Source organism: Carex rostrata, chromosome 23 (assembly GCF_964058835.1).
Source record: "Carex rostrata chromosome 23, lpCarRost1.2, whole genome shotgun sequence".
NCBI classification, from domain to species: Eukaryota; Viridiplantae; Streptophyta; class Magnoliopsida; order Poales; family Cyperaceae; genus Carex; species Carex rostrata.
In genome coordinates, this window is record NC_135940.1 from 7,660,389 (window position 1) to 7,731,934 (window position 71,546).

Consider the following 71,546-nt stretch of genomic DNA (forward strand, 5'->3'; position numbering starts at 1 on the left):
TGAGTATGTTTGTGTTTATTAAAAAACGCTTGATTTTTTTTGGAAGTTGATAACAATGTTCATGCTACAGTACCTACACTGTATCCGCAGGGGGCACCAAAAATTAAATTTGCAAGAATATTTTTTTTTTGTGGTGATTGTAAAAATTTCACAATTCGAATTTTTTAGTGGGGACCATAATACATTAATTATCTAAGTACGGGTACTGTGCGGGTACTATATACTGTAGCGCGAGTACTAAAATAATTATTCTTTTTTTTGTGTTAGATATGATTAAATAGAAAAGAAGGTAGTTTGGACCATCAAGAAAACTAATTTGTTCAAGAATTGACTAATTTTCTAGAAATCTAAAGGTAGAATTTTCTCTATTATCAACTTTCTTTCTAGAAATATTCATTCTTGTACCAACAGATAATTCTCAATCTGTTTCATGTTCAAAAGAGAAGAAGAGATTGCACATATAAAACGAGACAAGGAATAGGCGAAACTAAAATTGTTAGCATGAGTAGTCTAAAAAAAAATATAGGCAAAACTAATAATAATAAAAAAAAAAAGATTGAAGACTGAAACATAAAATATATATAATATATGGTAGCTAAAATTTGAACTTAAATCTAAAAGTCATTAAGTTTGGAGAAAGAAAAAAAAAACATACATTCTTCTTTCACCAACCACTTGTTTATAGCTGATGTATTGTTGTTGTAGGGGCCACAAGTTTTTGTCAATTAACAGTTCACTGACACCCGAGCCATCAAATTCGAGCTTGTCCCCGAACTGGTTTAACTGAGTTTAACCGTCCGCTAATAACGGAAATTTGTTAATTTGTCATTAATTAACGAATCACTGTTTTAATCACTAATCCCCGAGCTAGTCCCCCAGCTTGTTAACAATCCTGTAATCATTAATTAACTACTTAAGTACTTTAACTAGTTAAACTAGTTATAAATACTTGAACGTACTTTAAAGTACTTTAATGTACAATTTAAACCCAGTTAGCTCGGGGATGCGGTGGGGGATTTGTTCTAATTTTAATTATGCAAATTAATAGCTTTTGATATATAATAACTAAAAAAATAGTCTTTATTTTGAACAATTAATCTATTAAATGAAGATTTTTCAATGTTTGTAAACACATGTTTATATGCTTTAAAATGTGTTTGAAGAATAAGTTTTAAAATGTATTTGTAAACACATGTTTATATGTTTGTAAACACAGATTTTTTAGTGTTTGTAAACACAGGTTTATATGCTTTAAAATGTGTTTATAAACACATGTTTATATGCACAAATTTTTAATGCTTTGTTTATGTTGTTTGCTTGCCAGTACATATTAGTTTACATGTTTTACTTATTCACAGAGATTGTTCCTGACACATTCGCTACCAGACAATAGCCTTCCTACCTCTGTTACTGAGTGCAGATGTTACCGTTGCAATCCTGGATTTATAAAGCTGTTGTTTGAAGGGCACATGAAAGCTTGTCATTAGGTCCGTTCTTTCCAATAGCTTCATGAATGTATAAAGCTGGTACATATTTAAACTCTATTTATGTTTTTTTGCAGTGTTCAGATTCAAATTTCATGTGTTTGTTCAACTTATATCCTCTTTGCTTAGTATAATTCTTAAAATTTTAATGCACTCTTAAAATCAGAAATATATTTGTTGATCGATAATAACTTGTGATGATGAAGCTGCCGGAGCCTGATGTCTGTTCAATTAAATTGTAGGAAGCGCAGAGGGATATACAAGTCTGCATTTCTTTTTGGCTTACAGAACTGACTCCATCCTCTTCGTGCCTTCGACATTTCTTATATTGAATCCATTATTTGGAGGTACATTATTTCATTTTTCCTTTGTATTTCAATTTTCTTTCTTTTTTGTTCATATTTCCAGAAATATATATATATATATATATATATATATATATATAGAGTTAGGCTGGGGTGCTATGGATAGCATAGTGGCCTCTATGCTACGGCTCAATATTCGAGTTTTCAAAATCCAAACGGTCGATCCGAACCGTTCATCTTATTCTCCATATTAATATCTGCTTGGAGACCAAATTTTATAATTTTCTGAATTTTTTTACTATTTATTAAGCCACTTTGAAAATCGTTAATCCAACGGTTTTACTGTTTTGTGCAGCCACCGTTGGATCAACAATTTTGTAAAATACTTAATAAATAGTAAAAAAATTCAGAAAAATATAAAATTTGGTCTCCAAGCAGATATTAATATGGAGAATAAGATGAACGGTTCGGATCGACCGTTTGGATTTTGAAAACTCGAATATTGAGCCGTAGCATAGAGGCCACTATGCTATCCATAGCACCCCAGCCTAACTCTCTCTCTCTCTCTCTCTCTCTCTATATATATATATATATATATAGGAGATGGAATTGTCAAAATCCGATAACATTCTTCTTGATGCAAACTTCTGTACAAAATTGCATATTTCTTATTGATACTTGTTCACAAGTATTGGTCTTGGTGTTAGGCATGTCTTAGAACCTGAAACAATTCACAGGTATTGATATTAATCAGAGAATTTTCAATGCTTTGTTTATGTTGTTTGTTTGCCAGTACATATTGGTTGACATGTTTTACTTGTTCACAGGTATTGTTCCTGTCACATTCTGCACAAATGAAAAAAAATGTGCTGGGGGACGTCCTTGGAGATTAGTACAAATTTAGAGTTGTAAATTTCGTGCTCGGGGACGCACTTAGGAGTTGGTTCAAATTTAGAGCTGTAAATTTTTGCTCAGGGACAAATTCGGGGATTCATTTTTGTTTTAAAAAATGAAAATTTAACTCATTTACAATGAAAGTTAAACGCTTGAATGCAATTGATTAAACGTTTTCTTTTATATGTTTAAATTATACGATTGTTTCGCTGCATTTGACTATGCTTTTGTTAAATTTGTTTAACAGAGCGTTTTTCTCTTCATGCATCAAAATTATATACAATAAAGGAAAATTGGTACTGTTATTGCGTTGTATGAAATAAAACCTAATTTTTTTGTCGCCGACATTCTAAAAGGTTGAGGGACGCAGGCGGATACTTTGTTTGAGGTAGAATTATCAGCTTCCTTTTTAAAATTAGTGGACTTTGAGAATTTTCTTTTGAAATAATCAGCGAAGGTCTGGCCTTCATTTTTCCATTAACCATAATCGGTTACAGAGTTTTCTGAGTTTCTGAGTAGAAACCCAGTTTAGAAAAACAGTAGAAAGAATGGAAATTAAAAGAAAGAGTAAAATCAGAAATGGAAAAAAGAAAGGTCCTAAGTGGAAAAATTACATGCCCAAACTATATTCTTCGTCATTCTCACAGTTCATTCTCTTCTCAGCATCTGATAAGTTGATTGTCTCCATTGTGTAAGCACCTCCTGGATCAGTTCATTGATGTGCTTTGTTCTCTCTTTGAAGATTCGATTGCATCGTTCCCGCCATATTACAAATTGCGAAATTAATACCAACTCCGTTGTTTTCCTCACAATACAAGTTTGATATATGATACTGATTCTACACTGTAACGGTACCATTTGCCATATATCTTGAAGCACTCCCTGATATATTTGCTCAGTTATATGACATTTACTGAGCAGATGCCGTACCAATTTGTCTTGCTGTCTACACATGAAGCACATTCCCACAATGTTGAAGCCTTTGGCTCTTGGATTATCTGCGGTTAGTATTCTATTGTTTATGAGTGACCATCCAAAGACCTCCATCTGTGGTGGCGCTCGGAGCTTCCAAATCTGTGCTTATCAGAACTTATCCCAGGGTTGTTTTCCATTGTGTAATATGCATCCTTGACAGTGAAAATACCAGTAACATTCATTTTCCACTGCGCACCATCTCTTCTCGTAGTAGTAATACCCTGCTGACTTGATATCCTCATACCAGTGACTCGCTGCTGACCTCGTACCGTTTTGCCATCTCTTCTCGTACCAGTACGTCCTTGCTGACCTGGTACTGTCTCATCATCTCTTCTCGTACCAGTAACTCCCTACTGACCTGATGTCCTTCTACCAGTAATGGCTTGCTGACCTGGTATCTGTATGCGTCCTTCTTTTTCTTGCACCAACTGTTGTAACTGTTGCAAGGCCCGTTCTGACAGTACCGGTCTGAACATGTCCAAACAGTTTTCATGTTGCAAGAAATCCTGTAATGTAGCCTGTTTGTATTCTGTGAAGATGTATAAGGTTTCAAATCTGTATTTTAAGATGCCTAATCCCCAATCCTGATCCCATAATTTTATTGTCTCACGTCGGCCTTCTATTCTCAATATGAAACAGTTGCAAAACGAGAGTACCATTTCAAGATTTTTTCTGAAAAAATATGAATTTTCAGCCCCTCCTTGTTGTGTGCCATAAATTATTTTGAACAATTCCTTCCAAAATCTGTCCTCGTCTGTTTGCCATTGCCAATACCACTTCGCGAGTAACGCTTGGTTGAATGTTTTGAGATTAATTACACCTAGGCCCCCCAACTTTTTTGGTTTGCATACCAATTCCCAATTCGCAAAGTGGATTATTTTTTTTTGTTCTGCTTTGCACCTTGCCACAAGAAATTCCTTATTGTTTTGTCAATCTCATTCACAACCCAAACTAGCAAATTGAAAACTGACATGAAGTAGATGGGTATAGATGATAGTACCGAATTAATTAGTACTATTCGTCCCGCATTTGACATCAGTTTTGCTGCCCAACCCAAGAGTGTTTTATTAATTTTTTCTAGTAAAGGCATGAAGGCTGTTTTGGGGAGCTTGGAATCAGATAGCGGCAAACCTAGGTATTTGAATGGGAAAGAGATTTCCTTGCATCCTAGCAACCTTGCTAGTTCTCTGATATGATCGCGGTCTATACTGGTGGCTATTATTTCTGATTTTTCTAAATTGACTTAAAGTCCAGAAATGATTCCAAAAGTAATTAACACTATCTTCAGCACTTGTTTTTCAGGTTTAACAAAGAAGAGTGCATCATCTGCATATAGGAGTGATGGTTGCATTCCTTGAACCGGCATTCTGATTGCACCTTTGCTTGTCAATCTCTTTAACCATCTTGGCACAAAATCCATTGCAATGATGAAAAGGAAAGACGACATTGGATCACCTTGACGTACTCCCCTTTTCAAGTCCAAATAATCCATAGCGCATAATGGTCCGTACTACGAGATCAATTTTTTTGTTTTTCAAGTTCAAATAATCAATATGAACCATTCAATGTGATCTCCGTATATATGAAACTGTACTTGCAGACTAAATTTTACATTATTTTTAGAATTTTATTACTATTTTATTTAGATAGATAAAAAATCACAAACCTGAAATGATCTAGGATTAGATCAAGTGATTTTCTGTCTATCTAAAAAAATAAAAAAAAGAATGTAAAATTTGATTTATAAGTACAATTTTATCTTGAATCATGTTGATCGTTTCAGATCACTTGTTTGAACTTTAAAAATAGAGATATTGATATATAGTACGAAGCATTATGAGCTATGCATAGGACATGCCAGATGTTATAATCCATTATGAGCTATGCATAGTACAATTTTCATAGTGATTAATACTATCTGTGTTAGATGATGCTTGGGTGTAACTAATTTATTATGCATGCCAGATGTTTGGCAAAATGCCTCATGGAGCACCAATATTAGTGTTGGAATCTAACAGGTAAAGGGGACCTTCAGATATACTAGTCTTTTTTATTAGAATATTCTAGTCTGTTAGTGCAATTCTAATTTTTGTATCCATCAATTTAGTTACTTCACAACTACCTTTTTATAATACTTAATTCGAAGGGTTAAGCATTCTTTTAGTCATATAAACTATAAAAGTATAACACTGAAGCACAAAACAGTAATGGTAAGAAACAATACTTCGATTTGTAAAGCAAGACACCTGATTTTTTTTAGCATGTAATTCTTACGATTAGTTCAACAACATGTATTTTGTATCAATGCACAAGCAAATAAGTTTATCGATATACCAATAATTACTTCTAAATGCTAATCATGAATAAAAAATGTAACAGCACAATAGTATAAATTAGAATTGAGTCATTTCAAACATTCTTCTGGAATTGGGACATGGCTATCTACTCTGTTAATACTGCACAAAGATTAAATGCCTATTAAGTTTGAAACAATTTCAAGAATATGACCTTTGTTCTGCACCAATAAATATATAATACAAACATTGTTTCGACCATACAATACTAGCATTTGAAAATTAAAACAACACAAATCAATCATTACTAATTAACCACTTCCGTCTTCCTCATCAATTTAGTTATGCACAAAATTTCAATAGACTCCAACAAACAAAAATAAAATCTGACTAGACGAATACTTTAGTTAATACCAAAAAGCCTAAGGCTAAGATTTGAATCTAGTTATTTAGGTGGTGCTAGACTCTTCAGAATTGATCTGTGTTCATCAATGGAGATATTCAGTGAAATGCGAAGGTCAGTTAGCAATGCCTCCCGCTCCCAGCTCATGGACCCATCTGCATGCAGTGCAACCATGGTTGAGCGATACTTCTCCAACTCTGGTTTTTTTTCTGCACTCTTCGAGATGTACTTCGTGGCTGCTATCGTGCTCTCTGCATCACTATCACAGTGGCTACAGACATCAATATCATGCTGGTACGGTCTACCACTGGTATCACAGCTACCCGTAGAGGATATTGTGCTCTCACTTGGACGTGGCAACTCTTTATAAACTCTACGGTGCACCATAGTGGAATCCTATTATAAAATTGTAAGAATACTAATTATCAAGTAATTAAATTAAATGTTTGAAACTGCAGCCCCACCAAAAAAAGAAACTGAAAGGACAAATTGAGGTTGAGAGTGTTACCTTCTTGACAAGAAGCCATTTGTTGTTTTCCCATTTTTGCACGCATCTCATATTGCATAGCCTAACTCTAACCTTTTCAGCATACCCGACAAACACCACAGAATAAATCTTATTACCACGTCCATGAACAATACTAGTTATCTTCCCAACCTTCCAAGCGCCGTGCACAAACACCTCTACTACATCACCCGATACCCACTTGATAGGTTCATTCCTCGCAGGAGGACATGGACGGATTGCATTCCTCAGCACCTTCTCTTCATTTGTGCTGTTCTGTGGAGAAGAGGGCAGTAAGTCGTACTGCACCAAGTAGGTGCGGCCGTTGCCACAAACAATCTGGCCTGGCCGCCAAAATCCAGTGGGGAAACTTTTGGTGGTGCAAAACACCTCCACCTTGCTACCTTTTGTTAACCTCATCACATTTGATGCTTTCACTGGTCTCATGGTTTGTTCTTGCTAATTTCTTCAAATCCTAATTCAAAACAAAAGAACTTGTAGATAAAATTTCAGTTTTACTGGTAAAGGACAATAGAACTTTGTGCAGGCTTTGGAACAGGTTAAGTTTTGAGAGTAAATTGATAATTTGAGACCAACCAAAATATCCGGTTTTACTAGCTAGGTACAATTTTGAAAGTTAGAGTAAGCCTTCTGTTTGTTATCAGAAAGGTTCAAACTTAAAAATTAAGAAAGTAAAATTACTCTGTTTCATCCGAATTATTTTAGGTAAAAGTGGTTCTAACAAAAAAAAATTCGAATATGATTCAAGTATTAAACAATATAATTATTCAACAATTCTGGTAATATAAATCATAGGTAATTTCAGATTAATTTAAAACTTTTGCAAAATAAATTCAAAAATAAGTTAGTCATATATTATCTAATATTTATATAGCTCATATATATTGAGTATCATTTAGAGATGCATTACGGGCCTACGGCTTGCTAGATTGTGGTTTGAACAAGCACAAATATAAAAATATAAAACAAGCATTACTTTTCATCACATTTGTAATTATGTTATATGAACCATATAGATTATATCTAAAATATTAAATTTCAAAATTAAACATTATTTGTTGAGATTATTGAGATTGACATGTAGTCATGTCAAATTTAATAGAAAACACTAATCCTTTGGATAAATTGAGGAATTATATCAAGAAAACAAGTCAAACAACTGTATATATTTACATTCTAAAAGTAAATAGAAGTATAGAACAAGAGGAGATAATTTCTTTTAGAATGATAAAACATTATTTTGTTCTGTTTTCTACTTGCAACCCAAAAAAAAAAAAATGTTAAAGAATTAATTCCGGTCCCCATTGTTAAAAAAAGAAGAAGATAAAGTTACAACTAAGAATTCTCCGACAAGATCAATACAAACCCTAACCAGTTAGCAAAAGAAACCAGAGCATTTTGGACTAGTACGTATCATTGAAAAATTTGATAAACCAAAGAAATAACATGCAATCTAAATGCAACAATTAATTAGGTCAATCATAAATATTATTTATAATCACTTTTGATCTTGTAAAATTATTCCCTACTTGCAAAGTATTAACGGTGTCAGCATTTATGGGACAAAACTTATAGGTCGAATGAATACTAACTCATGAATATGGTGAGAATTAATAAAGATACCTTAATTCTTTGAATAAAGAAATGAAATTGAGGTCGAAAGTTACCTTGTAGATTGAACAATATGCTCCCGTTTATCAGCCTATGCTTTAAGAAACTATCTGATCAGAATGGTGGAAAGGTATGAGATATCGTTTTAAATAATATCCGAGGCTAAGTATATATTGCCGACTTACCGTATCCAACAGCTAAAGTGTTACATAGCTTTCTTTATTTAACCGTTGCCTGATCTGGGTGATGTTATTTTTGGAGGATTATATTTAGATTAGGATCCTCTATTGGATGGTTTAGGCAGATAAAATTTGTTTATTTCTGATCTGGGTGGAGAACTAGGTAAACTAGTAAATAGCTTTTCTGATTACGGTCTACTGTGTTTACTGCGTCAAAGAAATACAAGAATTCCTCAATTAGCTTTTCTGATTACAGTCTACTGTGTTTACTGCATCCAAGAAATACAAGAATTCCTCAATCTTCATAAGTAAAAAAGAAAAAAAATCCAATGATTCCTCAATTAGAATCAAACTATCCTGAACATTAATTGTTACACGAATTCAACAAATATACCATTCTCTGCTTCTAAAAAATTATCCGTTTATTATATAAGCTATACTAATTTTGGAAGCTAAAATTGTTCTCTACCCGAAATAGGCTAATAGCGAAATGAAGACGCTATTTTGAGCGCAACAATCTAAATTTGTATTCTCTGCGCTCAACAATCTAAATTTGTATTTTTTTTTTCCCGAATAAGAAGTCCTTTGCATAGATTATGGAAGCTAACAGCACCTCCTCGATTCAAAATCTTCGGATGGCTACTTCTACTAAACAGGGTATTAACCACTGAAAATCTTAACAGGAGAGGTTTTAATTTTGTCAGTATTTGGTACTTATGCCGAGCAGAACAGGAGACTACAATGCACCTGTTTAGAGATTGTATATATAATTGCAAAACAGGTATACAATTGGGTCCTCAATTCGAATTTTTTTTTTATAAACCATAAATAATTAAATAATTTTAACGATAACAATATGATTACTTTTTTTTTTTAAAAAGCATAAGGACCGGACGGTCCGTCCGGTCTGACAAATCGCTTTTCTCCAGACCGGATGGACCGTTCGGTTTGGAATTTTTTTTTTTTTCATTTTTTTTAGTTTTGCTGCTCTTTTTTTTATTATCCGCCACAGAAAATCACAGATTTTTTTCCGCTTTTTCTCCGGACCGAATGGTCCGTCCGGTCTTAATTTTTTTTTCTGTTTTTTTTTCTGTGATACCCGTGGCTTTTTCTCCGGACCGAACGGTTCGTCCGGTCTAATTTTTTTTTATTCAACCGTTTATTTTTCTTCAAATAATATTGTTTTCATCATTTTTTTTGTTTTTTGTTTGCCGTGATTGTTGCAAATAATTTTAAGAATTTTTTTTATAAACCATAATTTATTAATTCAAATTTAGCAAACCAGCATGATTGCTTTTTTTTTTTGAAAAACCACAAAGACCGAATGACCACTAATGTCATCAATAAATTTAATGAGATAGTTATTTCTGATAGAATTATTACCATCACACCCATGTTGTTAAGTAATTATATACATACAGTAATAAAATAGATTCTAGTAGTGCAAAAATTATGTTCTCTCGTGACTTAAAACCTTAGTTCATTTGTACTTTAATTAGATTGGCTTCCCTTTAAAATAAACAAAATCCAGTTTTAACCTTCTATTTTGCTCTCTGAACAATAATGTGCTTGTATACATTTGCCACGGTATCACAGAAACAAAACAGAAAAAAACAAAAACAAACAAAAAAAAACAAAAAAAACATAATAAAAAAAAATTATGACTGGACGGACCGTTCGGTCTGGAGAAAAAGCGAAAAATTTCATGATTTTCTGTGGCAGATAATTAAAAAAATGCAGCAAAACTAAAAAAAAACGAAAAAAAAAATTCCAGACCGAACGGTCCGTTCGATCTGAAGAAAAGCCAATTTGTGAGACCAGACGGACTGTCCGGTCCTTATGCTTTTTAAAAAAAAAAAAGTAATCATATTGTTATCGTTAAAAAATTTTAATTATTTATGGTTTATAAAAAAAATTCCCTCAATTCAGACCTGCTGCATTGCACTACGCAACTGTTCCATGACGTGGATTATGCAACCTTGCTGATTGACGGAAGTAAGCCGAAGGAACTCAGAGAATTAGTGCTCATCACTTTGTTTATACTATGGAGGGAGCGTTGTACAAGATTGTTCAGAGAGCGTTCAAAGTCGGTTGAAAAATTGACGGAAGAAGTGAAAACCCAGTGGAATTATACAAATCAAAGAAGATTGAGATGGTTAAGAAGATCATCCTATTTCTGTTATGTTTTAGGGTGTTTTGATTTGATTTGATTTTTTTCACAATCACATGTATATCTATCAGAGGGTTATTTCTCAAAACCCTCAACAAACAACGTAACCAATTGCGGTTAATAAAATAAGAGCACGACTCCTATTCTTACTCAAAAATAAATAAAAATAACCGCTATCAGTCTTTATTACATCTGTGCACTCAATAATATAATTGTTCCTCTCAAAATATCACTTTCATAAATTATTATCATCAGGAAGTAGGAATATGACTCGCATCACATGTAAATTCATTGTTGTGTCCAAGTCAATTTTTTAGTTGTTTATGCCGTTGCATGATCAAAATTACAAAAAATGATAGTGATACATTAATCACGCAATGATTATATGTGTCATAATTAAACATGACTTGAATCATAATTATGTAATCATGTGTCGTGTCGTATCTTGTGTTATTTCGTGTTGTGAGTAGGTCAATTCGCTTGACCGTGTTAGGCTTTTTTTTCTTTAACATGTGAAGGTGATCATCACAACATGCAAATAAATATGATATGGAATACCTGAGTCTTAACATATGATCAACATACGTTATGTGTCATTACGTGACGGATCATACCATGACGTGTTTAATAGCATTGTGAATTTTTGCGTCCCTAACAATAATGTTTAGACCATATGGAGACATTACTTGTAATTGTTTTCCTGATTGATTGGCAATACCATTCATTAATATAAACCACGAACTAATTTTAATGTTATATGGTAAAACCACGCAACTATCTTATTAACATTATTAGAAAGATGCAATAGAATTTTTAGAGATCAATCTAAAAATGTTCAACAATTGGCAATGGAGGTTCAAGAGCAGTGGAATTATGCACACTAACACAAGAGATGATTCAAGTGCGAGAGCTATGAAATATCTTACTGGCACAGGGATTGATACCAATAACAGTGACAAGAGAAGGATGGTGCAGTTGGACCAGAGAAAGCAAAAGGGAAAATTTTACAATTTTACAATGGATGGTACTGTAACTTGGTAAAATTGTGAACCATACCGAAAATTAGAGGGAATTGCTTACTGGTAAGGGACCGGGTATTGGTGACCGAAAACAGTGGAGATTTTGAATACTGGCACGAAAATTGTCAATCACAGTGAAGAATTAGTTAATGGTACAAGGACCGGTACCAATGACAGAGATACCGAATACAAATTGGAGAAGGAAGTTACATGATGATGGTGCGCAACAATGGATGGTATCGTATTTTCAAAAGAGCAATGCAAAGTGACATAAGAAGAGATGGCGGAAGTTCAATAACAGTGGATCTCTCCTCACTGACAGGAAGAGTTTTACAATTTTTGTATTTTAAACCATGCTTTTGACAGATTTCTATTTTTCTTTTTTCAGTCTGTTTTTTTTTCTGTTGTCTGTTTTTTTTTTTCAATTTGTTTTCTTATTCAACTAGGTTGAATAACATTAAGTTTCTGTAATTGGTTTCATGTTGAAACTTTTTATGATCAATAAAACAAATAAGGACTAGATCCTTATTTTTTTGTAATTGGGTTCATTGTTTTCGTGGGCTCTTTGAAATTTTGAAAACGCCGCTTATGTATGTAATAAACGGACGAATTTTAAGACCCTGCTACAAAATCACTCAAGCATACTATTTATATATAAGGGAAATTTTCTAGTGTGCCCGTATAAACTTCTAAAATGACCAAATTTTACTATCAAAACATCAATAAAGTCCATATTGATTGAAAAAGAAAAAAGTTCATATTAATTGAAAATCTATTAATTGAAAATAAAATTTTATACGCTAAAAGAGTTAATTGATAGAAGGATATTTTCATATGTCAATAATAAGTTTTTTTTATTTTTGTTCTTTGAAAAGGAAATTTCTTAGGAGGAACCTTATTAGTTGGTATATAATTTGGCCCTTTTTTAGTTGTTTTCTTCCGCAACTTATTGCATCCATAATTGTTTATCTTTATTTCCTCACAGATTTAATTCATTGAAATAAGCATGTAGCTTATTGATTACTTATATGAATTAAATTAATCTAAATCTTTTGTATCTAATATTATTTAATAATTTGTCTTAAATATAAAGATAAGATTAAAAATTATTATTAAATTACATAACAATAGAATATATGGGCATATTAAAAAGGAAACAATGGATAGTTTTCAAAAAGAATCTAAATAGAAATGTTACAAGGTAAAAAAAAAATATATTTTTGTCAAATCGATAAAAATGTGATATGCTAGAAATAATCAATATATTGCCTCAACATACACTAATGAATAAAAGAGTCCATCTATAACTCTCTTTTTTTTACGGTTGACAGCAATTGCTGTCAACAAATATATTAATAAAAGATGATTTACAAAGATGTTTTTGAAATGAGAGAGACCGTAGCCATTCTCATAATTACACTAATAGCCACAGTAACCCTTACTCTTCACCCCTCCCCCTATATTGTATTTTAAAAACTAATTACAAACTATTTCTCCACCTCTCAATTTCCATAGCTGTGTCATTAATCAGGTAATGTACAGCTCTCCGTTTATTTGAGAAGAACCTTTTGTTCCTCTCTCTCCATAATGCCCATGCTCCTGCCGCCCACAGTACATTCCATAGCATTTTATGTGATTTTGATAGTTGTCTGCCAGTTTCAAACCACACTCGTTGTATGTCAACTCCTCCTAATGCCCTTAGGTTGTACTGTGCCAGCAACCCTCTCCAAAACCTCTGTGCATACGCACACTCCCACATAATATGGTCTCGTGTTTCCATTAGGGCCACCTCGCAGAGGTGGCACCCCGATTGCACATTACAGCCTCTGTAAGTTAAAACATCCTGAGTTAAAATTTTCCTATCCAGCATTAGCCAGATAAAAATTCTGACTTTTAGTGGGACCTTTATCTTCCATAATGATCTGTGATACGGAGATAAGATCCCCGTATTGTGTAATCCTCTATATGCAGAGGCACATGAAAAGATTCCAGAGTTCGTCCATCTCCATTTTGTAACTCCTCCTTGCATTTTAATCGAGCTTGAGTAGAAATGTTTGAGTTGTGCCAGTTCTTTGATGAAAAAAGAAGCTTTGTTTCCCAACGCCTCTAACTGTGAAGCTGCAGTGACTCCATACAACGAGCCCATTGTTTTCGCCCATAGCCCAGCCGGATTATTGTCAATAGCCCACGACCATTTGATCAATAATGCGTCATTCTGACAGTTGAGATCAATTATGCCCAAGCCCCCATTTTCTTTTAAGTTACAAACTCTTCCCCAATTCACCAAACAGTTAATCCCTTTGCAGGTCTCCGTTCCTTTCCACAGGAAGTTCCTTCTCATTTTGTCAATATGTCCGATAACCCCCACCGGTATCTTAAACGCTTGCATGTAATGCAAAGGCATTGCTGATAGTACTGCCTTTATCAAGGTAATTCTTCCCCCATATGATAGGAAATTTGAGGTCCATCCCTCGATTCGATGCTGTACCGCCAGAAGCATCGGCTGATAATCGATCTTCCTTGGTTTTCTCATCGTCAACGGTAAACCTAAATATCTTATTGGCAGTGTTGTTGGTGGTGATCCGATAATCGGTTGAATAACCTACACCAGGTTCTGTGGGATAGCAATAGGTACGAAACTGCTTTTCCTTCTGTTAATTCTCAGACCCGAAAGGTCCGCATACACTTGCAGAACATGGCTGATTAATTTCAGCGTTTGTGGGTGGGCCTCACATATGATTAAAGTGTCATCTGCATATTGTATTGTCTGCGGTTGTAGCCTAACTGGTTGTGGCATCAAGGGCAGAACATTTTGCAGGAACCTGCTCAAGGAATCTGCCACCAAAATAAACAGCATCGGGGATAACGGGTCTCCCTGTCGTAGTCCCTGTTTGTGTTTAAAAAATCTGGTATGATCACCATTTACTCTTATTGTGGATGAAGAGGTGCCTAATAAGCTCAACATGGAGGATAGCCAGCCCGGCGGAAATCCCCTCTCAATCAGAAGGTTTGTGAGAAAGCACCAGTCGATGGTGTCAAAAGCTTTCTCGAAATCCACCTTGTAGAGGATTGCAGGGAGTTTGTTTTTTGAGCAAAAATTCAGGTACTCTCTAGCCGATAAAAAAGATTCCATCAATGATCTACCTTGCACAAATGTTGTTTGATTATTTGAAATTAGTCCATTGATGTGCGGTTTTAGCCTGTTTGCCATTACCTTTGTGACGATCTTAGCCACCGTATTTATGACACTGATCGGTCTGTAATCCGAGACTCGACCCGGATTTGGTTTCTTAGGAATCAGTGTAATGGTCGCTTTGTTGAGACATCCCAAGTTAATATTCCCTTTTGCAAATTCTTTCAGGAGATCCATTATATCCCCCTTGATTATTTGCCAGAAAAAACGATAGAACTCAATGGGGAACCCATCCGGACCACTCGCCTTTCCTTCTGGCATTTCATTGATCGCTCTTAGTACCTCCTCCTCATTTATCTCCTCGTCCAGGATTAACAATTCCTCTGCCATGGATTGTCCTATCATACCAATCAGATCAAATGGTCTTTCCTGTTGTATTCTGTGCCCGATTATACCTTTGAAATGCCCCCTCAAATAGCCAGATAAGAGGTGTGTTGGTATTACCTGACCATTATCTGATTGTAACGACTCTATCCGATTAGTGTTTTTCCTGCCGTTAGTTATAGCATGGAAATATTTTGTATTCTTATCTCCGAGCTTTAGCCATTGACATCCCGATCTTTGTTTCCATCTCTCTTCCTTTTCAACGGATAATTTATATATGTTTTCCCTCAACCTAATCCTTAGCCTGAATTCCACCGTGTTGAGTTCTCTTATTTCCTCCATCCTATCCAACTTCTGCAGAATCCACTTCGATCGCGTTAGGAATGTTTCCTTTTTTGCAAATTTTTGTTGCGCCCATACCTTCAATTCCTTTTGTACCACTTTTATTTTCTTCTTTATTCTGATCGCCGGGTTGCTAGCTGTGCATGAACCCCAAGCTTCGGCAACCACCTGATTTATTTCATGGTATTTTAACCAGAAGTTCTCAAATTTGAAGTGCCTTTTTGGTGGGTTTATGTGCGGTTTTAGTCTCAGAAGCAATGGTGCATGATCCGAAGTAGTGGTCGGTAGATCTGTTAGGTCAAAAGAAGCACTGAAATCATTCCAATGGCCTGACAGAAAAATTCTGTCAAGCTTCGAAAAGGTAGGTTGCGGTCTCTTGCTCGACCATGTGTACTTCCTTCCTCGCAATGGGACATCAATCAATCCCGATTCATCAATGAAATTATTGAAATCCAGCATTGTTCCCAAGTTTTGAACATTTGATGTCGTATCCTCTGCAGAGCGCAATAGGTTGAAATCCCCCAGGATTACCCATGGCAATTCATTCCTTGTTCTTATCATTCGCAATTCCTCAAGGAACATTCGCTTGCTTGGATCATCCTGTGGTCCATATACCCCTGTACACATAAATGTTAATCCCTGTTTTTTAACAATTACCGTGACAGTATATGTAAGAGTAAATGAATCGATCATTGAGAATGAGTTGCTCCACGTGAGCAAAACACTCCCTCTCGTTCCCTCCGCATTTAAAGATAAAAATTGCTTAAATTTGGAAGGACACACTTGTCTTATTCCAAAAATATTGCAATCACTCCATTTTGTCTCTTGAAAGCAAATAAAATCCGGGTTATTTTCGACTACTAACTCTTTAATAATCGCACATTTTTGTAAATCACCCAGCCCTCTCACATTCCAATTTAATACACGCATAGGAAAATTAAATTCATTCATCATAATAATTTGGTAGTTTATACAAAAGGCACTTGAAAAAGAGTTACAAGTCAACCGATTCTAGCGCGGTGATTACAAAATTAAACTCCTAAAACAAGGCAGCTACCATCAAAACACAGAATAGATAAACTAACTAATTAGGACCATCTTCCTCTCCATCAGAAAGGGGGAGGTCATTGTCTGACTCGAAAGCTCCAAGAACAGACTCCTCATAATTTCCGTCCATGCTGTATTCCCCATTCATCCATTCCTCCATATCCTCCTCCTCTTCTGGCTCCTCTTGTACCACCATCATATGCTCAATCGGCTCCACCGACTGCTCAGTTGTTTCAGCTACTAAGCCGTTACCCTCAATATTACCCTCCAACATCGCTCCCAACTGTGCTGCCACAGTAGAGCTTCCCCCAATTTCCCTCACTTGCCGGTCCAAACCAAGGCCAATCGGATCCTTACCCATTTGGTGAATGTCGCAGTATATGTCTGCCTGATCCGCCACTTGTTGCTGCAGTGGGTTTGATGCGTGAAATTCATCTCTCAGTGCACTCAATAATGCCGCCTGTGCAACCGGATCCAAGTCAGGTTCCAAGAAAGCCTCTTTGTCACATTTCCTTGCCTTGTTTCTTTCCTCTATATATCTTTTTGTTGTTCCTTTCTCACTGATCCGCCTACTCCTCCTGAGTGTTGGCTGCACTGAGTCAATACCTTGCTGCTGTGGTGTCGCAACAGCGACCGGTGGCGGTGGCGGTGGCGGCGGAGCACCTTGCTGCTGTGGTGTGGCAGCAGCCACTGGTAGCGGTGGCAGCGCCTCTGGCAGTGGTGGAAGCACGGCTAACTGCTGGTTGGGCTGTTCTTGCGGTACTTGTAGTGTATCAACACCAAACCCTTCAAACAGGTCTGCCTATAATGGGTCATTCAGTGCACTCAGATAAGCCTCCTCTTCTTCTTGACGGCACGCTGCCTCCTCATTCTCACGACGCACATCCTCTGCCAGATCCCTCAATTCCGCCCCCAGAAAACCATCCAGCTCATCCGTTGGCGTTTCATTTGGATCAAAATCGAAGGTTGAGTCGGAGTTGTCAGAGAAAACTGGATCGGAGTGGTACCTAGGATTTATTTCCTGACTCGACTCCTCATGACCTAGATAGTCCTCAATTCCCAGGTCGTTGTCCTTATCCTCTTCCACGGGCTCCTCTATTGGTTCCTCTTCTGCTTGGGGCCCGAGCTGCTCTATCTCCATGTAATCAAGGCCTGAATCTTCATCAGTTTGGGGAATAGAGTAGTCACAGCTGAGGGGCGTTATTAAAGGCTCGTTTGGATAAGAGATGTCAGTTGGATTTGGTAGTGGAATGCTTATTGGGTTTGGGGAATTGATGGTTGCTGGGTTCTGTGGTGAAAGACTCTTTTGGTTTGGGGAGGATATTTCAATTGGGTTATGTTTCTGGCCTAGAGTCAATTTAGTTGGTGTTTGTGGATTAGGGTCTGTTTGGGTGTTTGTGGTTATGTTATCAAGAGGGCCTTTGTTTGAATTTTGTTGGCCCGATATAAGGCCCAAGGTAGCTTGGCTGTCATTTGCTTCAATATTCAAATCAGGGGTTTGAAATTCGGACCCTCCTAAAATCGTCCCATCTGTCCGTGCAAAGGTACGAGAATGATTACCTGAGGCATGCGTTGGCAGGAAACAAGTCCTAGGTACTGTTGTATGTGTACGTCCCTGGTTTAAATTCTCATTCCTTTGCTCTCCATTTTGGTTATCACTTGGGTCCTCCAGTTCATTTGAAATCAGAATTCCTTTCAACTTCTGTAGTGGATCCTGTTTTTGCTTAACGGGTACAGCCGGCACCCCCACCTCTCTAGCCTTGTAATTCGTTATCGCCTTCTCCCTGAGATACTCTTCGAATAGGGGGCTGGACTTGACAGATTGGTAGAGCCTATCCTTCTCCGGGCCGGAAGCGAGGCCGGACCAAATAGCAAAAAGCACATCCGAGTCTATTGTTATGACTTGCCTGTTATCCGTTGGGTTTGAGATGTCTGTTGCCGCCTTAGCATTTGCATTTTGGATTTTTGCAAAGTCTAGTTCCGTGGGAGTCGGGTCAGCAGGAGTTGCCAATGGAATTGTTTCCTCAAGCCAGCTTGTAACTATCACCTCAACGTCACGTGCAATCCCACGAATCCACATACGTAATGCATGCGGAATGACATCTAGTTTCGGCACCGCTACCACCGCATACATGCTATCAAGTGAGTTGACTTTGTTCATGGGCGCATGATCAAGTACAATCCCAAAGGAGCTAGCGCCTGCAATCAGATGCTCCACACACCATGCTTGAGGGGACATGTGTTTGAGCTCTATCCAAACCTTAAATTTAAGGCTCATTGGGTATCCGTTCACTGCCGAGTTCCACGGGAAGGCAACGTAACCGAGTTCTTGTAGCGGTTTGGAATATGCTTGAAGGAATCGGGTTCTATCATAGCCCGATGGTAGGAAAAGTAGGTATTGAGTTCCCGACATGTGCGTTAACGGGTATGGGTAGTCCGAGTTGGTCGTAACCATCAATGCCGATTGTAGAATGTTCGTGGTGTGTGTGGATCGAAGCCTTGCATCGATGACAATTGCCCTATTAAGCTCCACCACATCTTGCTTCATCTTGTTCGTTTCTGGCACAAAGACCAAGGCCATCTTGGGCCGATTCGGTGGCAGCTTCGATTCCCCCATGTTGCCACGTGGTACGAGCGGGTCAAATCGTGCCTGTGCCGAATGGAGACCAGCAGTGCACTGTTTTGCCTCATGGCCCTTACCTCTACACTTGGCACACACTCGTTTTTCGCTTTTGCAACCTTTTTGGTCGTGACCTAACTCTAGACAATTGTAACATCGGTTCCGCCATAGGTGGTGAGCCGGGTTGGGCGGCATTGGTAACTGAGGGTGAGTGTTCTGTGGTGCTTGGGGAGTCGTAGGGTTGTTTGGGGCGTCTGGGTTTAGAGGCCAAGGGCATTGGTCTATGAAATGGGGCCATGGAGGTGATTGAAAACGTTGGGAGGAGAAAGCCAAAGGCTGCTGAAGGTTTTGTCCCACTATATGGGCATATGAGAGTCCCTGTGGAGCTAAACGGTTTGAAGGAGGAGTTATATGAGCATTGAATGGTGGCTGCATTAAATTGGTGTTGTATTTTTGTTGTTTTTCGCCATTAAATGCTCAGAGGATGACTGGATCAAGGAGTTAGGTGTGAGTGATAAACGATAAGGGGGGTGGGTTTTTGTATAGGTTGTTTTTCTGCACGCACATGTCCAGATAATCGAGCAAAACATAAATTAAATTAGCTTGTGCACTTAGTCCATCTATAACGTATCTCAACATTATTTTAGAAGGAAAAAAACTCCATTGCTTAATCGAGCAAAACATAAATTATAGTTTCATTCTTGAGTAAAGCTAGGGTGTATTATATTCACTAAGAGAGTTTGATAAGCACAATTTCAAAAATCTATTGAACTAGCTTCAAATGATGAACCCAAACAATTGAAGTCCATCTACTTCACAAGTGATGCATGTACATGTAAAATTTTAATTTTTGTAAGAAACAATACTTCCATTGTAAAGCAAGACACCTGGTTTTTTAGCACGTAATTCTGTATCAGAGTCAATTCAACAAAATTTCCAGATAATCAATAAATTCTTCTTATGTCTAAGTGCATCAGTTTTTCTGATATCAAACATGTACTAGTGCACAAGCTAATAAGTTTATCGATATACCAAAAATTACATGTAAATGCTAATCATGAACAAAAAATGTAGCAGCACAAGCAGAGCTACATAATATAAATTAGAATCGAGTCATTTCAAACATTCCTGTGGAATTGGGACATGGGGTTATCTACTTTGTTAATACTGCACAAAGATTAAATGCCTATAAAGTTTGAAACAATTCCAAGAATATGACCTTTGTTTTGCACAAATAAATACATAATACAAACATTGTCTTCCTGATCAATTTCATTATGCACAAAATTTCAATAGACTCCAAAAAACAAAACACAAAATCTGACTAGATGAATACTTTAGTTAAAACAGAAACAGCCTAAGGCTAAGATTTGAATCTAGTTATTTAGGTGGTGCTAGGCTCTTTAGAACTGATATGTGTTCATCAATGGAGATATTTAGTGAAATGCGAAGGTCAGTTAGCAATGCCTCCTGCTCCCAGCTCATGGGCCCATTTGCATGCAGTGCAACCATTGTTGAGCGATACTTCTCCAACTCTGGTTTATTTTCTGCACTCTTCGAAATGTACTTCGTGGCGGCTATTGTGCTCTCTGCATCACTATCACAGCGGCTAAAGACATCAATATCATGCTGGTACGGTCTACCACTGGTATCACAGCTACCCGTAGAGGACATTGTGCTCTCACTTGGACATGGCAACTCTTTATAAACTCTACGGTGCACCATAGTGGAATCCTATTATAAAATTGTAAGAAAATAATAATTACCAAGTAATTAAATAAAATGTTTGAAACCCCCCCCCCCCCCCCCCCCCCCAAAAAAAAAAAAAAGAAAGAAACTGAAAGGACAAATTAAGGAGGTTGAGATTGTGTTACCTTCTTGACAAGAAGCCATTTGTTGTTTTCCCACTTTTGCACGCATCTCATATTGCATAGCCTAACTCTAACATTTTCAGCATGCCCAAAAAACACCACAGAATAAAAATAAAAGTTATTACCACGTCCATGAACAATACTAGTTATCTTCCCAACCTTCCAAGCGCCGTGCACAAACACCTCTACTACATCACCCGATACCCACTTGATAGGTTCATTCCTCGCAGGAGGACATGGACGGATTGCATTCCTCAGCACCTTCTCTGCATTTGTGCTGTTCTGTGGAGAAGAGGGCAGTAAGTCGTACTGCACCAAGTAGGTGCGGCCGTTGCCACAAACAATCTGGCCTGGCCGCCAAAATCCAGTGGGGAAACTTTTGGTGGTGCAAAACACCTCCACCTTACTACCTTTTGTTAACCTCATCACATTTGATGCTTTCACTGGTCTCATGGTTTGTTCTTGTTAATTTCTTCAAATCCTAATTCAAAACAAAAGAACTTGTAGATAAAATTTCAGTTTTACTGGTAAAGGACAATAGAACTTTGTGCAGGCTCTGGAACAGGTTAAGGTTTGAGAGTAAATTGTTAATTTGAGACCAACCAAAATGTCCGGTTTTACTGGCTAGGTACAATTTTGAAAGTTAAGAGTAAGCCTTCTGTATGTCATCGGAAAGGTTCAAATTTAAAAATTAAGAAAGTAAAATTACTCTGTTTCATCCGAATTATTTTAGGTAAAAGTGGTTCTGACAAAAAAAAAATTCGAATATGATTCAAGTATTAAACAATTCTGGTAATATAAATCATAGGTAATTTCAGATTAATTTAAAACTTTTGCAAAATAAATTCAAAAATAAGTTTGTCATATATTATCTAATATTTATATAGCTCATATATATTGAGTATCATTTAGAGATGCATTACGGGCCTACGGCTTGCTAGATTGTGGTTTGAACAAGCACAAATATAAAAATATAAAACAAGCATTACTTTTCATCACATTTGTAATTATGTTATATGAACCATATAGATTATATCTAAAATATTAAATTTCAAAATTAAACATTATTTGTTGAGATTATTGAGATTGACATGTAGTCATGTCAAATTTAATAGAAAACACTAATCCTTCGGATAAATTGAGGAATTATATCAAGAAAACAAGTCAAACAACTGTATATATTTACATTCTAAAAGTAAATAGAAGTATAGAACAAGAGGAGATAATTTCTTTTACAATGATAAAACATTATTTTGTTCTGTTTTCTACTTGCAACCCAAAAAAAAAATGTTAAATAATTAATTCCGGTCCCCATTGTTAAAAAAAGAAGAAGATAAAGTTACAACTAAGAATTCTCCGACAAGATCAATACAAACCCTAACCAGTTAACAAAAGAAACCGGAGCATTTTGAATTAGTACGTATCGTTGGAAAATTTGATAAACCAAAGAAATAACATGCAATCTAAATACAACAATTAATTAGGACAATCATAAATATTATTTATCATCACTTTTGATCTTGTAAAATTATTCCCTACTTGCAAAGTATATAACGGTCTCAGCATTTATGGGACAAAAATTGTAGGTCGAATGAATACTAACTTATGAATATGGTGAGAATTAACAAAGATAATTTAATTCTTTGAATAAAGAAATGAAATTGAGGACGATAGTTACCTTGTAGATTGAACAATATGCTCCCGTTTATCAGCCTATGCTTTAAGAAACTATCTGAACAGAATGGTAGAAAGATATGGAATATCGTTTTAAATAATATCCGAGGCTAAGTATTTCTTACCGACTTACCATATCCAACAGCTGAAGTGTTAGTTACATGTATAGATTTCTTTATTTTAACTGACACCTCATCTTATTTTTGGAGGATTATTTTTAGATTACGATCCTCTGGAATTTAAGGAAATTGGATGGTTTAGGCAGATAAAATTTGTTTATTTCTAATCTGGGTGGAGAACTAGGTTAATTAGTGAATAGCTTTTTTTTTATTACGGTCCACTGTGTTTACTGCATCAAAGAAATACAAGAATTCCTCAATCTTCATAAGTAAAATAAATAAAAAATATCCAAAAATTTCTCAATTAGAATCAAACTATCCTGAACATTAATTGTTACACGGATTCAACAAAAATACCATTCTCTGCTTCTAAAAAATTATCCGTTTATTATATAAGGTATTTTGAGCGCTAATAGCAAAATGAAGATGCTATTTTGAGAGCAACAATCTAAATTTGTATTCTGCTCAATAATATAATTGTTGCTCTTAAAATAGCACTCATAAATTATTATCATCAGCAAGTAGGAATGTGACACGGATCACATGTAAAATCATTGTCGTGTCCAAGTTAATTTTTTATGTGTCTGTGCCGTTGCATGATCAAAATTATAAGAAATGATTGCGACACATTAATCGCTCAATGATCACACGTGTCATAATCAAACATGATGTGAATCATGATCATGTAATCACGTGTCATGTCGTATCTCGTGCTATTTCATGTTGTGAGCAGGTCAATTCATTTGTTGTACCGTGCTATGCCTTTTTTTCTTTAACACGTGAAGGTAATCACAACATACAAATAAATATCACATGAAATACCCGAGTCATAACACGTAACCGGTATGCATTGTGTGTCATGATCGTGACACGATCATAACATGACATGTTTGATAACATCATGTGTGTCATGACACGATCATGACATGACATGTTTGACAACATCGTGAATTTTTTACATCCCTATCATTAATGTTTAGACCATATGGAGACATTACTTATAATTGCTTTTCATATTGATTGGCAACACCATTCATTAACATAAACCACGAACTGATTTTAAAGTTGTATGGAAAAATAGTAATAAACAAATCATGTAGAATTTGTTAAATAAAATAGTAATATATAGTAAAAATTATTTTTATACTTGTTATACCAACTAAATATATTAATCAATGAAGATGCATGGATTATTTGACTATTCTTTTGTTGTTGTTATTTCAAATTAGATAAAGATCTAATAATGAAGAATATGTAGTAACTTATAAATGGTCCTTGTGCTAGAAGATTGCATAATCACCAGAAAATAAAAATAAATAAATAAATAATTGAAAGAAATGGACGGAGGCAAAATTGTCTATAAAGTTCAAGTTTCAACTGGCGGATAACACCATTATACAATAGACACCACATAACTAGAAAAAGTGTACAAAAACATCAAATTAAATACTCTATCATTAAATAATTTGTTCAGAAAACAAAATTTTACAATTCAACAGACCTCAAGCAAAACATTCTGATTTTGAACAGAACCAAAGATGCAAAAACAGTAAACAAAATTTCTCAATCTTTCCTCGAGCTCAAGCAGACGACTCAAACCACCTTCTCACTTCCCCATTACTGGTTTTTGAAGCATCTTTTGTTTTACTATTGTTGTCTTGCTTATTTTTAAACTTTGAACGGTACTGTTCAATTAATTGGTCGAGCTTGTCAACCACCTCCTCCCCAGAAGAAGACTTTTTCTTTTGTTTCTTTCGTGTTTTGATCATGTCTTGACCACCTTCATGTTTCTCTTTCCTTTTTCTCAAAACAGTTGTTCGTCCCACCTCATCGGGTGCACTTATCTGCATATGATCATAACTGTAAAGGGCACCACTTTGCAGAGGCAAAACAGAGTCTAAAACTACACCAATATAATTTTAACTAGGTCAAATTAATTTGTTAATGTTCAGTCGTCTGACAAATTGGTTCACACCAAATTACCAAATTTTGAAGGTGTAGATTATATAAACTAGTATACCAGATAAATTGTATAAAAATTTAAGTGCATGCAGTTGTATACAATACTGCCTCAAAACCTATCGAATAAACTTCAAACGACTAATCCAAACTGTTGAAATTAATATACTTCACGAGCAATGTGTTTACATGCAAAATTTATAAATTCTCAATTCATTTAGAATAAAGTCAAGGATTAAAAAAAAAACTTATAAGATATAATTTTAATGCATTTTTTTTTCATCAATTTTTGACAGCTTCACTTTATACTAAATGAATTCAAAATTTTATATATTTAACATGTAAACACATAACTCATAAAGTAGATCGATTTCAACGGTTTGGAAACATCATTCGAAACCTATCCGATAGGTTTTCAAGGCAGCAACACAGCATGTCGTTATACTATCAATAGCACGCCAGCCAACTCCAAATTATAACTATAAGGAGAGAAAAATGAAAATATTTACCTTCCCTGCAACTTTTGTCGGTTTTCCTCCCATTCTTTTGCCATCCTGCACATTCTCCTTGGGACCATTTTTACCTTCTTGAAACTCAGTGGCATTTTTGTCAGTGTTACTTCCCTTATTTACCCTTTTAGAGAATCTCCCACCCTTTTTTGGTTCTTTGCTGATACCAACAACGCCAACCTCATTATTGTCATTAGATGTTTCGTTTTGGTTTTTCTCTCTCTTTGCTCTTTTAGGAGTCCTCTTGTCATCTGGCTTCTTATCAGAAGCACTCTGCTGTGTGTTAACTTCATTATTGTCATTAGATGCTTCGTTTTGGTTTTTCTCTTTCTTCACTCTTTTAGGAGTCCTTTTGCCATCCAGCTTCTTATCAGAAGTGCTGTGTGGTATGTTGTCTTTTGGTAATCTATTTTTCTTTTCTTCATTCCATTCCTTTCTCTTATTTTGAATGTGCAGTTTCTCAAAGTTCTCCAAAGCAAACTCCACTATGGGCCTGCGATCAGGTCCAAACGTATCTACATGAAAATAAGTGAAGTGTAGACATACATCAGCAGAAAAGAATATCAAGTATCAAACATCACTTGTGAAGCATTAGAGAGTGCTGAAATCTCAACGTCAATACCAAGGTAGAGTGAGGCTATGGTAATATGCATATTACGGATTGACCCGTGCTATGGATTCATATCTCAATATTTAAAGTTCAAACAGTCGATCCAAACCGTTAAACATGATCTCCATATGAAAGTGTACTTGGAGAGCAAATTTTACAATTTTTAGAATTTTTTTACTATATTTTTTTCGATAGGTAGAAAATCACAACTTTTGGATGTCCAGAGTTCTCAAATCAAGTGATATTCTACCTATCTAAAAAAAATCTAAAAAATGTAAAATTTGGTCTGCATGTACATTTTCATACAAAGATCATGTTGAACGGTTCAGATTGACTGTTTAGACTTTATAATCAGATCGACTGTTTAGACTTTATAAACAGAGATATGAGTCCATAGCGCGGGCTGCTTGTGTAATATGCATATTACGCCTCACTCTACCAAGGTCTGTACTAATTGGAGATTCATACATTATAATTTTGTGTTTAGCTTATTACTTATATTTTTTAGTGTGAGGTTGTCGTGTGAAGAAACTACTAGTACCAGTATCATGCCAGCTATCAATGAAATTAAATGTACCATGACTATTATATAAAGTTATAAACCCTAAGAGACAACAGCATGTTAGTGCTCTTAAAAATAAACACCAGTATTGTACCGGCTAAAAACAGAGCTCAACGTACCAGGATTGTTATTTAAAACCCTCAAGGCAACAATTGCATGTTCATGCTCTTTAAAATCAACAAATGCCACACCACGAGAGTGTTTGTTGGTACCAGTCTCGCCCTTTTTCTTGTCGTTTTTCAAAATGTTAACCTGATTAACATAAATAGATTATATAAAATTTGGAATACATACAAATAAAATAGAAAAATTCAAAGAATAAAAAAGAACTAAGGAAACCTTATTAATGACAGGTCTCTGCTTCGAGGCACGAGAGAGCACAGCATCTATGCAGAGCTTCTTTACATCTTTAGGCGTCATATTTTTTGGTAAATTATATATAATTAACCTTGTTTTTGATACATGGAATTTAGGAGACTGGAGCATCTCAGTTTTCCGCTTTGCCGCCCTGAGCAAATGATAAGTCAAATACCAAACTGTTAGTAAGATTTGGAAGGTTGTTTAACTATGCAAAATAATTATGCATCTATTTATGCGAAGTTATGTTCAGGCATTTAGCATGAGCACGAAGGTGGTGTAACCATACAAAGCTAGGGGAATGACAAGAAAACATTCTTGATTTCATTTTTTTTATTTAAAAGTGTATTACTCGAATTACATTTACTCATATGGTTTAAACTTTATCAAAGTATATTCTGCTTTAAGAATTTTATATATATATAGGAATATATATATATATATATATATATAGAGAGAGAGAGAGAGAGAGAAGACTTACGTTTCACGTTTCTTCATGTCAGCCTCTGATACACCCTCGGCAGCTGGAGTTCCAGGTAAAATTTCACCTTCCTGTCCCAAAAACAATTTACCAAAAAATATCCAAATGAGTAAAATCAAATCCATAATAAGAAACATCAATGAAAAGAAAATAAGAAAATTACAAACCTAAGCCTTTTAAATTTGGTAGTGACACTCCCCATAAAAAGTTAAATTAATGTATTATACGGGCATAAACTCCACCTTTGCCAAGTATAAATTACGACGGTCCTGAACTTCACACTTTGCCTTCTCGGCTTCTTTCTTTTGAGCTGATTCCTTATCAATTGCTATTGTGACCTTCAGCGCCCTTCCTTTTATTAAAACTCCAAGGCCTGGTGCCGCATTGGATGCAGTGACTGCTGCTTCAGCCGCAGAGGAAGTAGAGAACTTAAGAAAACCTGTTCCCCTAGGTCTCCTACACATTAATACAATAACAAAAACAATACACAGTAAAGAAATGATAATAGGAAGCAACATTTACGAAAACTGTGATAATACGGATACGTACAACCCCAACAACAATACTGATGTTAATACAGTAAATAGTATCAATCGTATTGATATTAATGAACAAACACAAATGTACAACCCCAAGCGAAAATCTCAAAAAAATTAGCATATGATTATATGCTGAGATTAAAGGAAGCCTAGGCACACCACTATCATATTATTACACATTGTCATGCATTGCCATATTTGTACTTCTTATATATAACAAAAAAAACTAAAAATAAAACCTCCATCAAACTGGTCAGATATCTGGCAGGAATCACATCAAAATCTCAAATAAAAAAACAATTACATTAAAAGTACAAAACAATAACAACATGTCTGGCTGCTCCAATAGAATTTAGATTAGTAAGTATAAAACAAAAGTAGAATATACAGAGAAATAGTACTGATAAAATATCCAGCTGGCTATCTACTGGTGCAGAGGCATGGTACTAAGATCTGATATGTAAATCCCTTATAGAGACAAAAAGGACATTTGCCAAGAGAGATCATTGCTAACCTGGTGATTTTATGAAGAACTGGGAAAAATGACTCGACCTTGCCGAACAGAGAAAACTTCTCTATGACCTCCTCTTTTGTAGTATCAAAAGGGAGATTATTAATGAAAACCGTTCGATCCAAATCACCACTTTCCTTTCTCTTTCCCTTCACATCTTTGCTCTGATGGGTAGTAGCTGCTTGCTGTTGAATCTCCTCATCAATCTCCGATTCATTGCTTTCAGGCGATGCTTCCAAGTCTGAATCTTCTTTTGGTGCTTCTGACTCAGGAAGAGAGGAGGATTTAATTAGGCTCTCTAGAACCTTTTTAGAAACTTCCGCTTCGGCCTCAAAATCCTGTGTATTGTTGATCTCAGCATCGAAGTCTTCTTCGGCGCTTTCGATTTCTTCCAGGTCACTACTTTCACTATCAATGTCAGCGCCATTTGAATTTTCATCTCCTGGAAATAGAGAAATTAAAGTAAGTTATATTTGTGTATTATTACTTGGGTTTATTTAGGAACTCTTTGAGATGATGAATGCTCCAGAATCTAGAAAGCTATGCTTAGTACAAATTTGCACAGATAAGTTAATTAGCCGAATCAATTACTCTATGGAGAGATTTAAACAAAATGTACTGTAATAACAATGAGGATTAAGCAATGAAAGAATGATAAGTTTTTGTGCATCTTTCTTTTTTTATTCTACTGTTCTGTTTTGCGCAGATGTTGGGCCAATCACTATTGGTAGGAATAATTTAGTATTCACAAATTAACTAGGTTATTGCGTAAATTGCAGGCTAACCAACAGTAATTTGTCATTCCTACTGTTGCTAAATTCAATATGAAATGACATCCCGAATTGGGGCAATTATCATCGGTCATTCCTGCTACCTAACTATATTTCTTGTGAGAGGCATGCAGATCATTGTGACCTTTATAGGATTTGTAAGGGAAAATTTAATAATATACCAAAATATTCTTACCGAGGCCATCACCTGAGGTGGTAGATTTTGTGGCAACATCATATACTTTCTTTGGCAAAGACCAATCAACTGCTACAGTTCTCTTCAAAAATTTGCGCCCATTTATATTTTTTATGGCCTTCAAAAAGAAGTATGATAGCATAAAACTACTTGGTCAATAACCTCTTCTTACATCACATAAAATCAGTCATTTCTTATCATTATACTATACTAGTACTAAGGCCAACAAAGATCTTACAATATCGACATTTCAGATCATGCTAGTGATTTGAGATTAATCAAATGAGGTAACAAATAAACTGATAAAACTGACTAATGTTCAATTTCCTTCTGTATTGAGGTACAGTTCAATACCAGTGTTCCAGAAATAATAATGTTGGTATATATCGTACATTTTCAGCATGCTGCTTGCTGGTGAAAGAGACAAACGCAAAGCCCTTTGAAATTCTGAAAGGAAAAGGAAATAGGATTAGAAGACATGTCATATCAGTTTATATAGAAACATTTGAAAATAAACCCATGTTACCAACCATTTGTAAAACACCTAGAATTCCCAAGGAAGTCCGAGATATTTTATTGACTAACAAATTTATCCCATTGAGATGCAATCTTTATTGTAGTTCAAAACCACTTTTACTTCGACAATACAGGCATGGTTTGGTAGTCAAAGCAGTTTCATCACTTTTGTGTACCCATCGAACTTTTAGATTACTTTACCAGTTCCCAATTCTGCCCCTAACATTAACGAGTTATTTTCGCTGAAGCCAATTCAGACCACAATCAAGGCAAACAAAAGTCAATCTTGGTTCAAAGTTGTCATGAATCAATTATAAACCAGCCTCATTAAGCTTGATAACAAAGAGGGATCAAATACCTCCATTTTTTGTGCCTCCATCATAACTACATTTTTAAAACTTTAGTAACTCAAAATTTAAAACTTAAATGTCAAAATAAAACCATGTTATATGATTTACGTCATTTTCTCTATGCACATGTAAAAGATTATGACATTTCAACTTTGTTTTGATTGTTTTCAAGAGCTTGAAAAATACACTGACGTGGATAATTTCTGGAGGTTGATTATTCAACTCATTGATTCACATAAAAACAAATCAGAAAAGTGATAATCTTTTATGACATTTCAACTCTGTTTTTTGTTTTTGTTTTCAAGAGCTTGCAAAATACACTGACGTGGATAATTTCTGGACGCTGATTATTCAACTTATTGATTTCACATAAAAAAAAAACAGAAAAGTTATCATCTTTTATGTGCATATAGAGAAAATAACATAGATCACGTTAAACAGTTTTATTTTGACATATAAATTTTAGAATTTTGTTATCCCCCCCCCCCTCCTCGATAACCAAATATTAGCAGTATGGTCAATTATCTGTTTGACTCCTCATTGTATATCAGAAATAATCTAAAATGTCGGTGGTTATTTGCTAGTCTGGCCAATATTGTATATACCTTGATACATTGTAAAATGGTTACTATAGATAAAACTAACTCTCAACTAGATTCATTGTAAATAGATACCCTTCTGATGATTTATGAGGAATAGATACATCCCAAACAAACCCAGCAGAGCTGAACAGTTCCTTGATCTGCTCTTCTTTAACCTGCATCAGATCTAAATAGGTTATCATATTATAAAAATATGCTTTAGTCAAGCTTTGTTATTCCAATTTTGATGAATACCTTAAATGGAAGATTCCTGACTATAACCCTCCATTTCCTTGTCTTTGCACCCTGTAACATGTTTAAATCAGTCAGTCAATTCTTTTAAAAATATATATCTTCTACCCAGATACCAAAGCACATACTAAAGCATGTTTTTCTCAAGCAAACAAAACTTTAATTGAGTCAAGTATAACTTCCACACTATATATGTCCTCAATCAACTGTTAAACAATTTTCATATCTAAGATTCAAATATAACCCTCTAAAGTCCAAGAGCAAAAAACAGCCCTCTTCAATATACCTTTCAAGAACTACTGTAGGACCCCAAAAAGATCAAATCTCAATCTAAAACCAGCACTACCAATCAAACAGAGTCAAGTCCAAAAAAAAAAAAAAAAAAATACAGCATATAATGCTGTATTTAAATAAAACCTGAATCTTGAGATCTTAAATTTTTGGGGGACAGAAGGAGGTCACAGGTCAAGCTACAGTTAAATTTTCAGTAAAAGTGGACGGGCACCAATAGCCAAAAAGAAAGTGATAATATAACTGATGGTAACAAAATTGATGTCAAGGAAAGATCAAGACATTCAAATCCTAGTGAGTTTGTGTGGAGAGAGAGTTAAGAGTGGGTTTTGAAATCCTTTTTAGACTTAAACCTCCCCTAATTTCAACTTGTATTTCAATTAGCAATATGAAATCTTAAGGTTATATCAGTTCCAAAACACCATGACCATTAACCTGAAAATTTACAGACAAAAGTTGACACTTCCATAAAAAAAAAGGTGATGTTTTGCAAAAGGGATGGGGAGTATCAGTTTTGATCTTTCATTTTGAGGAAAAAGTAATGAAGTTAGTGACATTTTATTATAAGATTTGACTCACTTGGAGTTCTGGCATTGCTTTGGAGGACTCTTTACAAGGGTCGAGGAAAAAAATAAAGAAAGAAATAACGAAACCTGAACCATACCAGACCTGAACCCATTAAATTCCCTTTTTTATTGTTTTTTACGTGTACACAACTAACTCGCTCAAAAGTACCTCTCCACCCAGTTGCCGGGCCCACACACGTTGACCCTTGACTTCTTTCTGGTGCAACTTTTTCACACATTCTAATGCTACTTTGACACTCTCAAAAAGTAGAGCTGAAGCTTCCAAGGTGCACCCATCTCGAGCTAGCCCTGCAAGAAACAACAATCCCTTTACTACTATTGTAATTAAACAATCTAGCATGGTAAAGCTATCAAGAGGCAGCTATTTCTCAGGCACAGTACTATAGCAAACAAGTTAGTACTTAAAGAGTCTGTAATTTGCTTTAGTAAATTACTTTTCAATACCCGATAACAATGCACCGGCCCTAAATTAGTTTCCTAAAACATTCTATTTTTATGGATTTCCTTAATGATTCTCTTTTGCATATTAGACCCTACCATCCTTTTTCACAGAAATAAATCAATGTCTAATGAGTGAATCAACAATTGTTTTCAATCAAGAAATGAGATTCTGTGTCACTCTGACAAAAATGGTCATTCACTTTTTGTTTAAGGTGGGTCATTTTAGGTTCTTAAAGTTTTAAACCTTCAATCAACTAGAACAGGAAGTGTGAATTTTAATGAAAACTTCTGGCCGATAACGGGTGCTTAAGGCTAATGACATGTATGCTACAAATATTTTAACTGAAAATTTTAAAACAGAGATGATAAATATACCATGTTGTTCTAGCTCTGCTCTGGGAAGGGGATAGTTTATTGAAACTATAGTACCAATCTGGCCAGACAAACGAAATACTTCCACTGCCGCCTCAGAGTTAAGTCCGCCAAATATAACTGTTCTTGCAACCCTTCAAGAAAAAGAAAGGCAAAACAAGCAGCTTTATCAAGTAAAAGAAAGTAGCAAACCTAAACCTAAATCTAACAACTCACACCAAGCACAAATATGTTCGAATGATACCTCTGTTTATCTGAATTATCTGCTTTATCTCCAAGACCTTCTTTCACTGGCATCTTAGAATCCTTTGCTGCAACAGACTTATCTATTGACAAAGTACAACATCTTGACCAATTCAGCAAAAGAAAACAAAAACTGGGTAAAAATGATCAAATAAAACAATTTATCACTACCTGATACTATTATTGGTACTGCTACTGCTACTGGTGCTTGGGTCACCGGGTCAGTGATAGAGCCTTTTGGAGGCACTTCTGTTTCCTTTTTAGAATCAGAGTCACCTGTTTCTGCTGTTTAATAATTAGACAGATAGAAAAGAAGAAATTAGTACAAAAAGTTGCCTTGGAGCAAAAAATTAAACAATGTACAAAGGACAGTATCTTATTTTGCCTTGACAAAAAAGGACAAATTTGATTTAATACGAGTTTTGCGTCCGGTTCAACGGACTAGTTAGCCTTGCCAGAACTCTTCTTACATGGTATATCCCAGAATCCATAGACACAATTATTACAATAGATGCCCCAAGGTAAGCATAAGCAAACCAAAATAGTTTAATTGGCTAAGCAGCAAACCCATTCTCAATTTCCATACTGCTTCGGTCCATTAAAGGTGGGGGAGGATCTAGGTACAGGCCAGGCCATATTTTTCTTGAATTTTTAATTGAATTTCAAAAAAAGGAGATAACCATTCTTAGCCTTCTGCTTGCGTTGCTCCAGTGGTGCACGGTGCATTGCAAGCTTAACCCTAATTTTCCTTCCAGCAATCGCATGGTCATTTTTTAATTCAATTGCACGCTGCGCATCTGGAACAGCAGCACTGAAAGAGATAATATTAAAACAAATGGATGCAGTGATTTAGTGCCCACATATGATTAAATCATCATCATTTGTACAGCAAGTCCGCAATATAATATAAAGTGATTAAGGATGTCAAAAGGTGTTAAACTTACAACTGGACAAACCCAAATCCTCGGCTTACATCAGACCCTGCATTAGGAAAAGAATCTCAATTATAAAATAACTCTATTTAATCATATCAATCAATAAACCTAAAGATATACCTCATATTTTTTTTGTTTGCAATTGCATTAAACATGGATCAACGTGACGTTATTTATCATTGCAGTGTTGACAATAATTGTAATTTTATGATTAAAAAGGCGCTTCAACCTTTTTGCATGACCATGAAGCAACGCCGCACAGGCCCCACATCACTGAAAATCTCTTCCAGCTAAAAACCGAGAAATCAGGAAACACACAATTACTGATATTTCTTCTTCCGGTTAACAAAACATAAAAAAGGCCACAAATTGTAAAATGGAAAAGAGATGCTTCTGTACCTGAGAAGATTTGAAGGTGTAGGGGAGGTTGGAGACGAAGATGGTAGCGGGGCAGTGCGGCGTGCCGTCGCCGTCATTGGCCGCCTCACCTTTCTCATTTCTCTTCCTTTTACCCATCTGAGAGAGTCGGGGAGAGGGATGCGGGGAAGGTGTGGTTTAGTGTAGGGTTTAACGGGTGGACCGTGAAATCGAGGAGCGGAGGTGAGCGCTAGGGTTTACACTTTACACTTCGTGGTTTATTTTCATTCTTTATTCGGTTTGTAATAATTTCATACGCACCCCTGCAAACCAGCAATATTCAAACAAGCCAATTTATAAATTGAGTGATGCTTCTATGGACATAAGGACCTATTTGTAAAATGAACACTCTTTTTATTTTCAAAGTTCAAACAGTCGATCCGAACCGTTCATCTTGTTCTCCATATTTATATGTGCTTGGAGACCAAATTTTACATTTTTCTGAATTTTTTACTATTTATTAAGATGGATACAAAAAATATCAAATTCAGACCATTGAATTTTGTACCCATCTTAATAAATAGTAAAAAAATTCAGAAAAATGTAAAATTTGGTCTCCAATCACATATTAATATGGAGAACAAGATGAACGGTTCGGATCGACTGTTTGAACTTTGAAAATAAAAATATGTTCATTTTACAAATAGGTCCTTATGTCCATAGAAGCCTTTGCCTTATAAATTTACGGATCTTCCTATTAAGGGGGAATTTCATCTATAGCCTTCAAAAACTTCGAAATTACGTATTCTTCTCTAAAATTCATAATATCATATTTGCCCTTCTAAGTTTCAAAAACTTACAAATTTACTCAATTCATTACCTTTTCTATTAAAACTCATTTCAAATTTATAATATACCCATTTTACCCCTTATTAATATACCCATAATCTCTTTATTTCACTTTTATACGTGCTTTGTAATTATAAACTCGATGAAAGATAATAACTTACTAAGCTTCCTGATCTCTAAGAAAAATTTAGCGTCTCTGTCTTCTCCTCCTATCTCTGCTCTTTCAGTTAAAATTTAACATTTTTTGCTGAGCCCGCTACCAAAGAGTGTTGTTGTCACATCCATGGCGCACACGGATCAATTTCTATCTAGTTGGATGTTGCGGGCAAGAAGAAGAAGAAGGTGAGGTCGACATGGTCAAAGCAGAAGGGAGCTCGAGCCAAGGTGATTTATGCAAATGGAGCTTGTTTCATTAACACATACTGCAACCATTAAAGGGATATCTCACTAGAAGAAAGGACCACAACGTCAGTAACAAAAAGGAAGGTTAGCTCGATTGGAGGACTTTTTGATTCATCTGTGGAAGGCCCGTTACAATGGATCATCGATTAGAGCTTATATGTTCGTCGAGTTGGTAGCCACGTGGCTTGACGTAGTAAATTAGGAGGATATGTTTAATTGTTTTTCTTGATTCTTGTTTTTATACGATCGCCTGTAAAAAGGTTTTTCATTGTAAGTCTGTAATTAAACGGGTTTGAATCGAATTGCTTGATCTTATGTTCAATTTACGTTGTTTTGAGCTTTGTCAAGTCAAGGATCTTACTGTTGTGGTACTCACCAAACAATTTTCAATTAATGAGGCGTGGTTAGATGCGAGATTGTGCTCGTATAGTACAAAGCGATAGTTTCCTTAGGTCTCGTAATATGGTCTGATATTGAAATTGTGACATAATGGAACTTTTCACAATTGATTAGTACTGTTCAAACTCTAATAGCTGCAATCTATGTGGTAAATTACACCTCACACCTGCATGGTTGTTTCAGTTCTTTTTTTATGCCTGCTCTTTTATCCTAATTAGTTCTTTAATTTACTAATCTTCATTTGTTCTTTGTACCACATCATATCTTTCTCTCTCATATAGCATAAAAAAAGATAAGATAAGCGGCGAGTGAAATGTGTATATTTGGAAAGGAAATGTTATATAATTTTGTTAGCAAAGTGGAATGATGCTCGGCAATAGCATGTGTATTGTTTAATAAAGAGGTAAAATGGGTATATTATAAATCTAAAATGAGTTTTAATATAAAAGGTAATGAATTCGGTAAATTTGTGAGTTTTTGAAATTTAAAAGGGTAAATATGATATTATGAATTTCAGAGGAAAAAATACATAATTTCAAAGTTTTTGAAGGGTATACATGGAATTCCCCCCCTTTGATTAATGGACAATTGTCATGTTGGATTAGATTTGGCCTTATCTTTTCTTTTTATCAATGCGAGAAAGATCACGTGAAAATATTTTTACCTGTCAAATGACGGATGAAAAATAAGACTGCGATAATATGCATACGTATTTTTTATACTTTTAACTTGTTTACATTATCTTCGTACTTGAAATTCAATTTTTTTACATTCTTCTAAATCTGTATAGTCTTTTTTTTAAACAATAAACAAATATATCTTTTACATAAGAATATCACCTTGTACCTTCACAAAACTTTTTATACTTCAATCGTAGTGTTGAAAGTTCAAAAAATATTTAATTATATATATTTTTCATAATACAGCTTAACAGCTAAGACTCTCCTCATTTCAATAATAATATAAGTTGCTCATCTTATTTTTTTCTTTAGAAAAAAAAAACTTATAATTAAAACTCAACAGAACTGTATTCCATATATACCCGATCTTATAATTAAACCTCTCACGCTTCTACTCTCGATCTGCCTTTCATCTATTCTTTTTTATCTAATCAATCTCGTATATTTTTTTTGATGATCTGTGAGAAATTTTGCAAATCTAAAATTACAATCGCTTTCTCTTTCAAATGTAATTCAAAATGAAGTACTTTCGAGTTATATTTGTATTGCATTTTTCTTTCTTCTTAATATGCTACGTATAAAAACTTGAACGCGTAGGTTCAAAACTTAATATGCTATGCTTTCGAATTTTATAAAAGGACCTTCTTTCGGAAAGAAAAAAAATCAAACAAAACACACCATCTCAAAATTTCTTGACAAAATAATCCTTTGAAACCCACTCATGTAAAACTTTTCCATTCTCCCATTTTACTTTCATTTTTTTAAGTTACCTCTTCTCCTTCAAAATTCTAATATCTTCCTCTTGATTTAACTAAAAATTGAAATAGATACTACACCCGTAAAACAAATATCACATTGTCATTTTTTGCTTTTGTTTTTCTATTCCACATTTCATCGTAGAAAAATAGTGTCCCGCTTCATTAAATAGCTAGAAAAAAGTGCTCACCTTGAACTTATTTTTTGTACAAAACATAAGTATTTTTATAAGAGGATTCCAAAATGTTTCATTAAATTGACAAATTATGAGTAAAATTTGGAAACGGTACAAAAATCTGGAACCCAAGAATTTTTTAAAAAAAATTTAGGTTTTTCAATTTTCAGTTTTTTTTTCAGAAAATCTATAACCAAAATATTTTTAGTGGTTCTAGATTTATAAATTTTAATTTTTTACAAAATTTGTAATCACGTTCAATTGAAAAATAACTGCATTAAAAGTGAAAATTCTGATCACTTTTAAACAAAATGCAATGCAGTTCTCTAAGAACCACTTTAAAATCTGGAATCCAAAAGGAATTATATTGTAATTTTTGTAAAATCTGGAACAAAAAAAAGTTACAATAGAACGGGGTGCTTGTTTTACGAGTGTAGCATCTTTTTCAATTTTTAGTTTAATTAAGAGGAAGAGATTAGAATTTTGAAGGGAGGAGAAGAGGCAACTTAAAAAAAAATTATAATAAACTGGAAGGAGGGGAAAGTTTTACATGGGTGAATTACATTGAGCTACTTTGTCAAGAAATTTTGATAGTGGGTATTTTGTTTGATTTTTTTGAATAGAAAGTTATTTTATCAAATTCCTCTGCTATGTATAAAGACTTCATTTTGAGCTTTTAAAGACTTGCACCTACTCCTTTATTTCCCTCTCTATCAATATTGTCAGTTTTTCTGACAATATATGATAATTTTTGTGAATATAAAACTATAAATGTTTTTAACTCGATTTTCTCTTTTAAATTAGATCCACGATGAATTATAGAGTTATATTTATGTCATTGTTTTTCTTTTCTTCTTGATACGTTATGTATAAAAACTTGATATGCTAGGTTAATTTTTTTCTTCTATGCTATGTATAAATATTACACTTTAAATCTTTTAAAGACTTGCAATCGCTCTTCTTTTCTTTCTCTCTGATTAATCTCATTCATTTTTCTGATTATTCGTGAGGAATTTTACAAGTCTAAAATTACGAACTTCTTCTACTCAATTTTCTTATATTAGTGTCTTTTTTTCTTAATATGCTAGATTTAAAAACTTATAAATGTCAGTTATAAATACAGTAACGACTTTGTAGAAGATAGTCCAGATTAAAAATATATCTAGACTTCGAGAAATTTATTAGTTATCATGTTTTTCTTTGCAGGGTTCGGTAACTTGTATAGTTTTGTAGTCGAGCTGATATTCTCACGTCTTACTCAGTCGGTAATCTACCGGTCCGGAACACCGTACCAGACAGGATACGAACCCTGGAGTCCGGTCTGGTTCCTCACGAATCTGGATCATCCGATTTCGATCCGACGGTCGAGATCTAATGACCAGAATTCACCGTTGCTGGGCAGGAATCCAACCCAAATCCGATAAGAATCTTCCAATGGAGGGCTGATCATGGGAGCCAAACGGAGAGGGAAGCAACACCCCTCTCCCTCCCGTGCTAACAGCGGCCAGTGAAGTTTACAAGCCGAGGCGACGATGGAGAGAGGGGGGTTAACCTCTCTCTGCGCCAATATTCGGGCCACGCACGCCTCTTCACGTCTATCCTGGCCTTTTCTCTCTCGCCCCAGCGGGTCCACGTGGCAACACTCCGGTGCCCTCTCGCGTGGGCCCACCCTGGTCCAGCTGTTCCCTCGTATCAGGTTAGAGTTTTTCATTCTCATCCGTATGCTTTTCTCTGATTCCAATTGAATGAGCTGAGAGAATCACAGGGCCTAAGCTAAAAATGACAGTAGTATACAGAGTATGATATAGGTACAGTCAGTTACCTGCCACAAAACACTGCTTGTAAAAATCAGGTAATTTTTTAGCACACAAATAATAACATCAAAATTGAAACACATAGGTGTGAGCAAGCTGAAGGCCACATTCGTCAGCATAGGTGGATGAATGGGGGTCAATTGGCCCCATTTATTTTCAAAATTCCTGTGCTTAAACATGATTTTGCTAATTAGTTTAGAGTAAAATGCTATGGATACTGTAAGATTGACCCCCATACCCAGCATGCAAATTTTTTATGATCGACCTCCACACTCTGCATGAATATTTTATATGATTGATCTCCAATTTGTGTTTGACCCCCAGCTTGAAAGTGTATTTTAAACAAGTGAATTTCTGGCATGTTCAGTAATCACCTGCTACCTAAGTTGTGTTTAGTTTATTCCTAAGCTTCTTTTTTTGTAATTTTCAGATCAAATTGCCAGTCTTGTAATCGTTTTGGAGTTAAAGGAAATCTCAAACTGCACGATGGAGTACATAGAAGTTCTTTAATGGCTTCTGGATCATTTGAATCTAACGAAACCAAATTAGAAAACAAAGAATCTTTAAATACAGAAAAATTGCTTGTCGACTGTGAAGAAGACCAAGAATGTGTAGTTGGTAGGTAATTCACATCAGAAATTGTGCTTCTCTGATTTCAGCAAGATACAGTTAATACTGGCATGTGGCATCTTCAAACTTGGGCAGATTAAAATATAACTTCCTATTTTACTTAGCAGTAGTATCAAACATGAAAAATACCATGTGCTGACTTGATAAGCAGCTATTGTTCTTCCTTTTTCTGTTTATTTTTTTTTTTCATTTTGTTTGTAAAATTAATACTGATTACGGTTTGAGACATGATTGAATAATAATGGAGCATTAATTGATGTAAGTTGGGATTTAATCAAAGCCCAATTATACATTCTGCTTCATTTTGGTGTTATAGAATAACTTGCTTACTAGAGTTAAATTTTGTTCAAAAATAGGTGGTATAGTTGCATTGGGAAAGTTTGATGCGCTTCACATTGGCCATAGACAGCTGGCAATTCATGCATCAAAATCCGGAGCTCCTTTTCTACTGTCTTTTGTAGGAATGGCAGAGGTTCTTGGCTGGGAACCAAGGTATCAATTTTGAATGATGTCACTTATTTGAAGTTACTTAATATCTCGAGGAGGTGGGTCTGAATGCATCCATCTTCCAATTAAATAAACCATTGTGTATGATTTTTTTTTTCTTATATTTCTTACATGCTTGAAAATTTTGGTGGCATTTCAACCTTGTTTTGATAGGCATCAATAGCATGAAATTTTTAGAAATAGTATGCATAGTTGATGTTTACAAACCTCTCGACGCCCGTCGAGATGAAGCCAAAATGACACCAAATTTTACATGCAATTTAAGAAAGCAATAGAGGTCAAATCTAATAGTTATTTTTTTTATTTGTTCTATAATTTTTTTTATATTAAGAACTAAAAAGGTTGAAGCATAAGATATGCCTTTTCTTTATAGGGATCATGTTGAAAGGGAATGAAGGCAAATAGAACCCTCAAAACAACTTTTTGCAACCTCAATTTGATAGGCATTAAGATTGTCTCTGCGATCCTCTAAGTACACTGTTTTGTTATATTTAGTTTCATACTCATTGTCTGCAAACTGGAAAGAGGGTCGCAGATAATGGCTGTGATTCTTCTGAATTTTAGAAGTTTTGCTCCGTTCGTTGTCCGTTTTCATATTAAAAAAAAAGTGCATAATGGAGGCTTGGAAAGAGGTATTTGAAGTTTTGAGCCTCCTCTATTTCAAGATACCCTTTTTAATATCATTTTCTTGCAACCATAGTCTCTTCCATTGCAAAAGTAGATAACTATACCAGTTTCCAGAGATATATCTGCTGTATTTAGGAAGGATTTCATTTTTTTGTTGTTTGTTGCCTTCTTTAATTGGTAAACTAGAATTTACTCAGCCTCTAACATTGGCTCACTTGAAAATTTCCTCTTTTCAACTCATTATTAATTCCTTTTTTAAAACAGGCCTCCAATTGTTGCCCAGTGTGACAGAAAAAGAGTTCTCTCCACATGGTCACCGTTTTGTGGAGGTATGGTCCCACTAGAGTACCAGGTTGAGTTTTCAAAGGTCAGATATCTGACACCTTGCCAATTTGTGGAGAAACTATCCCAAGAGCTTAGAGTAAGTGGTGTTGTTGCAGGTACCAGATCATTTTCTCTTTGTATCTCTATAGAACTGGTTCATAGATTATTACCGTAAACACAATATATGCTTGGCATCAGGGTTTATAAAATTGCTGAAGATCATTGCTTCTCTCACAACAAAAATAAAGAACATCTTAAATAACATATAAAAGTTGTAGTGATAATTAGATTGTGTAATTGTACCAGAAGATAATTATTTACATTTTTTCTATCTAATTTGTCAGGTGAGAACTACCGGTTTGGGTACAAAGCAGCTGGTGATGCTGTCGAATTAGTCAAGCTTTGCAAAGAGTATAACTTGAAGGCGTTCATTGTTTCTTCAGTCATGGATAAAGCACAAAAGTGCCATAACGGGTCGGGTCGAGGTGTAGTTAGCCCGAATGACAAAGGTCAAGTCTCTTCCAGCCGTGTGCGTCAAGCCTTGTACAATGGTGACATGGCATGTGTCAGTGAACTCCTTGGTAGAAAGCACCGTCTTGTAATGGTAGTAAACGACACGTGGCAGGTGTTTAGTACTGAGGTCTCAATACCAAAATCTTGCCTGCTGAACCAGCCGCCTGTTGAGGGAATGTATGAAAATTGTGCATTCTTTGTGAACGAGGAACTCATCGGATCATGCCAGGTTGTCATTGATACACAAATGGTTCAAATTAAGTCAAAAGATGGCACTTTAGTGAGAGATCTAATGCATGATTGCAAGGTTTTAGGTGTTGAGTTTGGATGAAACTTGGCTGTCTTTTTTTTTGAGTTATTTACAAATTATTTGTTTTCCGGGGCATTACTTAAGATTTCTTTTTTCTAGCACGTGAATTGGGAATATTGGGTTTTTTTACGATGGAAGTTTGGTGGATATATACTGTATATTTATGGAGTAAGAGTAACTGGATAAAGGTGGCAGGTCTTGGTGTTTAGCTTTAGTTTCGTTTTAGTACTAAGGAATAGACCGAATAGTTGATTATTGTATTTTGAACAATAACGTCAAAAGCTTACTGTTTGTTTTTGGGGGATTATGCATAACTGCACAAGAACTGCTACTATAATTAGTAAATAAGATAGATCTGAACCGTCAATAACTTCCCTGTTCCCTCCCATGACCCCCTCCCCTCCGTAACTGCAAATGTGCACTCTTCACTTGTACATTTTACTGCTATATATATACACAAACAGTTAATTAAGTACGCTTATGATTGACACGAAATCTCGGAAGGTGCTCTTCACCGAGGCCGGCAAGGATGTGGTGGATTTCCTCTTCAGCCTCTTGGCCTTGCCGATCGGATCAATTATCAAACTTATAACCAAGGAATCCATGGCCGGTTGCCTAGGCGCAATGTACGGCAGTCTGGAGCAAATGGACAACACCTATTTACTCTCAACCCGAAGCAAATCACTTCTCAACCCCACCACTTCAACTGCTACCTCAACCAATTTCTTGCTTCTCTCGGTGTCGACTAATGCCCCGGTTGACAAAATAAATAAGTATTATAGGTGCCTGGTGTCAGGTAGCATCTACCAATCTGAGTTCCATAACTATGTCACTGATGCATATGGGACTGCTTGCCCGGCATGCCAAAAGCCGATGATCGTGCGAGTTCAGTTGATTGCTAAGAAAGAGGAGAAAGGCGAGAAGGGCTTCGTGAAGGGCGTTGTAACGTACATCGTGATGGATGATTTTTCGGTGGTAAACAGGTTTTTCCTTCGATCTTAAATTCACTGAACTCGCACGTGATGGGTAACCAAAAATTTTCGGTGGTAATCAGGTTTTTCCTTCGATCTTTAAATTGTTAACGTACATCGTGATGGGTAACCAAAATTTTGGTGCAAAGCTAAAGCCAGTTTGGTCCACAAAATCTCACCCGTAATGGACTCCAGGCTTAATTTGAACCCGAGGCCCAAATTATCCAAATTCATAGCGACTCAGAACCGAACTCGATCCGATCGCGCCTCATCCTTTGTTGCCCATCTTCGCACTGAACACAGTCAGGACGGTAAAGATTTTAACGGACCAGTTTTGGCTTGATGCAGCATACAGATCATTTATAGTTCTGTTTTGATTCGATAGGGAAATAAACTATAGTATGTGCGCTGTAGGGCTGGCAAAAAAATTCGAGGTTCGTGATTCGATTCGGGTTTGATTCGGGTTTGATTCGAGTTTAATTCGATTCGAAATGGATTCGAATTGAAACGAACCAAACCAGGTTCGGTTCGGAATTAATTCAAACCAAACCCAAATCTAGTCTGGTTCGATCGAAATGGGTTCGATCATTTTTATGGTTCGAATAATCGAATCTCATAATAACATCGGCCGTCCATTTACCTGATGAAATTAAAATCCAAGATAGAGAGTCATAATTTAACTTAACCGATACTCCATCGCTCTCAAATCTCAATAACCTAGTTCTCTCTCCACCTCTCCCTAACTCACTCTCCCTCTAGTTCTAAAATCTAGCCGACGCTCTCGGCGACTGGCTGTCACTCCTCTCTCAGGGCTAGATGATTGTCTCTCCTCTCTCTTCGGTCGTCTCTCATAGTTTATACCAGGAAAGCCGTCTTTGATGTATTTTTTCATAAATAATTTTTCAACTTAAAAACACTCATTTCATAGTTCATACCGGTAAAAGGAAGCCATGTGAATTGTCCTGCGAGAAAAAATTAATGTATAAACTACCGGTATAACTAGGACTGCTAAAAAATAATTTAGTTTGTGGTTCGATTCGGGTTCGATTCGAAAAATGTGTAGTTCGCAATTAATTCGATTCGAAATGGATTCAGTTTGAAACGAATCAAACCAGATTCGGTTCAAAATTAATTCAAACAAAACTCAAACCTAAAGTAAGTTTGGTTCGGTTCGGTTCGTTGCCACCCCTAGTGCGCTGAATGAATCCAAAACTACTCCGTATTAAAGATATTTACCCACACAGGAGTGCCCGAGTGCGAATCCTCTGAGATATCTCAACTTTTGCGTGACCGACGTGTCCGGTGCCTATTCGGGAATGATGTAGGGGTCAGTGTCATGTGCGCTTTGAGATTCGTGCAGAACGTATTTAAACGGTTAGGATTTTCCATAAAGTCACGCAAAGTTTGAGATATCTCAGAGGATACGAATTCGGAGTGCACGGCTTCGGCTTTTGATGGCGTACGAGCATTTTTTCACGGAGTGCGGAATGGTCAGATCAAAGACATCAAATCCGCATTAAAATTCATGTGGAGTTGGTCTGCACGAATCTAGATTTTATCATGTGCATCTTTATGCGGATCGGACAGTCACAAACTGATCGGATCGAATTTGGTCCGATCACCCCAGTTCCATTTTTTACACTTGGAAAACCGCCCTTTTCCGTTATAGTCTGAGGCTTCAATCAAGCACCTTATCCCCCATCGATCCCTCCCATGCCTCCACCACCTCCAACCGCCGCAGTCACTTCGCATCTCCCTTCCCTCCCGCCTCCGCCGTCACCACCACCTCGCGTCTCCTACAATTCTCTTATCCGCTCTTACGCACGTAGCTCCCTTCGCTCCTTAAAACTCGAGGCCCTCCGCCTCTACCAGGCGCTCCTCCTCGACCCCTCCTCACCTCCTCCCGACCGCTACACCTTCCCCTTCGTTCTCAAGTCCTGCTCCTTCTTCTCCTTCCTCTCCGAGGGCTCTCAACTCCATTCCCACATATTTAAGCTCGGCCTAGCGGGTGACACCTATGTGGCCAACAGCCTCGTGCATTTTTACTCCTCCTGTGGGAAGTTGACATGTGCACGTGAGGTATTTGATAAAATTGACGATAAGTCTCGTGTTTCATGGAATGTTATCATTGATGCCTATGTGACCAATGGAGAGTACGAGGAAGCGTTAGTGCTGTTTCGCGGAATGCAGGTGGCAAAGTTCGTGCCTGATATATTTACTTTCCAGAGTGTGATTGGTGCCTGTACCGGGATTGGGTCTCTCTCACTGGGCATGTGGGCACACAGACTTATGTTAAGAAGTAATGACAGGCTAAAGTTGTTGTCTGATGTATTAGTGAATAATTCACTGATCGATTTGTACTCAAAGTGCGGTTCAATCGCCCTGGCGATTCAGGTGTTTGACAAAATGCCTGTTAGAGATATCGCGTCGTGGAATGTGATGATCCTAGGGCTGGCAATGCACGGGCTTGTTGATGAGTCAATTGAATTCTTTACTCGCATGACAAGGGTGCTAAAGCCCAATGCAATAACCTTCATTGGGGTTTTGAGTGCGTGCAACCATGGCGGCCTTGTTTCTGAGGGAAAGAAATACTTTGACTTGATGATTAATCATTACAGGATTGAACCTAGAATCGAGCATTATGGTTGTATAATTGATATCCTGGCACGTGCTGGATTCATTGAAGAGGCGCTTGAAATCGTGTCGAAAATGCCATGTAAACCTGATGCAGTAATTTGGCGAAGTTTACTTGACGCATGTTGTAAGAAAAATGCGGGGCTAGAGCTCAGTGAGTCGTTGGCTAAACAAGCATTAGAGGTCAAGGATGACGCGACAAGTGGAGTCTACGTCATGCTATCTAGGGTTTATGCATCAGCAAACCGATGGAATGACGTGGCGCTGGTACGCAGGCTCATGAGTGAGGATGGGGTAAAGAAGGAGCCAGGGTTTAGCTCGATAGAATTGTACGACGGTACGATGCACCAATTCATCGCTGGTGACACGTGCCATCCTAGGTCCAAAGAGATTTATGACAAGTTGCAAGAGATAGAAAAGCGGCTAGAGTTGGTTGGTTATAGACCCGACTCAAGTCAAGCTCAAACCGTGGAGGGAGTTGATGGTGTCAAAGGGGATGCACTTCGTTTGCACAGCGAGAGGTTAGCAATTTCTTTTGGGTTGCTCAGTGGGGCACACCCTGGTCGACCCATTAGAATTTTGAAGAATTTGAGGGTTTGTAAAGATTGTCATACCATGACCAAGCTTGTATCTCAATTGTACCAGGTTGAGATAATTGTCAGGGATCGGATTAGGTTTCATCATTTTAGGGATGGGACCTGCTCTTGCATGGATTATTGGTGATGTTTATCCTAAATTTTTGCTGTTAAAATTGTAAGTAGGTTCATAGAGAATTTTTTTAACCCTGTTGATTAATTGTGTTATTCTCTTATACCATGAAAAACATGTTCTTTTACCAAATTGCATATGCAGCTACATGACTGTTTACAAGATCAGGTAAATTGATTATTTGTTCACCCCCTTGAGCCACTTTTTAGCACATATAAATTCACCCTCCAGATTGCATTTTCTCGGTGAAATGTTTTTGGACTCAGGTGCGCATTAATCGTTTGTGACTGTTCCATCCGCGAGGGTAAAAAGTGACTATTTCCGAGGGTACACCGACAGAAACGTGAAATTTCTAAGTTATCCCGACAAGAGTATCTGCAAAGATACCATCGACAAAAAACACTTTTACCCTCGCGGTGACAGAGTTTTATAGTGACATTCAAGATTTGAACTCAACAGGAGTACTCACTATATCTTTTGGTACTTTCAAGGTATCATACTATAGAGGTGGGGTATTTTTATAAAATTTCTCAATAAAATAGGGACGTTGACAATAAGGATAGACAATTTGAAACTGTCAGCTTGGAAATTGGACGCTGGCATTGTCAACGTCTCTATTTTCAGCCTGAACGATGACAATGTCAACGTCTGTGCTATTTCCGAAAATATGGCGTTCACTATGACGAAAGATCCAGTACCAATATCTCGTACAAAGTTAACTGCATGCCTATTCATCTCTAAGTTTGATTTCGAGCAAATGTCTTGTATACTTCCCTTTCTCCAATGTCATGTTGCTAATACATATAAACGACTATACGTGTGAGGATTTTCTTTTGAAAATAACAAAGCTCGGCAAGGAGCATATGATATCTGAAGTATTATGTTTTTATCTGTTCTTTCTGTCACAGTCTGCATCTCTATATTAGGTCAATATATAACAATTTTGACCTCTTAAGGCAAATTATTAATTCAAATAACTGACGAATTGAAATGAAAAGGTAATAATACTTGTTAACCAGGTTACAAAAATTGATCACAGTGCTTTGACCTAGTGAAAGTGATTAGATGAAATTAATCATATTAATAATAAACTTACATCTTTCTTAATAATATTTTCTAATATATTGTATGTTATTTTAATTATACTGGCAAAATTTATTGATAACTTTTGAAGTAGATATTTAGTTAAAAGATAAATTATGTAATTATAGTTTCTTCGTAACACTACAGATTATATCTTAATTAACCCTTGAAGATACAAAATAGGGTTAATTTCCAACTGCGTTTGCTCAACTTTGAAGAAGGTTTTTGGGCCTGTGCAGCCCTTAATTATGAAAAATAAAATTATGCAGTCTCCTACATACTAGACACACAATTTGTTTAGTTTTGATGGGTTGTTTGAGGGAAATGACAATACAGTTGCAACATAAATAAGTGAGGTGAGCCTGATAATGAGCGGGTTTCAACCCAAGTTTAGCCCTACTTAATTATGAAGAGAACCTCTCGTTACAGTCGAAGCATATTCGCCTAACCAACATTGGGTAAAGATATTGACAGAGCTGGTTTGGTTTTATGCAGCACACGGTCAATAGAGAGAATGAAAAAAAATATATAACTAGTGTGCATTGGTGGATCAAGGTGTTTCAGGGTAGGCACTTGTCTATTTTTAGATTCGATTTTTTTTTTTAAATAGTGATATTTTATATTTGTGTCTACTACTAGACGAAAGCAATGCTTACCCTTGGATTTAATTTACAGTTAAGTACAAAAAAACTATGCAGAAAAAAAAGTCAATCCATACTGATTAGCATAAAAGAACTAAAGAAAAAAATGTGGTCCGATTCACTACTCCACTTAGAAGAATCGTTGATTAGTCAGGAGGAAAAAGAGACCTACTACTAAGGATTTAAATATATATAATGTTGTAACTAGTCATGCTGTGACTTGAATCACATAACGTACCATGCTAAATTTGGAATGATAGTCATGGCAGGTGAATGGTCACAACACGTTAGTTACGCCATGACCAAGGCATCCCGTGACCACACGTGACATATCCAAATGTGACCGATCATGTTTAACTATTTTTTTCACAATTTAGGTTAGTTTATTGAAGATTTACTATTTGATCAAGATCTAACGATCCTAATTACACGTGACTATGTGCCGTGTCGTGTCAAAATTTTGAAAGGTGACCACGTCGCGTGAATAGTCACTGGGACACGCGACCAATACACGTGAAATGTCATGTCATGATGGAACCGTTTTGTGCTGAATAAGTGGCAGAAGAGGGTGGACTACTAAAGGCACGATCGAAACCTTTCTCCTGACCAAGTGATAGAGCTCTACTAATGGGAGTAGCGTAGATAGTGACTGAACTATGTTGTGTCCTGACGTATTTGATCACGTTGTGAGTTTTTTATATTCTTATTTGGTTTCATGCAACGGACGATCAATAGGAATTAGGAACAAAATGAGAATACATCTGATTGATGCGCTGTAAGAAGCCAAACTAGCCCTGTCAATATCTTTATCCAAGCTGTTTCACCACCCCGGAGGTAAAGTACAACTGAGACACGGGAAGCTGCAGGCTAATCCCTTCTCCTCAATAGTTTCAGTTTGTCGAGTCATTTTTATGTAATTAATTATAGATTTTACTTTAGTTATAGTGCAAATATTTGTAATCATAATACACGTCCCAGAAAAAAAATAACATCAGGATTTCGTTATAGTCTGAGTAATGAACCAAACAAATTCAACCTCTCCATTGCAAATTGACCAAAAAACGTCTGTATTTTCCGCCTCCTCTTTGGCATGATAACCTCAGCACGACATTTTTCGGGTGAATGCAGATACCCAACCGTCCTACCGTGTAGAATAATTTTCAACCAAGTCAAAATTATTTCGGTGTCTATTTGAATTAAAGAGGGTCTGCTTTGATATTCATGCTAAAATTTTCCCTAAATTAAAATGGATCGCAAGAAATAGTCTTAAGCTTGGGGCCGTTCCGCAACAAAGGATTAAGCCTCCTTAAGACTTAATCCGCTTCCTTTAGCTTCCTTAGCTGTTTAATCCTACCGAACACCGATTCTTTAGCGCGGATTAAGAACACCTCCTTTAGCTCCCTTTTGTCCAAATCTTAATCCTCTACTCAGACTTTAAGGCACTCATACCCCTTCCTTTAGCTTCCTTAGCAAAATTCACGGATTAAAACAACCGAACATCGGTTCCTTAGCGCTCCTTAAGCTCTTAAGAAATAGTCAGGGCAGGCAGTGTAATCAATCTTTGACTAGGAGCGTAGTGGAAAAGCAACCACTGCTATTTGCTATGATTCGTTCATTGTACGAAACCAGAACTGCTATGTTAAAATCTAAACCCTAAATAACGCGCACTGAGCCGTAGTGGAAAAGCAACTACTGTACGTCTGAAAATAGATACTTAACTAGTATATTATTATGTTATGTTATTAGCAAAACCCAGGCAAGCACTCTCCGAAAATTGCACAAAACAAAACAAATTTACTGAAACACAAAACCGACAGCATTGTTCAATGTAAAGGGGTGGCGCAGAGTAATAATTTAACCACTAGCAATGGTTGCCATGTGCCCATGTGTTTCAAATTATATGCACCAGAATGGCATCAACCAAAAGAGGCAACCCATGTCTAATAAATACATCCCACATGGCCGCCTTAAATGATAACACCAAAACCGTACCAGATCAGGAGCATTCAAAACAGAAGAAATTAATACAATGCACAATGTTATAATTAATTATCCCTATAAGTTCTAGATATGAAACTAGATAGAAAATCACATGCCATTGTCTTCCTATAAGACCATTTCTTGGCCTTTTTCAACTATGGGGTTTCCCACCATAAGATATCCGTCCTCAATTGAAGCATGCAAGATTCAAAAAAAAAAAAAAAAGATGGTAAATAAAATACACGATAAGTATATAAGGAAAGGAAAAATACAAAAATGGGGTCGCTGAAAGATCAGACAGGATGCATGTGCAGCCCTTGGATATGCTCATTTACAGAGATGAGATGAATAAGATCATACGGTGTAGGATTGCTGGATTGTTTCGATGTCTAGGTTCTTCAGTCTCACCACTGATTCGACATGTCCCTTAAGTGTGTGCAATTCACGCAGCCTTCAATAAACAAGAGCAGTAAATATCAGTGCTAAAAATGTATAAATGGTTGATAGTTTGGACAGTACATAGTATATTTTAATGCTTTACGGGTATTAAGTAATTTATCATATAACTTATACGAGTATGCATTATATCTGATTTTGTAGAAGTATGATGGGATAATTTGAGGGGCCAACAAATAAATACTATTCAAAATACAAAAATATAAAAGATTGTTGTACCGTGCAATTTCAGCTCGTCTCTTAGCCTCTTCGGCCATCTGGTTTAATTCGCTGAAGTTGGTTCTCTCAGGGAACATCTTTGTATCAGCGGGTTGTAGGCCATGAAGGGTCCTCTGAGCGTGGGCCCACTTCAGCTCCCTCTCCTCCTTTCCAAAATCCTTCTTCCTTGTGAATGCAATCTACATTCAAAAAATTAAATGATCAACATAAATCATGTAAAAATAATAAGTTGTACAGCAATTTTAACCAAGTAGTGAGAAAAATACCCTTTGCTCTAGGACAAGGTCCCACGCTCTACCGCTGAGCGCGTAGCGGGTCAAGAACTTGATAATGTCAAGGGGGATATAGGTGATGATGTTGTAAAGCCAGATGACACCAGCCCATCCCCACCCGATACCTTTGATGGCCGAAAATCCCCAATCTGCATACACTGCTATGAGAGTTGCAATCTGGATACAATACAATAAAATCAGTCAACAAATTTTAAGAGCTATGAGAGTTGCAATCTGCTATGAGAGTTGCAATCTTAATCTATGAGTTTTGGTTGGTACTTGAAAATGGAAAATCATAAAAGAGAACTTGTATTTTTAAATCATGAGAAGACAAAAGATGAGAAGCAAAATAATAATGAACAACACTTACGAGTTGTGCAATCAAGAAAGCAACGACAAGCAAAATCCCGGGACGCTCAACAAAAGACCAGCTGCGGGACCTGGTGACAAAAATAAGAGCCTGACTGATGGTGCTCACTTGGAGATACACGGCAGAAGCAAGTTTTTGGAAGTCGTCTTGAGCAGTTTTCTCCAAGCTCTCTACCTTGAAATATTTCTGATTTTTTTTTTTGAAATGTTTATTAAAACTATCAGCAAAACCAAAATCCCTCACATGTATTCGCATAAAAGAATAATTATGTACATAATCAGACTAAAGGAATTTGTTGCTATTTATATATTAAGTAATGTGAATTCTACAAGCTAGAAAAATTATGACAAGCCCGTCTTTTATATTTCCACTTTTGTCAAAATCAAGAAAAATAAATGAGAGGGGGGCAGTTTGGCTTCCTTTTCGATAAAAATGGATATATGATCTCATGTTTGAACCAGGAATAGGATCCCTGGAAACTATATACTTAACAATAATAAAGATGATTTTTCAAATCAATTCAAAACAATGCAATCACTGACATTACGTTAATGAAATCATTTAGTGAAAAGTTAAACATGCATTGAATCTAATAATAGTTTATGTTTGTGGTATATATCAGACTTTCAATTTTAAAACTAGTATAGTACATAATAAAAGATTGTCAGAGTTAAGACACCATCACTGCATTGTAATACTTTAAAGACATCTCATTTGGGAGGTTTCTGTATACATGGTTTATTTCATCTAATAATAGCAAAATGCTTATTAAATATTTCACTTACAGGGAAGAAATTGGTCTTGTACGCAGCCCAAAAGAAAATGACGGTCATCATGGCCAAGTAAGTTCCGAGTATGACACCAGTGGCAAAAATCTCTGATAGCTTCCAGCTATCAGGCATGGGCGACGGCTTTACTCTATCCTTAGATATAGTCATGATTGTACCTATAAACATCACCGAATAGGAGATCAAGAATGAAGTATAGTAGGGTAAAAAGGAAATGTTATATTAAAAGATGAGAAATTCATTTACCATCATTGAGTATAGCTATGATGAGGACCATGAATGGCGGGAAGTCAAACTTCCAAATAAGTGCCAGAAGCATAAACCCTAACTGTATCATTAGAAAGTGAATATACATCAATATAAGAATAGTAGAAAGAAAGCAAAATATTGGACATTGTGGGACCATCATAATAGAGCATATGAAGAGGAGATAATATTCATCTACAAATCTGGGATGAAGCGAAATACACTTACCACAATACGGATAGTGATGGAAACAGCATATATCTGCAAACCAAAGATAAACAGCATAAGAAAAGGAATTTAAAGAGTAACAATTATCCAAAAATAATTGGGGGAAGTTCTACCAAAAGATATCTAATTTTTGCAAATGCCATCGAAGTTAACATATGCTTTAAACCGCCACATATACCTACTATAAATGCTTTATAGGAGTTTTCTGAGAAATTTTTTTTCTTGCTAGCAGATAGATGGTATTTAGATTGTCTACCAAGGCACACAAAAAAATGTTTGAAGTAACCAAAACAAACTAAAAAAGCACTACTCACAGTATAGTTCTTCATCCTTTGGAAAATTGCACGACTAGTTAGCACAGCACTGATAATGACACTGAGACCTGGTTCAGTAAGTACTATGTCAGAAGCACTTCGCGCTGCATCTGTTGCGTCAGCAACAGCTATACCAATATCAGCCTTCTTGAGTGCCGGTGCATCGTTCACACCATCACCAGTCATCCCACATATGTGTTTCCTAGCCTGGAGACGTTTGACAATCTCATACTTGTGTTCTGTCATTAGAAAATAATTGCATCTCGTTAGAATAGTCCCTTGGGAAAACATTTAGAGGAGGCATTGTTACATCTTACAAGTATTCTTTTTTTCTGTTTTTTTGGCAACCCATACCTGACATTGTCTCAAGTTTGTAAATTAAACCCCTAAATTCTCACACTCGTGAGTTGCAACTAACACTTGTTATTTGGAAAAAGCACCCAACTACGAGATAAATGTGATGTTACACCAAATAAGGTTATCTTACCCTTGCAAGACTAATATTAAGGAAATAGTGGTCCTTTATGCTTTTCACATTCCCATGGCTTTAACAGGTCCTGTGCTACTTGCAAATTCAACTCTAACAGGTCTTGTGCTGGTAACGAATTTGTTACAAGTACTGGAAATGCTGTTCTGCAAATTTGGGTGTAATTTATAAGAGAAGGTTATCACTTGATAGTCTTTGGATTTGCATACCAGGGAAAACACCAGCAAAACCGTCTGCTTTCTCAATTAAGTCATCAATAGGTAGACCGGCAATTGATTCATCTTTGCCCTGTCCCAATAAAGCAGAAGAAGGATACATGTTGGTACCCATTCCCAGACGGCGACCTGTTTCCTTGCCAATTGCCAACTGATCGCCTGAAATATTGCCACATCAGCAAAATCTAACATTAACAGGAGTGCTTCTTCTACCTTTACACTGCCCAATTTCTAATGAATTGCCAAGAAAAAAATAATAAAATATCATCTGTTCGTGCTAGAACTTGTTACTCTTAATATTATGTTTCCTATGCAACTGTGGTACTTATCATCTTGCAATGATGTGTCAAACTGTCCATTGTATCATTTGGTACCTGTTATCATTTTGACATTGACACCGAGGTTAAGAGCTCTCCTGATTGTCTCAGCACTGTCATGCCTAGGTGGGTCAAAAAGAGGAAGAAGCCCAATAAACTGCCAGGGCCCACCAGGGCTCTCTTTCCTACCTTCTGGCACTTCCTGTTAGAAAGGCAAGTTTTAACAAAAGAACAATAATGTCAAATAAACTGAGATAGAACATAATGCCCAAACATCTTTTAGATCTGCGATAAAGTTTGTGTTTTTAGCTTTTTATATGTGCACATGCTTGTTTCATTGTTTTCCTATATGTTTTCCTGTTCTTCTGAAAATTGAGTGTGTGTATGTAACAAATACTCCGTGTCTGTATGAATTGTACCTGATAAGCCACAGCAAGAGAGCGGAGGCCACGTTCAGCGAATTTATCAATGATAGAATGTACCCTTCGTTCAATCTCTGACTTGTTATGGGCTAGATTCAGAATCTGTTGTTCAATCACAACCAATCAGCCATAAAAGAACAAAAATACAATAACATGACTACATAGCAGAGAAGTTAAAAAGGAAAGTCAAAATTTAATTACCTGCTCTGGGGCACCTTTGCTGACACGGTGCATTTTCCCATCGGCATCAATGTAGGTCAGGGCTGTTCTCTTGTCTGTGGGATTGAAAGGGAGAAAATGAACTTCTTGAACACCGGCACGTGCCTTTTTCACAGTGAAGTACAATGATTATTAGAACAGTAAATAAAAAAAATGAAGCGAAGTATCATGTCAATTGCGGCTAAACCAGACCAGACAAAATAGATAAGGCAGCATTAAATAATGCACCCTTGAAACATGCAAAACACCACATCTGCAATATATGCAATTCCTGATTTATTAAAATACCAAAACTACTCTGTCTTGTTGCTTGTAGAGATAAATTACAAAGAAAGGAGGAAGGCTGAAACAATTGTTTGCCATTTTTTTGTAACACATTACATAATACCACCAAAATTTCCAAGGAAGAGGTACAATATAACTATTCTCCCAAGGGCTTAAGAGATAGTTCGACATTAAGCAAAACATCTGTTTATTACCCCAAACCATGGATTATATGTCAACAAGATATATATAAAGGTAATCTAAATTTACCAACAATTATTGATGAATATGTATTTATACAACAAACCAAATCATGACTAGACTGCAATAACAGCCATAGGAAAATGCTACTATACTACACCAAATAAATCCAATAACAACCCTTTGAAGACGGACAGAGAGAGAGAGCGAGCATACCTCTTTTGGATCTGCAAGCATCCCGACTATAGCAGTGTCAATAGCATCTTGATTTTCCGTCCGGGATGCTCGAGCAGCCATCAAAATAACCATATCCTGAGTCACACCTTTGGAAAAAACCTGAACAAATAATCAGACTAAAAACCTTTAGTATTGCAAACAAAACAAAAGTCAAACCACAAGAATGGGCATAAAATCAAGAGACATGCCTCAATAAGGTTCTTGTCTACGGTTAACTTGTTAAGAGTTAGTGTGCCAGTTTTGTCACTGCACAGTACGTCCATACCGGCCATCTCTTCAATTGCTGTCATTCTCTTTGTAATAGCCCCCTGCACAAAAGATAGCCAGTAAGATCACACTAATACATTTGTATAAGCAAACCGTGCTCAAAATAACAGAAAGAAAAACACGAATGCTCCCATGTTATCCCTATGAAAAACCAAAAGTAAGAGAGCACACCGGCGGCAAAGTAGAGACAACAAATGTACCACCCTAAAAACATATTCTTCAAATTACGTATCCCTTCATATGCAAAATATGACCAAGATATAGTTTGTACAGCTTTTCCTTACTAGCTTGTTGAAGTTATTTTCATATTACAGGGATACACATGAAAAACTCTGACATAGGTACAATAATATTTTTTTTAAAAAAGAGCAAACTGGCACCTGTTGAGCTAGCCTGTGGGAACCAATAGCCATTGTCACAGAGAGGACAGTCGGCATAGCAATTGGTATTCCACCAATGAGAAGGACAAGGAGATTGTCAATACCAGGCCGGTACTTTCTCCGCTGGATCGGGTACATGACTATAATCTCCACAAACATACCGAGAGCAATTGAGCAGATACAAAAGTTTCCGATAGCTGTCAAAACCTATATTATTTTTTAAAAAAAGGAAAATAAATTATATATTTCATCTTAGTTCATGAAAGAAATTAACTCTCAGAATTTTTATAGGCTTGCCTTCTGGAAATGGCCAACTTGGTTCGTGGAGTCAACAAGGTGAGCAGCCTTGCCAAAGAAGGTGTGGACCCCAGTTGCAATCACAACCGCCTCAATTTCACCTTGTTTACATGTCGAACCCGAATAGACACCATCTCCCGGTCCTTTTGTGACCGGCAGAGATTCTCCGGTCAAAGAAGACTAGCAAAAATAAGAATGAAAATAAAATAAAGCACCAAACAAAGAAACTCTCTGCACAAACACAGCACTCACTTTATTTAAAAGAACGAAGTTATGATGGAAGACCCTTTAAAGGCCAAAATATCATGCACCCCATTATATCAAAATATCAAAAGTGGGAGCAAGGAGCAGGTTCTTATGGTAATATGAAAGATAAAACATGATAAAACTTCATAAAAAAATTGGGCTAAAGATGACATTTTCCACATTTTGCAGAGTTTGCTTTGGTTATTTCTATTTTTCCAGTTCATATATTAGCAGGTACAGCATTGTACCTGCACTGGCCATAACCAAAAAATCATATCACAAGAGCTCAACTATAGGAAAACCAATAATAGGACAAAATGGCCATTACCTGATCAATTTTTAAGGGATCTCCTTCAAGCAAACGAGCATCAGCAGGAACAATATCGCCGAGTTTGATGCTTATAATATCTCCAGGTACAAGGACGGCTGATTCTTCCTCAGCCCAACGGCCATCTCTTAGCACCTATATTTTCAGAAATTGACGATATAATATAGATAAAACACTTGCATATAAATTTATCCTTTTACCACATTTATTGAAAAAAAAAATTTATATACCTTTGCCTTTGGAGCAAGACGGGCCATAAGAGCGGCGGCCGCATTGCCTGCATTGTTTTCTTCAATAAAACTTATAGTGGAGTTAATTACGAGAAGGGTTATGATTCCCACAAAATCCTGCCAATCTGGCGGTTTTCCCTGTTAACAAAAAACAAAATTTAAAAGATGATTATAAAAACTAGTGGAAATAATATGTGTAGGAATGAGTTTTTTTTTTTTACTCATTTACCCCTCCGTTGGCAAGTGCAATGGCCATGATAGCAGCAGCCTCCATGACCCATGAGAGGGGATTCCACATAAACCCCAAAAACTTCAGAAATTTGCTCTCCTGTAAAATTAAAAATAAAAATATGTTAGAAATTATCTATACTTTCCCGAGGATTCTGAAAAATAAAGACAATTCAAAAGCAGCTTTAACATTTTGTGTGTGCTAATTAACAAAAATTAAGAAAGAAACATGAAACTTAGCAGATGTAAAAATCACATTATAATCATGTATTCAACATATTGAAAAGCAATCAATGACTTTCCAAAATAATCTTGAGCAGGTGTTCTAAAATAGGCCCTCAGTAAAAATACAGTAAGTTGCCTAACAAACAGTAGTTGAAGCTGAGTTGTATCCTGTATTTTTTTTTTTAAAAAGAACCTTCTAGAAAGTGAAACTACTATCATAAGGAACCCAGAAATTTTGATGAACACGCAAATTGAGAGTAAAGAAGATATAGTTGTACTTTTTTCTCTTCCAGCTTATTAGGCCCAAAAATGGCAAGCCTCTGTTGAGCTTGCTCTGAGGTGAGACCTTCCTTTCTACATCTCAAATTTTCAAACACCTCCTCCAAGGGGATATTTTCCTGTTCAATTCAAAAATCAAAAGACCAAAGTCAATATTAAAGGAAAAATTAAAACAAATTATAGGTTTTACCCTTAAATTATGGTATTTTGAAGCAGGGCAGGCCTTGTATCCTTTAAATTAGCTGTTTCATTTATGCAGTTCCTTCTTTTGAATCAAAACTAATTGTAAAAAAAGTTAAAAATAATAATAAAAATCTAAATTTTTGGTTTACATTCAGACAGTGTGTTTTACTTTCTTCTTTGCAACCACTTATTCCTACTTTTTTTTCTTTTTTACTTGTGCTAATGCAACAACTTTACCCTCACCTCTCTGTTTCCTTTAGCAAAACCGTAATTCAAAAACTAAATACGAAAATTGAGAAAATCATTTCTCAAGTGGGTCAGCACTCGCCCACATTTGCAGTTAAAAGAAAGCATAGGTTGATATACCCCAAAAGATCTACAATCCCAAACAAAAAATCCCACGAATAAGGAAAGGCAAGAAAGGAAGTAGTACCAAATCGACCGACTCTTTAAGAACGGCCTCGAGATTTGCGCCTTTCTCGTCGCCTTTCTCATCCATGGTTTCACTTTCACTGTTTCACAGTGTTTTTCTCTGCTGATCTCTTCTTCTTCTTCTTCCCTTGGTGGCGCTCTTTGCAAAAAGCTGTAACTGAACACTGTACTTGTAGAGGGGGGAGAAAAAGAAAGAGTTGGTGAAATGGAAATCCAACTCAAGTGGGGAGAGCAAAAGGCGTTTCTTTAGGAGGTTATAAAGGAAGGGGAGAAAGGTGAAGTTCACTGGATAAAATAGTAGGAATCGATAAATTAATAAAAGAAATGTGCAGGGTAGGCAGCCAAAAAAGCGGAGATTGCGCTGCTTTCACTGACAAGTATCAAAACTATGTTGTGGGCCCTTTATGTCAGTGACACATGGGTGTAGGCGATAACTTTTCGGTGGGAGTTGCGGGTCTGGTCCTGGCTTTTGGTTCTCTAAAAACAAATGAAAAGATAAATAAATCTGGCTTTTGGCGCATGAACGGTCATTTTTTCTGAAATGACCTCATCAGACTTTCAAATTAGATTAGTTCATTATAATGTGTATAGTGTACTGATCCGGACCACCCATAAGAAACCAGTAAATGTCCTGTAACTCTATACGGACGGTGTCCACTGACTATATCCATTTTGGAAATATATGCTGACTTGCACATCAACGTGTAATACAGTTCATTGTTCTCGAATTTTAGGATCTGGCTACGGTGCTATGCGTTGCATAGAGAGCTACAGTGCTACGGTTCAATATTTGAATTTTTAAAATTCTAACGGTCGATTCGAACCATTCATCTTATTCTCCATATTAATATGTGTTTGGAGACTAAATTTTATATTTTTTGGAAAAATTTTACTATTTTTTTAGATTTATTGAAAATCGTTGTTTTTCAGACAAATCTGGACCATAAAAAACAACGATATTCAATAAATCTAAAAAAATGGTAAAAAAATTTCCAAAAAATGTAAAATTTGGTCTCCAAACACATATTAATATGGAGAACAAGATGAGCAGTTCGGATCGACCGTTAGGATTTTTAAAACTCGAATATTGAGCCGGAGCACCGTAGTCCTCTATGCAACCCATAACACCGTAGTCAAATCCCGAATTTTATAAAGGACTGTATCTTTTAAAATTCTTCACTGCACACGTGGCAGCGTAACACGTAATTAATAATTTTATGGCAATTGTTATACTATAAAAAATAATCTTGTTATCCAAATTCATTTCTTTAACAAAAGGTAATTTATAAAGACCAAAATTTTGCAATGTTTATTGTACTTAGAACTAAATGTACTATCGTATAACTAGAAAAAAAAAAAAAAAAAGCACATTGAATAGAGCACTTTTCTTTCAATTGAAAAGTCTTATTAAATTTATTACAAAAATAAAAGTTTTTCTTCTTATTAATAGTTTGTTGTTGATTCTCGGACAAAACTTAAGGATTATCAGCATACTATGTTGATTTTTTATTTATTTATTACATTGTTATAAAAATTGGAGCATGTCATTTTTTTTTATATAGCTTATTAATTGCACAATATTTTTTTTAAATCACTCTAGGATTTTTTTACTGATTGATCTTTTAATATGTTGCAAATAAGTTGATGTTATTATAATTATGTAATAACTTGTTGTGCATGTCTTATTAATAGTGTTCAATATATATTATAGCATATTTAATTTTGTCTGGAAATAATGTTGACAAAAATTATGCAAAATTATTTCTACTTATACTGCAATTCTATGAGTTGTTCATGTTTTATATATGTTCAACAGAAAGACTGAATACATTGGGAGGTGATGCAACAATAGTATCACATGGGAGATGTATATCATAAACCATAACTTCAGTGGGTCCTGACAGACAGACCGTACGCAGAAGGACAGCTCAGAGTTCATATTTTTGTTAAATGATTGAATTATAATATGTACACTCCCTCGGGCCTCGGCCAACAGTTTGTTGCGAGCATGATATTCAATTCTTTAATTTTTCATGGAGATTTTAAAAGATTTCATGGACGATTTCCCATGAAAATATGGAAACCGAATAAAATTATTAGTAATGAGGTACTAGGCTTCCATTGGAAAATTCTGCATGATACTTCGTCACATTTTTTTAATAAATTTTAACAGGCTAGAGATATCCACATCGCTCCTTAGCTTTGTGCAGCGCACACAAGTCAGTATATTTTATTTTTCATTTTTGTTCTGTTGTACTTGTATGTGTGCTCTATGAAGCCAAAGGAATTTTTCAGTTAAAATTTTCAAATTTGACTGATAACTGCGTTTTAAAAGGTAATTCGCTCCGTTCTTTTAAAGAGTTTTAATGCAGTCCACAGTTATAGGAGGAGGATCCACTTACATTATTTTTTTGATGACATCAGATTATATTCTATATTTTCAAAGTTTTTAAAGTCCAAATCGTTCAATATGATTAATATATTAAAATTGTTTGCATATCAAATTTTACATTTCTTTTGAATTTTTTTACTATTTATTAAGTATTTTACAAAATCGTTGTTTTCAAACCACTGAATTTTTATACCCATCTTAATAAATAGTAAAAAAAAAAATTTTAAATGTAAAATTTGATCTGCAAGCACATTGTAATATATTCATCATGTTGAACAGTTTGGATCGACTGTTTAGAATTTGAAAATGTAAGATGTAGTCCGGTGTCACCAAAAAAGATGCAAGTGGATCCCTCCTCCAGTTATATATTGGATTCATTACATCTATTGAAGTACATCTCAATAAAAACTGATCAAGTCTTTGTATATATCATATTAACCATAAAAATCATGAGAACTTTTTAAGTTTAAAGAAAGATGAATAAAAAAAATCATAAGAACTTTTAAGTTTGAAGAAAGAATCAAGTCTTAACAGTTTTTTTTTTGTCTAACAAAACTTGTCTTAACGCTGATGAATGAAACCTGGCAAGAATTCCGTCATTCTTTTCGTGTTCGGCTCAAACAGACAATTGAGTCGTGCAATGGCAATGGCCGATGGCCAGCTTCCGGAATGATTATCTGCGTCTCTGCGAATAGATCAATGCAATCTTCGAACCAGGAAAATCGGTACAAAATTAAAATGCCAATGAAAGGAAAGATATTAATGTATCTGGTTGGTGCTAAAAAAGGTAAAGATTAAAATGCCAATGAAAATAAAGATATTCATGTGCTTGGTTGATGCTAAAAAGTAAGGATTAAAATGCCAATGAAAGTAAAGATATTAATTACGGATATGCAGCGCAGCCGGGAATGCCTCTAATAACACAGAAACACGGAACTACATAATGAAAGTTAAAATAAATTTATTGAATTATGATTGGTAATTAGAATTATAAGTTAAAACGTCAAAAATTACAAGTCAGAGCATTGAAAAATATAAGTCAAAACATTGTTTTTTTATCGAGTACCCAATTAGTTAATGTATTTAAATCCGATAAGCTATTAAAATCATGGATCCGCCCCTGCGTGAAGTGCATGTATTGTTTTTGTCCCGTATTCTATTTCTTCAGATACGAAATAAACATGCGGATGAGAAGAGAAATTTAAAAAACAAAAATCAACACGATAGATTGATTTAAACCAATGGTTTAAATAGCAATTATAGCGGTATAACGGGACGATTAAAAAAATAAGCAATTGCACTAAGTAGCTAGCTATATACCGTCCATAGCGCCATAGCTTTTAGGGTTCAAAAAAGCTACAGCGCAGCTATAGCTAGCTATTTAGAAAACTGATTTAAACAGAAAGAGGAAACAAGTGCGCTCATGCAAACAAAAAAAAAATAGACCGTTTAGAGGCTTTCACCTAAGGTGAAAATGGAGTGGATAATATCTAATTTGTATTTAATATGTATTCAAAAAATTAAATATGGATATTTGATATTCAAATATATATGTAAATACAGATACGTATACGGTTTTACGTTTCAATAATTTGTATCCGTATAATAAATAAATATATATACCGTACATTTTAATATATTTTATGAAATAAATTATATTATTTATCATTGTAATTAGATAAATACTATGATCTTAGGTATTTTTAAATAATATTTATATATTTTTTTAATAAATATTTGATCTAATTCATATATGTATTTGTATCTGCTTAATATCCAATTTGTACTGTATCCGAAATATACAAATAGATATAGATATGATTTTACCCGATTTTTTTATTTATATCCAAAAATTAAATCAAATTACAAAAACTAACCGAAGCACCGTTGAATTTCGAAAACTACCCAATCCGGTTATCCAATAACCGGATTTGGGATAAATGTCCGGTTATCCAATAACCGAACTCAAGAAATATAACTAGTTATTCACTAACCGGAAAGTTATGTTTTTTTTTTTTAAAAAAAAACCGGTTAATTACTAACCGGAAAGTAATTTTTTTTTTTTTTTAAACATAAATTTCGAAATTTTTTTTTTTTTATATTAAAATATTAGAAATGTTGAATATATTTCTTTAAAAATAGATGAAATACAATATAATTTGATTTATTAGAAAGACTGCAACAAATAACCAGGACCAATATTTTTCAGGCCGGATTTTTCACGGCTGTAAGAAAAATTAATATATTTCTTTATGTGCTATTGGAAAAAAATAAAAATGCTTAGATTCTGAGTTATTGATCCCGGTTCAAAAGTCACTTCTAGGTAATCTAGAAAATTTTATGATCCATCTAGTAAATTTAATTAATAAAAAGTTGTTTCTATTTTGAGAATTCTTTTTGAAAAACAATTATTAAATAAATTAAAGTTTTTATTATTTTTCAAAAATAGAAACAACTTTTTATTAATTAAATGTACTAGATGGATCACAATATTTTTTAGATTACCTAGAAGTGACTTTTGAACCGGGATCAATAACTCAGAATCTGAGCATTTTTATTTTTTTCCAATAGCACATAAAGAAATATATTAATTTTTCTTATAGCCGCGAAAAATCCGGCCTGAAAAATATTGATCCGGGTTATTTGTTGCAGTCTTTCTAATAAATCAAATTATATTGTATTTCATCTATTTTTAAAGAAATATATTCAACATTTCTAATATTTTAATATAAAAAAAATTCGAAATTTCTGTTTAAAAAAAAAAAAAACTTACTTTCCGGTTAGTGATTAACCGGTTTTTTTTTAAAAAATAAATAAATAACTTTCCGGTTAGTGAATAACCGGTTATATTTCTTGAGTTCGGTTATTGGATAACCGGACATTTATCCCAAATCCGGTTATTGGATAACCGGATTGGGTAGTTATCGAAATTCAACAGTGCTTCGGTTATTTTTTGTAATTTGATTTAATTTTTGGATATAAATAAAAAATCGGTGATTTTACCCTATTCGCTCCCTATCCAATCTGTTTTCACCCTTCTGTCACCAGTTGAGAAATATGACGCGAGAATTTGTGAATGCGAGATATAAATATTTCTCATTTAGTAGTACAAGATATGTTAGAAAAATACCTCACGTGTTTTCCGCTTTTTTTTTCTAGAAATTAAACAATTGATTTGTTTGAACATACTGATGAATTTTTTTTTTCAAAAAATAGCAAAGTTTGAATTATTGATTCGGTCTAGATGAGAAGTGACCGAATCACATTTGCGGTCACCTCTTTTCATATCTTATGTGTCACTAATTATGTAAAAATGTGAAAAAAAATGGATTGAATCATTTAGTTTAAATTAGAAGAGAGAAGAGAGTTAATCAATAGTTTGTTTTTGAAAAAAAAAAAAAGACAATCACTATATTTTTTGACAAATCAATTTTTCAATTTTTAAAAATAAAAAATTGCATGTTTAATTCCTGTTTGTATGGCAACGCACAATTCACAATATATTTTTTTCTAATTTAAATATAAGCTATCGACGAAATTTATTGGACGGTGGGTTGGCAACGGGTGCTAACTTTCAAGCCGAATCAAATATATAAGACTTATTAATTTGGAGACTTTAAAAGACTGAATTTCAAACTTAGATACGATGCCAGACTTTTGAAAGATCGGGCCGGTTCTATAAATATCATTGAAAATTCGATTTGATGCAGACATCTATAAGATGCCCACATTTTAAATCAAACTGAACAATTCAGACCGAGCATCAGACTGAATATGGTTCGATGCACATTGAACACCCCGATTTTTTTATTTATATCCAAAAATTAAATCAAATTACAAAAACTAACCGAAGTATCGTTGAATTTCGATTTCTATCCAATCCGGTTATCCAATAACCGGATTTGGGATAAATGTCCGGTTATCCAACAACCGAACTCAAGAAATATAACCGGTTATTGGATAACCGGCAAGTTATGTTTTTTTTTTTTTTTTTTTAAAGAAAACCAGGTTAATCACTAACCGGAAAGTAAGTTTTTTTTTTTTTTTTGAAAACCAGAAATTTCGAATTTTTTTTTATTTTTTATATTAAAATATTAGAAATATTGATTATATTTCTTTAAAAATAGATGAAATACAATATAATTTGATTTATTAGAAAGACTGCAACAAATAACCCGAATTAATATTTTTCAGGCCGGATTTTTCGCGGCTGTAAGAAAAATTAATATATTTCTTTATTTGCTATTGGAAAAAAATAAAAATGCTTAGATTCTGAGTTATTGATTCTGGTTCAAAAGTCACTTCTAGGTAATCTAGAAAATATTGCGATCCATCTAGTAAATTTAATTAATAAAAAGTTGTTTCTATTTTTGAAAAAAATAAAAACTTTAATTTATTTAATAATTGTTTTTCAAAAAGAATTATCAAAATAGAAACAACTTTTTATTAATTAAATTTATTAGATGGATCACAATATTTTCTAGATTACCTAGAAGTGACTTTTGAACCGGAATCAATAACTCAGAATCTAAGCATTTTTATTTTTTTCCAATAGCACATAAAGAAATATATTAATTTTTCTTACAGCCGCGAAAAATCCGGCCTGAAAAATATTAATCCGGGTTATTTGTTGCAGTCTTTCTAATAAATCAAATTATATTGTATTTCATCTATTTTTAAAGAAATATAATCAACATTTCTAATATTTTAATATAAAAAAAAAATTCGAAATTTCTGGTTTTCAAAAAAAAAAAAAAAAAAAAAAACTTACTTTCCGGTTAGTGATTAACCGGGTTTTCTTTAAAAAAAAAAAAAAAAAAAAAAAAACATAACTTTTCGGTTATCCAATAACCGGTTATATTTCTTGAGTTCGGTTGTTGGATAACCGGACATTTATCCCAAATCCGGTTATTGGATAACCGGATTGGGTAGAAATCGAAATTCAACGATACTTCGGTTAGTTTTTGTAATTTGATTTAATTTTTGAATATAAATAAAAAAATCGGTTGAACACCTCTGTTCTTGATTCTCCAGGAGAAAGTAAGAGAGAGAACGCGTGAATTATATTAATTAGTCAAATAAATTAATTTGTTATAACACGTATATAAATCCATACTTTATTAAAAATACATTTTTTTTTTATTATTATCTCGTGGCCAGCTGACTCGGTACAAGTGTGCAAACATGTCCAGCCTTGTCGCATATCCTTTTGGAAGATTCCATTTTTATTGAAAAATGTTAACTTATGTCATGAGACTATGAGCACATATAATTTTATATTTACTTGTAAGGATATTTCTTTGTGGCGACACATTCAGAGTTCGGTTTTTTTGTATACAATTTAATTTGAATTCTACGCCAATCTTCAAGGTGAGGTTTTTGTTTGAAGTTCCAGACCAAATTTAAAAATTTCAACTTCTGCGAATTTCAAATTTTTACAATTTCGTTTTCTAAAGTTAAATTTCAACAATTTTGCTCATTAAAGTCGATTTTTAGATAAAATTTAGCCGTTGTTGATCGTAGATTTTGTCCATCGTGATTTCGAAAATAATTGATTGTGATTAAGTTTTCATTTTACTTTCAGTAAAAATTGGAAGTCAAATCATTCAATAATTAATATCCACAAAAATATTTTTATTTAGATTTTGAGCATGTAACATCAAACGTAAAGGAGTAACCATATCCTCTAGTACCGCATGTATTTGAGTTAATCACACAACAGAGGCAGAATTAGAAAATTAATATTTGAAGAGAGGTGGGCTAAATAAGTTATTGTAGTGTAATTTTATTTTATAAAATGGATTAAAAAATATAAATAATTATAAAAGTTATAAAGTATAATAAATTAAAGGGCTAATGTTTAATTCATATGGGTGACTAAGCCACATCCAGTCAACACATAGTTCGCTCATGTAATTCCAGTCGAATAATTTTTTTTTTTTTTTTTTTTTGAAAAACTTGGCAGCAGCTACATGTATTACATTATCAGAAAATTACAACCTACAATGTATACTGATTAACAATAGCGAACAATTTTTTTTAAAACATATTATAGATGTACAAAGATCTTTGCACGCCTAATTAAAACAGTTCAAATCTCATTCTACCAGATGATATACCTAACTTAATCTAAATTATACGCATAAACTATTATCTTTATTATTAGACGATATATTAATTTTGTATGAAATTATTTTATGATCAGGTCAGGTTAAAATCAAACCACGTGTGAGACATAGTGAGCCAAGACTAGTGGGTTTGGTAGGTCGCAGGTTGATTCGGATTTCAACCCTATTTTGATTGTCTTTTAAGAAATAATGATAGTCGAAAATCCATCAACTGTACCTGTAATGATGTCAGAGTGCATAATCCGCCAGCATTCATACAATCGTTAAGAAAATTCTTCAGAAAATTCTTCGTCTTGAATAAGTAAAAATGCCATCTTATATATAAAAAATGAATGATATCTCAGATGCGTCACCCAGTCGTGGAATGAATTCATATCATCTAAAGTAGCGCAAATTTTGAATTTAGATTTGGACCGTTTATATCTGCTTTGACATGAATATTAAAAGTATTTTGTACATTTTTACTTCGAGTCGGATTGACCCAGAGTTTTAATCGGACCGTTCAAATCTAAACTCAAAATTTTAGTTACTTCAGAGGACTCGGACTCGTTACCAAATATGAGTCATGATCCAAATCAAATCTCCTAAAACTTTGTTTTTGTTTTAGGAGGAGGTACGTGACGAAAAGAAAGAAAAGAGGAGGGAAGTGAAGGTCTGACTGAATTTGACAAGAGTCAATTAGTCACTCCAGATTCGTAAATTCGAAGAAGAGCATAGGGAAAGAAAGCAAAAAAATAAATCAACTTCGCATAAAAACTAAACGCAACTCAAGTAATTTTTCTAACTCCTAATGTGAAGTGTGTAGGAGATAAACTCGCTGTCTTCTCTTCTTTTCTTTTGTCTATGTTTTCTTAAGTGAATAGACTTTGATTTTTAATTCGAGTGAAAATGACGAGGCCAGCCTATAAATAAATGTGGCAGAGTTTTCTACGTATTTATTTAGATTGTTGTTCTGTTCAAATTAAAAAGAGAAAATTCAGACCGATGCGTTTCCACAATAGCAACGCATTTTGGTGGAACCTTGATGCTGGTGTTTCATATGTTTTTTTTGTGTGTAAAATTGTCATAAATTTTGTCCGACAAATTGTAGCATATTTGCGTCGGATTCATATATGAGTGAAGAAATGAAGATGTATTTGTCCCTTGTATCTGAACGGTAATAATTGAAGTATGAATTGTGTCATCTTAAAATTCAATACTATTTATGCGAGTAGAACTAGGGTGTTCTTAAGTTCACCAAGTCTCTTGGTGAACTCAAGTCTAAAATTCATTAAATCAGCTTTAAACGACGAATTAGAACTGTTGAAATTCGTCTACTTTACGAGTGATGCGTCTACATGTAAAAAAAATTAATTTTGCATAAACTCAAAGTGGTAAAAAAACATTCAAAAAATGAATGCATTAAATTTAATTTATTAATCTTTCAATTTTGACCGCTTAACTTTATACTAAATTAATTCGAATGTTTAAAACTTTCACATGCAGAGACATCATTTGTAAGATATGCGGATTTCAATGGTTCAGATTCATTATTTGAATCCGATCAGACAGATTTTAAACTTGAGTTCATTAAGGGACTCGATGAAATTAAAAACACCCTAGTTCTACTCCTATTTATGCTTCAATTATAATTGTCTATATCATCGTTAGATAGACTTTATTGGTGGAATTTTCCTACCCACATATCCAAATTATTGACAGATAAATGAATGGACTTTGTTGGCATAATTTTCTTTCAGTTTCTCCAAACATAAGTGGGATCAATATATATGTTGGACATTAGATCAATGTGTTAATATAAAATTTGACTAGCCGATCATTATAAAACTATTAAAAAATCTATCATTATTTTTTATTTATTTAATGAAGGACTAAATGTTGTTCAAGTCGATCAAATTAATTTGATGCACGTGTTATTTGAAATACGAAGAACTCATCTATATTTAAAATTATGATAACTGCCTTTATTAATTGGAAATAAATCTGCTGTTTCAAAGAATCGCAGTCCCTGCAATTTCAGATCTCACCATTTACTTTTTAAAATGTACAATTTTAAAAACAGTTATTTTTTACGTACAAATTTTAAAACAAATGAAGAGGTGAATGTGAAATTGCATGTCCTGTGATTCGTTGGAATCACGGCATATTTATTTCCCTATTAATTACGATTTACAAGAACATGTCACGACATACGGATTCTTCCAATCCAAATTAAGCATTTGATTAAAGAGAATCCAAGCAAATCTTACAGTTGGCATCAATCAAGATGTACTCATATATTATCATTAATTATTTCTATCACAACGGTATGTAAATGAATGTTTATTGGAGATATCTAGTCTTATCCGCTTGATCAAACCCTACACGCCACAAGCGCCAATCAACGTCAAAACAAATACACAAGTGGCGACAAGTTTGGCAGGAATATGCGAGAATCAACATCAAGATGATCGTTCTCATTTGATCCCTTCCCCATTCCTTTTTTTTATAAAACTAGAGATAATTCCTCCACTTTCATTAGACACTAGATAATAGTTGTCAATTGACCCCTCCCATAATAATTGAATATTAAAATAGGTATTATTGTATTCGTTATAACAACAAATTACATCCTGATTCAACATGGGATTATCTTTTTGCTTGGGTGAATAAGATATGAACTGTTTGATCGGCATACATATATTTTTTTTTAAATTTAAACGACCGGACGGAATAATCCAATTTAAAACCCAGAGGAACTTTCTTATGCAAATGTGATTTTTCTTTCTTTCTTTTTGTTTGAAAACTCGTACACAATTTCATTGATAGAAAATATTACAAAGTAGCCATTACATAAGATTAGACAACAAGCGTCTGTAAAAATATACAGCTTAATAAAACTAAAAACGCACAAGAATATATGCATCATGTGGACGCAAATTTGATCATCCTTGCTTAATTGAAGTGATAGGAGCCTAGTGATGTTTTTCTCTGTACACATATCACAACTGAGAAGACTCTGAATCCAAACCAGACCAAAAACTGAATTGACCGGACCAGAATAGTCACCAATCAGCTGAGAAGACACTGAATAAAACTAGACTGAAAACTAAATCAACCAGTCTAGGACAACCACCTCTAAACAGAAAGAGAAGAAAAAAGACAGAGGAATAAGCAGAAAGCAGCACAAAATAACACACAAACATCAAACTAAAAACAGAAGGTATACCTTCTATGCGTAGACGGAAGACCACTCGCCCTTTCGTCACAGAAGAGAAGAAAGTACCCGCAACTGATCCATTACTTTAGTCTGACACCCATCAAAAGAATATAGGAACGACAGAGATGTCCATATATATATTTTTTCTTTTTTGACCACCTCGGATCGCTTTATTCTTATCCACTCGTATACGGCTTTCGCGACTTGTTAACATAAATTCTTGAAAATGTGATTCTTTTGTTTTTAAACAGTATGGCTCTATTTAGAATAATAGAATCATGCTTTTCTAATAAAAAAAACTACATAAATAGAGAATCATACTTTTCTAATAAAAAAACTACATAAATAGAGGATTGGTGAGCATTTTCTTAAGTTCAAATGCATTTTTTTAATCTAAGGTATAGCTTGGTATCATTATATTTTTATATTTTATTATGAGAAATGGGATCAACTGCTCTTCAAATTCTTGTCATTCTCTGCTCTATCTCTCTCGTATGTCTTTCTCCACTTTTTCTCTCTCATCCTCTTTGAAATGAGAGATAGAGAGTAAAAAGGAGAGTAGGGTCCAGCTTTTTCATTGAGAAGAAAAGCAGCGGATGCTGATCCTTATTATGATATCGACATCTTTATGATCTTGTTATCTGAATCAGAAAAAAAATGTATCCCATGATTTTTAAAAGCTGGTAAAAAAAATAATTGGATTCTATCTCTCACTAGAGAATTTATGCAGATAAGTCCTCTTGAAAACCTTTGGATTCCAGATTTTTATAAAAATCAAGAGGTCCCAAGCAGGTGGGATATATTGTGTTCCTAAAAAATAATATAAGAGACAACATGGCCTCACATTTATTTTGTTCGTTGGTGTCACTTCACAAAAAAACACGGCCATTTTTATTAATATCCCTAAAAAAAAAGAAAATTTTAAAAATGCCCCTGTCCCCCAATTTTTATCGAATATGCCCTGACCGCCTGGGCCTGGGGCGGCCCAAATAACCCAGTGAGGCG

The 71,546-nt window shown here is 35.0% G+C and overlaps 6 protein-coding genes across 8 annotated transcripts; 2 read left to right on the forward strand and 4 right to left on the reverse strand.

Annotated features, from left to right (window-relative positions):
- Positions 1–6,330: 6,330 nt before the first annotated feature.
- On the reverse strand, positions 6,331–7,310 carry LOC144574649 (uncharacterized). Its single transcript, XM_078324659.1, has 2 exons — positions 6,864–7,310; positions 6,331–6,751 (listed from the first exon to the last, which is right to left on the reverse strand). The coding sequence occupies exons 1-2, from the start codon at positions 7,305–7,307 to the stop codon at positions 6,398–6,400; spliced, it is 798 nt and encodes a 265-aa protein (XP_078180785.1). The 5' UTR covers positions 7,308–7,310; the 3' UTR covers positions 6,331–6,397.
- A 13,456-nt stretch (positions 7,311–20,766) lies between these two features.
- Positions 20,767–21,734, reverse strand: LOC144574650 (uncharacterized). Its single transcript, XM_078324660.1, has 2 exons — positions 21,261–21,734; positions 20,767–21,120 (listed from the first exon to the last, which is right to left on the reverse strand). The coding sequence occupies exons 1-2, from the start codon at positions 21,708–21,710 to the stop codon at positions 20,767–20,769; spliced, it is 804 nt and encodes a 267-aa protein (XP_078180786.1). The 5' UTR covers positions 21,711–21,734.
- A 2,615-nt stretch (positions 21,735–24,349) lies between these two features.
- On the reverse strand, positions 24,350–34,783 carry LOC144574630 (RNA-binding (RRM/RBD/RNP motifs) family protein). Of its 3 annotated transcripts, none has more exons than XM_078324639.1 (19): positions 34,512–34,783; positions 34,342–34,402; positions 34,122–34,158; positions 33,858–33,988; positions 33,349–33,462; positions 33,179–33,260; positions 32,938–33,068; positions 32,270–32,409; positions 31,247–31,297; positions 31,085–31,167; positions 29,937–29,991; positions 29,545–29,662; positions 28,582–29,020; positions 27,771–27,984; positions 27,529–27,599; positions 27,030–27,198; positions 26,810–26,942; positions 25,519–26,033; positions 24,350–24,894 (listed from the first exon to the last, which is right to left on the reverse strand). In XM_078324639.1, the coding sequence occupies exons 1-19, from the start codon at positions 34,626–34,628 to the stop codon at positions 24,631–24,633; spliced, it is 2,925 nt and encodes a 974-aa protein (XP_078180765.1). In that variant the 5' UTR covers positions 34,629–34,783; the 3' UTR covers positions 24,350–24,630. The 3 variants fall into 3 exon arrangements, with proteins under 3 accessions (XP_078180765.1, XP_078180767.1, XP_078180766.1); XM_078324641.1 differs by having other exon boundaries at positions 29,557–29,662; positions 34,512–34,755; XM_078324640.1 differs by having other exon boundaries at positions 33,349–33,459; positions 34,512–34,728.
- A 4,365-nt stretch (positions 34,784–39,148) lies between these two features.
- On the forward strand, positions 39,149–42,792 carry LOC144574862 (FAD synthetase, chloroplastic-like). Its single transcript, XM_078324947.1, has 5 exons — positions 39,149–39,426; positions 39,975–40,162; positions 40,531–40,666; positions 41,573–41,748; positions 41,977–42,792. The coding sequence occupies exons 1-5, from the start codon at positions 39,263–39,265 to the stop codon at positions 42,474–42,476; spliced, it is 1,164 nt and encodes a 387-aa protein (XP_078181073.1). The 5' UTR covers positions 39,149–39,262; the 3' UTR covers positions 42,477–42,792.
- Positions 42,793–45,098: 2,306 nt separating this feature from the next.
- Positions 45,099–46,883, forward strand: CRR28 (Tetratricopeptide repeat (TPR)-like superfamily protein). Its single transcript, XM_078324436.1, has one exon. It carries the CDS (start codon positions 45,140–45,142, stop codon positions 46,781–46,783), a length of 1,644 nt encoding a protein of 547 aa, XP_078180562.1. The 5' UTR covers positions 45,099–45,139; the 3' UTR covers positions 46,784–46,883.
- Positions 46,884–50,513: 3,630 nt separating this feature from the next.
- On the reverse strand, positions 50,514–59,302 carry LOC144574480 (plasma membrane ATPase 1). Its single transcript, XM_078324435.1, has 21 exons — positions 58,824–59,302; positions 58,207–58,326; positions 57,705–57,803; positions 57,476–57,613; positions 57,246–57,380; positions 56,672–56,851; positions 56,375–56,581; positions 55,916–56,035; positions 55,707–55,826; positions 55,008–55,130; positions 54,804–54,908; positions 54,442–54,586; positions 54,062–54,226; positions 53,366–53,604; positions 53,052–53,084; positions 52,824–52,905; positions 52,575–52,735; positions 51,790–51,975; positions 51,414–51,596; positions 51,148–51,326; positions 50,514–50,923 (listed from the first exon to the last, which is right to left on the reverse strand). Exons 1-21 carry the CDS (start codon positions 58,887–58,889, stop codon positions 50,827–50,829), a joined length of 2,883 nt encoding a protein of 960 aa, XP_078180561.1. The 5' UTR covers positions 58,890–59,302; the 3' UTR covers positions 50,514–50,826.
- Positions 59,303–71,546: the final 12,244 nt, after the last annotated feature.

What these genes read in the sequence shown, in the direction of transcription:
- LOC144574649 (XM_078324659.1), bottom strand. Translation starts at nt 7,307, where the DNA reads ATGAGACCAGTGAAAGCATCAAATGTGATGAGGTTAACAAAAGGTAGC. An exon ending in AATGGCTTCTTGTCAAGAAG is followed by an intron (nt 6,752 to 6,863) that starts GTAACACTCTCA and finishes ATTTTATAATAG; the next exon opens with GATTCCACTATGGTGCACCG.
- LOC144574650 (XM_078324660.1), bottom strand. Translation starts at nt 21,710, where the DNA reads ATGAGACCAGTGAAAGCATCAAATGTGATGAGGTTAACAAAAGGTAGT. An exon ending in AATGGCTTCTTGTCAAGAAG is followed by an intron (nt 21,121 to 21,260) that starts GTAACACAATCT and finishes ATTTTATAATAG; the next exon opens with GATTCCACTATGGTGCACCG.
- LOC144574630 (XM_078324639.1), bottom strand. Translation starts at nt 34,628, where the DNA reads ATGGGTAAAAGGAAGAGAAATGAGAAAGGTGAGGCGGCCAATGACGGC. An exon ending in GGATTTGGGTTTGTCCAGTT is followed by an intron (nt 33,989 to 34,121) that starts GTAAGTTTAACA and finishes TATCTCTTTCAG; the next exon opens with TGCTGCTGTTCCAGATGCGC. An exon ending in GACATGAAGAAACGTGAAAC is followed by an intron (nt 27,199 to 27,528) that starts GTAAGTCTTCTC and finishes TCATTTGCTCAG; the next exon opens with GGCGGCAAAGCGGAAAACTG.
- LOC144574862 (XM_078324947.1), top strand. Translation starts at nt 39,263, where the DNA reads ATGGAGAGAGGGGGGTTAACCTCTCTCTGCGCCAATATTCGGGCCACG. An exon ending in CAGCTGTTCCCTCGTATCAG is followed by an intron (nt 39,427 to 39,974) that starts GTTAGAGTTTTT and finishes TGTAATTTTCAG; the next exon opens with ATCAAATTGCCAGTCTTGTA. An exon ending in GTTCTTGGCTGGGAACCAAG is followed by an intron (nt 40,667 to 41,572) that starts GTATCAATTTTG and finishes TTTTTAAAACAG; the next exon opens with GCCTCCAATTGTTGCCCAGT.
- CRR28 (XM_078324436.1), top strand. Translation starts at nt 45,140, where the DNA reads ATGCCTCCACCACCTCCAACCGCCGCAGTCACTTCGCATCTCCCTTCC.
- LOC144574480 (XM_078324435.1), bottom strand. Translation starts at nt 58,889, where the DNA reads ATGGATGAGAAAGGCGACGAGAAAGGCGCAAATCTCGAGGCCGTTCTT. An exon ending in TTGCACTTGCCAACGGAGGG is followed by an intron (nt 57,614 to 57,704) that starts GTAAATGAGTAA and finishes TTTTGTTAACAG; the next exon opens with GGAAAACCGCCAGATTGGCA. An exon ending in ACAAGACCAATTTCTTCCCT is followed by an intron (nt 51,976 to 52,574) that starts GTAAGTGAAATA and finishes AAAAAAAATCAG; the next exon opens with AAATATTTCAAGGTAGAGAG.